This window comes from Euprymna scolopes, chromosome 22, assembly GCF_053919585.1.
Source record: "Euprymna scolopes isolate OS-2025 chromosome 22, ASM5391958v1, whole genome shotgun sequence".
Lineage (NCBI taxonomy): Eukaryota > Metazoa > Mollusca > Cephalopoda > Sepiida > Sepiolidae > Euprymna > Euprymna scolopes.
Window position 1 is genome coordinate 54,298,954 of NC_136503.1, and position 72,089 is coordinate 54,371,042.

Sequence of the window (72,089 nt, forward strand, 5' to 3'; positions counted from 1 at the left end):
AAAAACAGTAATTGAAAAAAACACAGTAATGGAAAAAACAGTAAGGGGGAAACAGTAACGGGAAAAACAGTAACGGGGAAAAACAATAACGGGGGAAAACAGTAATGGGGAAAAACAGTAATGGGGAAAACAGAGCAAGAGAAAAACAGTAACAGAGAGAAAGAGATATATAGAGAAAAGAGATATATAGAGAAAAGAGATATATAGAGAAAAGAGATATATAGAGAAAAGAGATATATAGAGAAAGAGATATATAGAGAAAAGAGATACATAGAGAAAAGAGATATATAGAGAAAAGAGATATAGAGAGAAAAGAGATATAGAGAGAAAAGAGAAACAGAAAGAAAAGAGATGTAGAAAGAAAAGAGATGTAGAAAATAAGCAAAAACAGAAGGAGAAAAAAAAAAGAAAAAACACAAGAAAAAGAAATCGGCAAAAAATACAAAAGAGAAAAACAGACGTCTTTATTTATAATTTTGTTTTTCTCTTCAAAATAAACACTTGCAGGTAAAAAGATTGTGAATAATTTAAATATTCAACATGAAAAAATGTAGATGTGGCAAACAATACGCACACACATATATACGAAGGTATTCAAATTACGGGGAAAAAAATTATTTGATTATTAAATGTTCAAAACAGTGAATGCAGTAAAAAAAATGTCATTATTCCATGGCGTTTCGAAAATTCATACTTTTCTCTTCAGAGGAAATAAAAAGCAAACTAAAAAGGGACCCACTAGTAAGTATAAAATTTGAATACTTTAAAATTCTGAATATCATAAAAGTTCGAAGTAATATGGGGGTCAGTGAAGTGCGTGGTGAATCAAAAATAATACGAAAATGAAATAGCCTATATATATATATATATATATATTTACAAGGGTGTCACTACTTATCAAGTCCTTAAGGCCACTCGAGGATAATGGTTAATGGATGTACGGAGGCCACCGGGAAAACAATGTCATAAACGTTTGTAGTAGAAATTAGGGCAGGATGTGATTATTTAAGGAAACTGCTCAACAAAAAATTGTTTACATAGGACTCGAAGACTAGCATATTGTAGTCAGTTGGAAAGGATACCAGCGGAACAAAGTTCCACAGTTCCACAGGTCCACAGGAGGACACTCCTAGTAAAGAATCATTCATGAAATTTTCGTTTTAATTTAGGCAGAGAGAGAGAGAGAGAAAAGAGAGAGAAAGAGAGAGATAGAAAGAGAGACAGAGAAATTATTGATAGTGGTTGTAGCTAGTCCACGGTTTTTTGTAAAGGTTTGGTAGTGTGCAATAATAGATTCAAGCTCAGACGAGCAGGTACCATGAAAACGGCGATAGAGTAGTGACAAGCTCGCAACGTCTCCTCTGTGAGAATATCTCTTCTTTACAATTATATAAAAGGAACTGTGTGCATGTGTCTGTAAGTTTGTTTCCCATGGATTCGAAAACGGCTGGGGCAATTTTTATGAAATTTCACTCAAAGGTACTTTATCTGCCTGATAGTATTCGTAGATAGGTTTTGCACCGAAACATCTTCGATAAGTAGCGATGATTAAAATAATCCGACGAAAGAAGGAACAGGCGATTTTGACAAAGGTAAATACCTATATAACCTAACGTCACGAGTGCATTTGAGAAGTTTTATTACCACGCAAGCCGAAAGGCTCAACATATAAAACCAACAGCAGGTTCTTTGATATGACAAGGGCGCGTTCAAAATAAATATTTCTGTTTAGAGTACAATTGAAACATAATGCTTTACTCTTGCATTTTAAACTTAAACCATTATATAGAATACTTTTATAAAAAAGTAGGTTCTCTACAGTGCAATGTAGCCGACAATCTACTGGGGACTAAGTCACTGCAAGAAGCATGTGAAGTTTGCTCCTGGTGCACCCGGATGGGTCCTATATTAGAGCAGACAATCGATTTGATTGAAAAATGAGCAATTTCACCGATATTGACGACTATAAAAATACGGGAGTGTGAAACATTTGTTGATCATCATTTAATTCCGGGCAACGTCAGGTATCCCTGCTAATATATATATATATATATATATATATATATATATATATATATATATATATATATATATATATAAGAGAAAGAGAGAGACAGAGATTAATGGTTGATTACAAAGAGCAAATTTACCATGAACCCAAAAGGAGCTTCGGGGAATTACATGGGAAATATGATAAGCTGGACGAACGAATCTTTTGCCGTGCCACTAATCATGAAGCAGATTTCGATGACAACCATTTAGCAATTTCTTCCCTCATGTCATGACCCATATACATCATTTCGAAGTTACAGCTTGTCGAACACACCACAGGATTCCTGTTAGAGTCCCTTAAGCATGACTAATCAGAATCGAAATAGTCCGAAGAGGCCCATAGATTCAATAGCAAAACAAATACATCTGTCATCCGTGGCACTCAAAGCCATAATGCACAAGAATAAGGAGCTAATCCCCGCGGCGAAACACTCGGATTCATGTCAGCGCTTCCTGCCAGTTCCACGTATATTTACTGAATGTTCTTTTTTTTTTTCAATCAGTTGCTTAGATAAAAAGCTAAAAAGACAAAAACAAAAAAAAAAAAAAAAAAACAATACGAAAATGTGTAGAGGACTGGCAGCGTGCCCTGACGGTGGTCGGGATTGAATGATGATCAACGTACCTTTCACACTCCCAGATGTTTATTGTGATCGAAATCGGTGAAATCGACGATTTTCTATCAAATCGATTTATTGCCTGCTCTAGTTGGGGACCCATTGCTAGGTATTGGGGGGAGCTCAAACGCCTCCTCCCAGTGACGTAGGTCACAATACATAGTAGTCTATAATGCACTGTGGAGAACGTAATGTTGATTTTATAAAGTACTTTTATATACAAATGGCTTGAATTAACGTTCAAGTATCATGCTTCAACTGTGCTCTAAACGAAAACATTCATTTTGAACGCGCGGCCATGTTAAGCTAGGTAGGATGTTTACTTTGGTCAAAATCACCTGTTCCTTCTTTCATCGGATTATATAGATTGTCGATTCATATCGAACACATTCCCATAAAAACCTTCTCTAGAACATTGCCAGGGGCATAAAATACCTTCATGTTCAATTTCATAAAAATCGGCCCAGTCGTTTAGAACTCCATAGAAAACGCACTGACACAAGGTTCTTTTTATCTAATACAGACAGAGATACGTAGTATACCAACATTTACTTATAAAAATCCCACTATATAGTTTTTCTCCACATAACCTGGACACTAAACCAGTCTAATATTTTTTAAATCAACAGCTAAAACAATACCACAATATATAGAGGATATATATCAAACCAGCGTGTATTTACGAGTATAAGACTATCTACATTTTCTCTCTATCTCCTGGACTCAATAATCAATGGACGTCTAATAATTTCAAATCCGTCGTTAAAATAAACGACTAAAATCAATACCACATAATATTAATACATATTATGCCAGCATGTATTTATAAAAATTACAATATATTTTTCTCCGTATATCCTGGATCACTGATGCGATCTAATAATTTATGGCAATTATACCGTTACTGAACCTTTTAGCTTGTAAAAAAGGGTCAAAGGTTATAGACCTTAGGCTTAGAATGAGAGCATCTTTTGATGTTTAATGTGTACTCAGTTTGACATTTAATACTAGTCCTTAATTATTTAATATTAGTTCCTTTATTATTTAATACTAGTACCTTTATTATTTAATACTAGTACCTTTATTATTTAATACTAGTACCTTTATTATTTGATACTAGTACCTTTATTATTTAATACTAGTACCTTTATTATTTAATACTAGTCCTTTATTATTAAATACTAGTCCTTTATTATTTAATATTAGTCCTTTATTATTTAATGCAGGTCCTTTATTATTTAATATTAGTCCTTTATTATTTAATATTAGTCCTTTATTATTTAATACTAGTCCTTTATTATTTAATATTAGTCCTTTATTATTTAATATTAGTCCTTTATTATTTAATACTAGTCCTTTATTATTTAATATTAGTCCTTTATTATTTAATATTAGTCCTTTATTATTTAATATCAGTCCTTTATTATTTAATATCAGTCCTTTATTATTTAATATTAGTCCTTTATTATTTAATACTAGTCCTTTATTATTTAATATTAGTCCTTTATTATTTAATATTAGTCCTTTATTATTTGATATTAGTCCTTTATTATTTAATATTAGTCCTTTATTATTTAACATCAGTCCTTTATTATTTAATACTAGTCCTTTATTATTTAATATTAGTTCTTTATTATTTTATACTAGTCCTTTATTATTTAATATTAGTCCTTTATTATTTAATATTAGTCCTTTATTATTTAATATTAGTCCTTTATTATTTAATATCAGTCCTTTATTAATCACTCGTCGTGCATTGAACATATCCCATAATTACTTCACTACATCTAATCATAAAAATAGTCCATACAAACGTTCAGCTAGATCGGAAAAAAAAAGAAAAAGTGGAACAGGCAAGCAGTCTAAAAGAAAAATAATATACCTAGTTACAGGTGAACGTAGTCAACTACGAAAGCATTGCAAATTATATTGTCATTAGTGCCAAACTTATGCATTAATGACCTGAAAGTTTCGTCTCTCTGGTGCAGATATTGAAGGTGTGAAAATCTTTGAATGTAGCTCCTGTCATGAACGTACGTCAGAAGCAGAGCCGCGTCAGTGACTTCCTCGATGCAGACAAAACTGAACCGATCAATATTCACTGGCGCCTATTAAACTTTACGCACTCCATGCAGTCTATGTCAGCACTGTGAGGAGATGGGTTCGTCGATTTAAGAGTGGCGACAGATGTGAGGGACTAAGTGTGCTATGAACAACTATTGATAAAAACATTTTTGGTCCTCCGACAAAAGGAGTGTGGACCTGTAAATTCACTCTTGTCCGTCCGTCCGTCCGCAGTTTTCTCAATAATTACGATTTGGAATTTAAAAAAAATTTGTACAAACATTAAACATGACATGAATAAAAAAAAATAGTAACAGAACGGATTTTCTGGGAAAACTACGGTTGCAATAGGGGTGCTTTTCGTGTTAAATGGCTAAAATTGACACTTTTGTGCTTATTTAAAAAAATGATGACTTGGATTTTTATAAAACTTTCTGAAAAGTTGTAACTAACTGATTTCTATATAATTTATTTGTCTATACGTCGCGATAACCCAGGGACTCTTGTAGGGTTAATAAAAACACTCCATTTTTTGGACTTTTTTACCATATTTGTCCAAAATTTTCTGTGTATGTCTATTTAGCAGTTTTGCATCGTGCTGAATGCAAATTTAAATATGTAAAGGCCTTGGGGACTTTTGGGTCTAATTGGGGGAGCAATTGATGGACTTAGTCATTTCTTTTTTTTTTACATAGTGCAGAACTAAAATTTATATATTTAAACTGCACCGTTTGTTAATTTTCACTAGGATTTGTCGTCCCCTGGGTACTTTGAGGGTTTAAATGAGGGTGGGGAGAAAATGCTGAACTACGTCATTTTTAATGCCTCGTTCATTGTGCACTCACAGAGGACCATGCATGCTTCATTTATTATTATTATTATTATTATTATTATTATTATCATTATTATTATTATTATTATTATGCAAATACACGGAACTCGACAAAGACCAAAAAATATAGAACATGAAAAAAATCACTATAATATCAATAATTATTGTGACACTAGAAAAGCACATGAAAAAAACTGGATAAAATGACTAGGAGAAATTGGAATCTATGGGAAGATTGAGACTCTACAACAAACTTCGATAATGAAAGACCACGGAATTCTACGAAAGGTCTTCGGATATGAGAAGCAAACCACGCAACCAACACACGCTTACCAATTACACTTAAGATTAATAAATAGAAATAAAACAAAAACCAATATGACGAACGTCACACGAAACGAAGGGAACTGAAATCGACAGAAATCATAAACTGACTTTCCCTATCTAAAGAAAAATAAACAGACACTTAGTGGAACCAGCAACGGCAAGGACCTGAAAAAAGTTATCATGGCAGCTCAAAAAGGAGCGAAATGCCGAGAAGAGAAAGTACTAACCAGACTCCCATTAGAAGAATGCATGGATTAATACGGCTTTGAAAAGTTTTTTTTTCTGCGAATAACTTTGCGTTATTGTTTCATTTCTTATCATAAGAAATGAAACAATAACGCAAAGTTATTCGCCATGAGTCTAGAAAAAAGCGGATAGTACTGTAAGCCTGGAAGAACTTGTCACTTATAATCCAGGAGATCGCCATTGGTTATTGGCAGTGAACAATCACTAATACTGTATGTGAAAATCCCAGAGAAGTGTCGAAATTGTGGTGGTGGTGGTAGTAGTAGTAGTAGTCATCTATATTATATTTCTTTTAATCTGTCTGATCCACGTTTTCTCGGAAACTACTGGGTTCATCTGGCTGAAATTTTGTATCGACCTTTGTTATCATAGAGTACAGCGAACTAGGTATTATTGTATCCGTTCGATGCACAGCTAGGGATTACTCACCACAATACCACATTTACTCTAGTAGTTTACTCAGAAATTACTGGGTCAGTCTGACTTGAATTTTGTATGAAGTTTTATAATGATAAGGTGCAGTGAAATAAGTATTATGGTATCCGTTCAATGCACACTTAGAGAATTGTAGGATTATCATTTACTGAAATGATGGGCACAAATGTAACCATATTCAACCATCAATTTGGCATAAAGCACACAGAGTAATTCAACGAGCTATAACATTTGCCCGTTTTTTACGATCTAAAAATTATAATAATAATAATGGTGATAATGAATGATCAAATTCACACATACATTTTTATATAGTTATTTATTCTTCAGTAACAATTTTTGTGTAGCCAGAAAAAAGTTCAACGCACATCTGACCGCAATTCATGACTGAGCCATATTGATTTCTTTGTGTAAAATACCTTTCTTCGCTTTTTACTGAATTGTAAATAAAGCAATGAAAGAAAGAACAATAATAGTACAAAAAATAATAATAATAAAATATCCAAACAAAAGAAAAATCATTATTCAATTGTATTTGTTTTGTTCGTCTTCTATATTTTCTGAGTCACCTTTGAAGAGCAGGTGAACAACAACTGTCATGGCTTCCTTGTACTGAGCACGGAAAGGGTTTCACCAATTCTAAAAAGTTTTCTTTTTTTCTTTTGTCTTTAGACGATGCCAATGACAATTCAAAGCTTCCCTTTTGAGACAATAGTGTTTCGTAAGTTCTAGAATTGTTCCATATCATGATTTATTCAAATTTTTTTTTTGTCTTTTCGTACGCTTTTCTTGTTGATTTTTCTTTCGATTCTTCATTTGAAATACAATAACTTGAACTTAGGATTCGAACAGACTTTTTATAGGAAGATTACTATAAATGGGCACTTTCATGGGAAAAAAAATTTGAATATTTATCTAACAATATTTCTGCTTTATTCTCATATTGAGTATATTTATTTTATTAGGAACTTTCCCATTATAGCATTGATAATTATTGTTATAAAATATCCATGCAATATTTCTCTTAGTCTGTTTGTCAGTTTATCCCTCCTACTTATTCCAGGAAACTACTGAGCCGATCTGGCTGAAATAAGTATGTTAGTATTATAGTATCTGTTCGGTGCATAATAAGGGATTAAAAAAGATTAGTATTTAATTCAAAAATGAATACAAATCTAACTAATCTTTAATCATAAATTTGGCATAAAGCACGCATTCTAAGCCAACGGGCTATAACTTTTGTCACTTAAACAAGCGAAAAAGTCAAGTTAATCTCTTAAATATGTATGTATACAGAAGAACCTCGGAATACGATATTAAAAATTAGTAACAAATACAATATCGCAGAATTAAGAATTTATTATAAATGTTATCAATTAAATTAAAACAATATTCTTAATGCTGCAATATTTAAATGTATTATTTTTTTTACTATAACATCTTGTCCTTTAGTTTCCAGTTTTAACAACTCGTCCTTTACTGTTCCATGTTTAAGCTTAACCATATTATTTTTCATGCTCGCATTTTTCCAGTTTTGTTGAATATCAGTCTTATTTTTTTGCCATAAATACATATGAAATTACAATGTACGGCACTCGTCTGCTTTTAATAAATCCATTCAATTATCTCCCTTTCATGATTTTTCTCTATTTCACTTGTTACTTCTCTTTCCGCGACAGCAGTGAATTAGTAGCAACAGTAGTCGCTGAAGCGACGTGATTGTTACGGAAACCAGCCATAAAATGTGTCGATCACCTCCTTACATATTCTTACGATTTTGAACACCAGTAAATTCATCAAACCTTTTGTTTTACTGAACGAAAATTGAAATTTTTTTTCACAATATGTGATCTATAAAATGTAACAATTGCTTGAAATTTGATCGAAAAAATGAGTGATATGTGAAGCTGTAAAGCAATTCTTAATGACTAAAACTGCCACTTAACCATATATTCAAACACTATAGTGTTTGATAGATTATATACATATATATGTCATTCAGGCGAATAAAAACAGTTCTTTAAATTACGTTTTTAATAACATGATGTTTGTTATCATGCTATTTAGTGTATTTTCAATTAGATATTCATGCGGAGGCTTTCAGAAGACAGAGGAAATCCAGCTAGTTTGGGGTTAAAAAATTACGTATGCTTGGCTTGTTTGTGAATTAATGGCGATAATCTGGATAATAAAGCTCTTTATAGAAATAATAAAATAAATGCTAAGCTATAGGAAAATGCATGTTAAAAAAGAGAGAGAATGGGAGAGATAAAAAAAAGCAAAAAGAATGAGAGGGATAAAGAGAGAGAGAGAGAGAGAGAGAGAGAGAGAGAGAGAGAGAATCGGGGATAAAGAAGGAAGAGAGAAAAAGAAAAAAGGCAGAGCGAAAGAGAAAGACAAAAAAGGAAGAATGAAAGACAAAAAGGAAAGAGAAGGAGAGTGCGAGAGAGAAGGAAAGAGAAGGAGAGCGAAAGCGAGAGACAAAGGTAGCGACCGGAGACAACGAAATGGAAGAGCGAGAAAGAAAGGGTAGAGATAGATTTATAAATACAGAGAGAGAGAGAGAGAGGGGGGAGAGAGGGGGAGAGGGAGAAAGAGAGATAGGGGGAGAGATAGAGGAGGGAGGGAGAGGGAGGGAGAGAGTGGGGGGGAGAAGGAGACAAGAAAGCACTGAATTAATCAAGTGGACCGAATGGTCTACAGTTGTTAAGAATGAACGAATTATGAATGAATATCAATCTTCAAAGCTAATCTGCAATTCATTTAATACTAATGCAATAAGGTTACGTATGGTCGTTACGTTAAAGGGTTAAAAGCCTCAGCGTGCAACAAGAAATGACAGCGAACACAAACTTAATTGGGTGCCAGAAAAAGGGAGAAGTGGCTGAATCTCCACGCTTTCTGACTGAATCAAGAGTGTTAAAGAGACAGCCTGGGGCCGAATATTCATCACAGCTAATGATTGTCATTCTACTTATTATTTACACTGAAATGCCCGCCAGAAATCCCGCCAGGTTCTTTGCTCTCTTCCGTCCTCGTCATGTTGGATGCAACATTTATTTCTTTTCCGTTTGCGGTTAGTTTATTTACTGAAAGAACTAAACTCAAAACCTAAATATTTCAACAAGAAAGAAAACAAACAAAAAGAACCAAGTACACATCACTCTGTATGTAAAGTTAGGTATTCATGTATTTCAATGTATCTGATAGTATCCTAAACTAATACATGAATTTTGAAATATATAATTCTTGGCAACGCTACTGAGTAAAATTAGCACATATATTTTTTTCTGCAAATTTTAACATTTAGGGGATGCATCTATATAAATTAACGTAATATATTTCGTTTTGTTTTCGATGCTGATTTTTGTTCGAATAGTAGTTACTATATAGTTTTCTATCTACTATTATATATAAAAAAAAACTGGAACTGTGTATGTGTGAGTTCCCTATGGACTCGCAAACGACTAGGTCGATTGTATTAAAATTTCACACAAATGTACTTTATGAACCTGGCAGTGTTATTAGATAAGTTTCCATCCAAAATGTCTTCGATAAGTATTAGTGATCGATAATTGAAAAAGATCGAATCGAAGAAGGAACAGGCGATTTTTATTACAGTTAACGCGTTATACAACCTTACATCACAAGTGCACATTTTAAAAAAAAAAGAAATCACCACTTATCAAGGCCCAGAGGCCAATCGAGGATGAGAGTTAAAGAGTGTACAGTGGTCAACAGGACAATATCATAGTAATCGTTAGAAATGTAATTTTGGTAAATTGGATTACTTAAGGGGAACGGATCATCAAGAACTTGTTTATATTGGACTTGAATACGGCCATATTGTAGTCAGCTGGAAACGCAGGTAAACGAAAGAGAGTTCCACAGGTGTGCAGTTCTTAAAAATAAGCTTTTTTTATGGGATCTACGTTTAGCTTTATTCACAGATAAAGAGTGGGGGAAATTATTGATAGTGTTTACAGCCAAACGAATGTTTCTCATAAATGTTTGGCTAGGGGGGGGCATAGATTGGAGCTCCAGAAGTTGTATTACCATACAGGTAGAAAGACCTGAAATATATAATCAACAGTCGGTTCCTTGGTATGACAGGGGCGCGTTCGAAATGAATGTTTCCGTTTAGAGCACAATTGAATTATGATACTTGACTTTTGCATATAAACGTTAATTCAAGACATTATGACCGCACAAATAAAAAGTGCTAGCATGTAAAACCAACAGTGGGTGCTTTGATATAACAGGGACGTGTTCGAAATAAATTTTTCTATTTAGAGCATGATTGAACCATTTTGAACAGGACGTTCTCTACAGTGCAATTTAGATTATAATGTATTGGGGACTAAGTCACTGCTGGGGGGTGGGGGGGTGAAAAATGGGCTATTTCATCGATTTCAATGAAAACATATGGGAGGGTGAAACATTCGTTAATCTTTATTAAATCCCAAGCAACGTCGGGTCGAATATATATACAAGCCGTTTTGGTAATGCTGATACAAATTCATTAATCTTATAAATAAGTCCCTTGAAATACGGCTTTGTTAGTGTGGGAGTGAGAAAGCCTGTCAGTCATCCAATCACTTTTATTTTTACGGCTCGCTTTTGGCTGTCGGTAAGAATTCACGAATGCAATGTTAGAGGATTTTTTTTTATGTCATTCATTTTTGTTAACCCTTTTTCATTAATTACTGTTAATATTGGGAGAATATATACATATGAAAAGCACTTTGTGTGTATGCATGCGAGTTAGTTCCCAACAGACTTTGAAACGACAGGGCCTATTGTTTTGAAATTTCACACAAACGTACTTTATGTAAAATTATATAGAGTATTATGTTGCGTTACTGATTTTAATAAATTTTATGGCAATATATAAGGGATTAATAGAAAAAAGTGTGTGTGTATGTATATATATATATATATATATATATACATACATATATATATACACATAATCATTCACCGACTGTTTCGCTGTGTGATAGCTCTTCAGTGTGGTCAGACTAGCACCCATAACGAACCAGATTTCAAACCTACGACACACGAGCTGACAGTCAGCAGTTGGGAAATATTTTTGTTTTACTCATAGTGTATACCAGTCGCTTATGTTTAAAGTTCTATGCTTTTTAAATGTAATAACATGCCATAATTTCAGTATATATTCCACGTTTACATATTTTATTTATGTTAATCAATTCTTTTCATCCATCAACATTTCGGTACGTTTATTAACTAAGATCGCAACCTAAAACACTGCCAGTTTTTCTATACCTTTCATTTTCAGCACCACATTGTCATGCTTGTCTCTAAGAAAATTTATTATTTTTCTGATGAGTATACGTAAGAAATAGTTCAGTATCAACATAAAACCTTGAGTGTTTCACGTCAAGGTTACAAGTCTGTAAAAAATGGACTGAAGTTTTGATATGGTGAATGAATTGGCTGTTAAGATAAACAAACGTTGGAACTTGGAACTGTATATACCCGGCGTTGCCCGGTAATCTTTACTTTGATTTTTGCTTCCCCAAGGTTTTAAGCCGTCCTCTAGCTATGACCTGATATATGCCGTCACCTGCACACACACACACACACACACACACACACACACACACACATATATATATATATGCTATTACGTCATATATAACATACTCTGAACAACAGACATGGATACAACTTTGTTATAATACTAGACTACCCGTGGCCCGTTGGGTTAGTATGTTATATTAGCTATGGAATTCATGTAATAGCGTGACACTGTGACGTAAAGAAAATAGCTTTTTGTGACATAACAGAAACATTTCTATGAAAGTATATTAAAATGAAAAAAGAATATAGATAGATTTCTGAGTCTTTCTGTTTATAATGGTTTATTTTTGAACATTGAATTATAAGTGGTTTGCCATACTTATAGGTAAATTTGCACTGAACAGAATACTTAAATACTTAAACCATAATACTTAAACTTAAATTCAAATTGTGATATGTTTTAATTTAAACGCGAAAAAAAAACAATTGGGACACTGAAAACATACACAGTAAAACAATACGCATTGATTATTTATTTGTAACGCAAATAAAAAAAACATTTTCGGGGTTATTTATTCATGTTGGTAATGTAGAAGAAAATGTATGAATGTTTTTTAAGAAAGGTGTTTTAAAAAATAAAGAATTAATTCAAAACATGAAGGCTGTAGGTAAATCGCCGTTGTAAAATGCTCTAATGGTTGTCAACGGATTAAAATATATTTATTTCTAAGAAAATTGCGTGAAAATAACTTAAACGTAATACGGAAATGAACGATGTAAAACAACTGCAGAAAGTATTAACAATTGTTCATTTGGATAATTTAAACGCGACCCCCCCCTCAAAAAAACAAAAACAATTAGGACATTGAAAACGAACACAGTAAAACAATACGTTTTATTGTCGCGTTAATTAATGTACGCGTGCGCAACTCGAAGTCGTAAACCGGACGTTGGGTTACAACACCCGTTACAAGGTCATTTGAGTTTTATAATGACATAGATATAAATAAATATATGTGTACGTGTGTGTCAGTTTTAGTCAGTTCACGCTTGTAAGTCTTCTTGCTTTTCTCCTTATACAATAAAATGATTTTGTTTTCTCTCAAAATCCACATTTTTAAGTGTCTCGGAATTCGATTTTCGTAAAAACTGGTCTGCAGTTCCCTACAACGTTTCTTAATAAAATAAAAGTTTTTACTAGCGAGGGTAGAGGCAAAGAGGAAGGCCTGTCATGTCTGATAGGCAGGAGATTTGACAACTTAATCTAAGACCATTAACAGATAAATGGAGCCATCTCATCGGAGGTCACTATGTCGGATATTCAGCCAATATCGTGAAGACAGGAAATAGGTAAATATGTCTTTATTTTTAATGAACAAATGAAAAATTGGATGAGGCCAGGCCAATTCTAAACGGGGTCATCTCGCCTTCGAGAATTTTAGTTGGTTATCGGTTGCACTCAGCACTTTTAAAATCTTTAGTGTAGAGGTGTAGTAAGAGTGACTATTGAGGTGTTGGAAATGAATACAAATCTATATATCTATAAAAATGAAATTGTGTGTATGCGTATCTGTGTGTGTACATTTCCTTACCAAACGACTCTTAATTTTCAGTCTACAAATTCGTCTAATTGGGTCTAAACACTTGAAATTTTAGATGTAGGTTCCCTGGACATAGATAAAACTTTATAATTGGATTTGAGCCCCCAAAAATAAAAATTGGAGTCAAAGTTAAAAAAATGACCTTTGCGGTCTCTACCAAATTTTTATGGCAATTTTTCGTCTAAACATTTGAAATTTTACATAAAGTGTATTAAGACATAGGGCAAGCTTTTTAATCGGTTTGTAACCGAACATTTGGCTGCTAAGGGATCAAAGCTCAAAATCTTTGACCGTTGCAGTCTCTAGCAAACTATTCAGCCAATTTTCGGTCTAAACATTTGAAATTTTACATAAAGGGTGTTCAGACATGCAGCGAGCTTTTTAATAAGTTTTTCGCCGAAACTTTGGCTATCAGGAGGTCAACGTTGAAAGAGTTGACCTTTGCAGACTCTTCCGAATTCCTCCGCCAAATTTGGGTGTAAACGCGTGAAATTTTAGACGTATGTTACCTGGACATGAGTCAAACTTTTTAATATATATATATATATATATATATATATATATATATATATATATATATATATATATATAGTTATATTCCGTTTACTTAGGATGTGTACTTTATGGCAAAATAAAGGTTGAATATGGGATAATTTGTGGTCTTTTTGTGCATTAAATATTAATCCCTATTTATACGTAACTCTAAATTAACGGATACCATAAATCGTAGTTCGCTGCACATAAGGTCCATACAAAATATCAGCGAGATCGGCCGAGTAGTTTCCGAGAAAAAGTGGAACTGACAGACAAACAAACTTAGGAAAATATAATATAGACACTTATCGTTTTAAAGAAGCATACATACATATTATTTCACTCATTTTGGACGCAACAACAAAATGCCTTAGACAACTTTAGGCAAGGTGTCACGTCGACATTAACTCCATATTTCGAAATGCATATTTCTCACCTCGTTCTCCTTTTTTCTCTTCTATCTACCCTTTTTCTTAACCATTTCATCTGCTGAAAAATATACACACACACACACACGCACACACACACCACTTTATCACAGCCTACTTCTAGACATGGCCATCAACAATTTGGAAACTTTGGAGAACAGATTTTTTAATCTTTTTTGATATTGTCAATAGATCCATTCTGACCTGAATAGATGAAACCAGTAAGCATCACATCTATTGCTTTTAAATTATTTATTGGCAAAATATATACCCACAAAACAAATATTTTAAGATGTAAAGATCTTGAAGCATCAATCATTTCACCAAAATTTGAAACATCAAATAATATAAAAACGGGTTTATATACAGAAAACAAAACAATATGTTACGAAATTGATAAGATGAGGAATGATGATTCATATTTGGATTATTCGGGCTACTGTTCACATAAATATAGTGATTATTCCACATTAAAGAAATAAGCCTGTAAAAAAAACAAACAAACAAACAAAAAAAAACACATAAGAAAAACAAACATGTACCGAAGTTTGGATATGTTATTCAGGCTACTGTTCTACTCTTTATTGTTATTCTCATAACGGTTCGGCCGATACAACCTTCGACCTTATTCGGGTATATCTTGTTAAACTTGGAAATCTGCGCAAAATTCCGAACGGAACCCGTCATTTAATCCATGGGGGTAGCATGTTCTCGCCCCGACAGTCACGGCACATTGTATTTTGAGGGCATTCATGAGTGAACCTTCAACCTCCAATAAAATTTAGTTGAAAGTTATACTCTGTTGGCGATTGAAGGTTCAATAATCAGTGCGAGCGGCAGTCAAAATAAAGATGCAATTTATTTAGGATTTCTATCTGGTCATGGCTAACAAAATGAGAGCAAACAACCTCCGTGGATTCAATGAAGTGTTCTGTTCGAAATTTGAACATAGATTCTCGAGTTTGGCAAGATACACATATTAACATCCACAGGCACTTGTTTCGGGTTTGAAGACTCATCAGTGTGGGTTTATATATTGGCAGGAAATAGCGAGACATATTTCTATGTCATTTCAACATAGTTGCGTGTTTATCCTTCACGGGTTACAGGCTACTAAACATGTGATTTCGTATGAATGCACTTCATATACTATGCAATAACTAGCATGAATCTTGACGTTACCCGGGAAGTAATGCGAATCCTGTCTGTTTCTGTACTCAACTCGAAACATTTTTCTTAAAATTAAGAAATCAGCTTTACTGTTTAAATGCTGACAACACAATATTATAAATGAATGAAAAAAACTAAAATATGACCAGTAGCGTATTCTGAGTGAAATTTTAATAGAGAAAAATGTGTTTTATTTTAGTACTATCACGCCGGCCGGCCGACCGGCGTTGTCCGGTCGTAAAATACGTATAAATATTATATTTCAATTAATGCAAAAATGTCCATGCGACTATTATGTTTTTTTTTCTAAACCGTTAACTTTTTATAAGTAAAGAAATTCCGGTTTAGATCGAAAGCAACACCCAAAGACACTGACTCAAGTACGATAGCCAGTAGACTGGTTTGACATAATCTTCGAAAAGTGTTTACAAATTGTACTTATTTTTAATCTGTCATGGTTTCTGTATTTGTACAACAACCCTTTTTTAATATTACCGTCATATAATTTCTTCAGCATAATGATAAATCCCGCACTGTACAAAAAAAAAAAAAAAAAAAAATACTACTAAATATCTCGAAAATTATTCCTGGAAAATTATATATGATCCGTCATATTCTCCAGACTTTGTAAAAAAAAAAAAAATACATTAACACATGCGCATTCGTGCGTATTCGTGGAACAGTCAGGAAATAGAAAAAAAAAACAATTTTAACTCCTTAGCAGCCCATTATTCCGGATGAAAACAAGTTTTCCACATGTCTGATTTCTCTATGTACAAAATTACAAGTTTGTAGATAAAAAAAATCCATTGAGTATATAGGTTGAGAAGTGTCCCCACACTTCCACACAGTCTTTATAAAAATTAAAAATAAACTAATGGAAATGGCTCCTGACAAAGCATGAAGTCACTTAAGGAACTAATATACTACATAAATAATAAAGACTAACCAATCTCGAACACGTGACTAACCAACGATAAGTATCAAATGGATGATTTCCGGCTAGAAAGAAGTCACTATTTCTATTTGTAAGAAACATCGTTCATGGAGTTTAACTAAAGGAAAATAAAACGAGAGTTACGAAGCTTCCGAAAGAAAACAAAGCTCCAAATTCTGTTCTTCTTAAATTCCATCTCCGATAAATTGTAATTAAACACTACGTTACTCGAGATGAAATCAGATGGAAATTTTAACACTTCTGTGCAATTCTTCAGAAAAAAATGTCCGCATTAGAACCGATTTGAATAATCTGTAAACTTATTGATTTTTATAACAAACATATCAACTTTCTGTTTATTTATAAAATATAATAAAAACAAGATAATTTCTCTACACTGGAATACTGCAACAGTTACAATCACATAATATAACAAAAAAAGTTTTTACAAAAGTAATAAACTGTTTAAGGGTTTTAAGGAATCGCCAGAGGCGATGAGTAGGATTTATACCTTAAAGCTGTTAGCTAGATAAAGCCTGGTTTTGGTTTTGACAGGAAAGAATTACCCAAATTTTGTAAGGACATCGAACGTCTGTTTTTTTTTGTATTCACGCCGAATTTGAAACCTTGAGCTTAAGTTGATTTAGATTGTGACGAAATCAAACACTGACAAGCATAGCAAGATTCTGTTAACATTTTTATACAATTGTAAATTGAAAAGCGAGGCAAAAAGGTTCGAGACAACGAACGTAGCCTAAACTCCTAACGCATTTTGTAGTCTTCGTCGTTAAAACATCTTTAATGTAAATGTTATTTTTATTTTAACATAACTATTTCATACTTGGGGAAGACATAATCTACGATGTATACTAGATTAGTGATGATTTATTGCGCCCTGCCCAATATTCAGTATTGGTTTTAGTGAGGTATCCTATTCTAACACGGTATTCTTTATTCTGAATAGAGGCACCCAATCAATAGAATTTAAAAAAACAAAACAAAAAACACAAAAAAAAAAACAATCAAGGTGAGGAAGCAGCCTCTGTCAATCTATTACTTCTGCACTTTCTGCTAATAAAATCACTTGTTAATATTATTTTGCCCGCTTCTTAAGCTCACACTAATATTCATATTCATTTTCTTTACTAATGTGTCCCCGTTCCTCAAAGTCCTAACACCATTCGAGAACAAGAATTAATTAAATTGTTAGTTTGCGATGAGGAATGATTTTAGAAGATTTGTAAACGATGAGTGACATGGTCAGAATTTGTTTATTCAGATAGACAGCCCGACAGGCATTTGTTAATATTGAACTTGAAAACGACCATATTATACTTACTAAAGAAACTCGTGATATTGTAGTCAATATTTCTCAAAGCCTTAAACGAGTTTCCAAAGGTTTTTGCTATTGTGACTGGTCTCATAAAACCCCTTTCTTTGAACTCAAGCAACTTCATGTTATTGTATTCTAAAGATGGGATGTTTCTGGAAACAAACTTGTTCATTGCAGTTCCAGTTACTTTAAACTACACAAAGAGAAAAATAAAGTTCAGTGGTTGTAGCGGGAATATAGATTTTGCTGGCAATGTTGTATAAATGGGGAAACAAGAGATGAGAGCTCAGTCGAACATATTTCATGAAAACAACGATAGAGTAAAGAAAGAGGTTTTTTCATCAATGATCTACTTCTGGAAAAAAAAATAATTTTATAAGCTCTTTACATGGACTTCTTTTTGAACACCTTATGAACCTTACTTCTTGTAATATCCACTGTATCATTGTACAATTTTAATAGCGGTTTGCATATATACGGATTTGGAGGATAAGATAGTGTCTTTCCGTGTTTTATTCGAAACATGTTATCCTGAGCTGTAAAGAAACATTTCACACACTTTGAAGCCACTTTTTGAACTACTGCTTCGATCGATTTGTCAGCCGTAATACACTCCACGTTCATGAACTTCGCCATATGTAAATCTTAAAAAAAAAGGAAACATAACCGATTTCGTTTTTAAGTAATGCGTAAAATGTATTTGAAAAGTTATAGAAAATAGTATTTTTTGTACAAAGTCGGGAGAACATGGCTGATTTCCATGTATATTTTTCGGGATATTTAGTTTTTTTTTCACAGTGTGAGATCTAGCATAATCCTTAAGAAATTATATGACTGTAGTGTTTAAAAAAGAAGTTGGATAAACATTGAAAATATGAGGATTACTGACTAAATACATGTGTTTTTATTATTATTTTACAAATATAGGAAATCATATTCCATCAACAAAAATGTTTAGGTTTAGGTAGCGATAAGTCTTATATACCTTCCAATTCGTCATTTACGACGATGTAATAGATGACCTCATATATGATATACATTATAATATAGCTGTATTCCTGTTTCTTCCTTATTTACAATATTAATAATATACGCCATATATGGCGTCATAACAGGATATACATACATTTTGTGTAGTGACATCATAGCAGATATACTTGTAGAACAATTATCTACATACACATTTCGCCGTACCCCGGTTCATCACATATATTATAATAAAGCCATATTCCTAATTGTTTGTATAGTAGAACACACCCACACACATATATATATATATATATATATATAATCTCTTTGCGCATTTTACGTTATTTACGACGATGTAATAGATGACGTCATATATAATATACATTATAATATAGCTGTATTCCTGTCTGTTTCTTATTAACAATATACGTCATATATGACATTATAACATGATATACATACATTCTGTGTAGCGACATCATAGCAAATGACGTCATACATATATAAATATATATATATATATATATATATATTTACACACACACACATGCACACAACCTGCATAAAGACGGCGTTGCCCGTAACTATTTTTAATTTTTGTATCTTATCTTTTTTGGCATCATATTTGACTTTACACGATAACGTTATACCTGACGTCATCTTATGATGTATACTGCATATATATATATATAAGCTTGGTGCAAAATAATGAACTATATATATACATATAAACGACATAATTTTTACACAAACCTATGGCGTATATTATAAACAAACGTCATATATGACGTATACTGCACACGTAATACACATATATACTATCTGCTATGATGTCATATATAACGCCTGCTTGCATTATATATATATATATATATATATATATATATATATATATAGAGAGAGAGAGAGAGAGAGAGAGAGAAAGGAGGAATGCGTGTGATCTAAAAAGGTAGGGATGTGACCATTATATATATCTATCTATCTATATATATATATATATATATATATATATATATATATATATAAGGTCTTATTTCTTTCTGTTCTGTATATACCATATATGGCAACATTGCAGTTGATATATATATATATATATATATATATATATATATATATATATATATATATCAACTACAATGTCGCCATATATGGAATATACAGAACAGAAAGAAATAAGACCTTATATATATATATATATATATATATATATATAGATATATATATAATAATCACATCCCTACCTTTTTAGATCACACGCATTCCTCCTCCTCCTCTCTCTCTCTCTCTCATATATATATATATATATATATATATATATATATATATATATATATCTGTGTGTGTAGGATACTCTACATATCAGGTTTTATCTATTATTAAGTCACATTTCTGTATTTGTTCAAAGTACACGTCATATATGACATAGCAAACAGTTTCAAATGGAGAGAGAACAAAAATTAAAGAAAAGGTTCCCTGACAATACCGATTAAATTATCTAGTGTATATATATATATATTTTCCGACGGTAAACAGTTACATATGGTCGCTACAAACAGTCATCTGTTTCAGTCAATGAGACTTCGTCAGCGACCTTGAATCATTCGACGCTATTGGAAAAAAAAGGAAAAGACTTCGCTCCTTTAAAAAAATGACATAAAAGTTGCGAGATGGCTGTTTGTAGCGAGCAAATGTAACTGTTTACCCTCGAATAAATAAAAAAATATTTTGCTCTTGTTATCGAGCACTATCTAACAACCTCGTTGCATTCATTAGTTCCTCCTTTTGAACATTTCAAACCTGAATTAATTAATATATATATATATATATATATAATTTAAAGGAGATTAGAACAATAGTCTAAAGAGCTGAGTGTATTTTAATGTAACAGTGAAATTACTAGTTTAATTAAAATACAGGAAATAGAAAGTGCTCGTTGTAATTTAGATATATAATAAGCTCGATAGTTAAATGTCCTAGAGCTAATTCAATATTAAAATTAAAAGATTCATCTGCCTTACTTTTAATGCTAGGTTTATTTATGGTGTCTTTTAAATTCAATAAAAACCCTCCTAAATTTGCTGATGAGGAGACCTTGCTTACCAAAAAACTATATATAATTGTTCTACATAACTTCATGTATACCACAATAAAAAGCACGGATTTCCGAAACGATCGTACAGATAATTGATTTTGTTGTTGTTCCTTCTTATGAAACTGATTTTTAATTTAATTAAAATTTGATTTTTAATTTAAAAATTTTTTAAAATTTTTTAATTTTAAATTATAAATCACATTACTTAATATATATATATATATATATATATATATATATATATACGAGCAAACAGTTAAAACATGTTAAAAACACTTTGAAAAAGAGTTAAAAACATATTTAATCTGAAAAGGAAACACTTGATAAGTGGATAGTTTTAATTCGCGGAGTCTCGAAGAAATACTTTCCTTCTCATCAGAGGGTAGGAATACAGAGTGGGACGTCAGTCCTGTTACAAAATTTCGGAACTATTTTTTATGACAATATTAAAATAAATTTACTATACTTTCGTTGTTATATGATAATGTAATAAGTGATTTATTATTTTTCAGATATTAATTTTTAACAAATGTTTGTTGAATTGAAGAGAATATTCATCACAAAGCAACATGAGAAGAGCCTGTTTCTACTAGAAATATTTAACTTATGGACAAACCTCAATATCAACAGAATAATGATACAAAGGACGATTTATCGTTACCTAGAAACTTCGTAGATCAACGATAGACAACGATCAGGTCGTTCCCGCACATCCAGAACACCTAAACTCATAAATATTTTTTAGAGAAAATATAAGGCGAAATCCAAGAAGATTTATGAGACAAATAGCAAAGGAAACATAACCATCCCCAAGGACTATGAGGAGAATATGTCGAAGTGACCTACAAATGTCACCCTATAAGCTCCAAAAGCGACAGCTTCTCTCTGCACCCACACTTGCAAAGAGACTCAGAAGAAGTCGACTCTTGTTAGATCGTACCAGAGAAGGCACGCTCAATAACATCATCTTCACGGATGAAAAGTTATTCTCACAATCATTAAAATGAGGGAGTCCTTCCAAGAAATCGTGAGGCAATCCTTGATAATACAGGAATGCTTTTAGAACGCAGAAACCGAAACTAATTATGGTCTGGGGAGCCATTTCCTAGACAGGGAACTCTCTACTTGTTTTTTTTCCTCAATGGGGCAAGATTACCAATGAGCGTTACAAGGAGGGCAGTCCTGCAGATGTACTAACCTCATAGTGTAATTCCCTGTACGGTGATAAAGTTTGGATTCTCCAATCAGATGGTGCGACAAGACACACTGCTTATGTCACACAAAAGTGGTGTGGAGACAACTGTCCGTCCTGGATTGGCAAAGAAGAATGATCTCCCACATCACCTGATCTTAACGCTCTTGATTATTCTTTGTTGTCACCCCTGGAAAATGAAGCCTGTCAAATATGGAAGCTTTTAAAGATAAAATTGAACAAATGCTGCGAGAAAATACCCTTTGATATTGTGCATACTTCTATACATTATTTATTGAGATTGTCGGACTGACTTCCTCATCTTGGTTGTTATAGTCACAACGTTTCAGCCGTTTTGCTCTCCAGCCTTCATCAGGTGTTTTGTATCGAACTGAAAAACCGTTTGTTAGGAGTCTCGAACCCAACCCTTTATTATTATTACGGGGGTACCGTGTTCGGACTCCAGCTAGGCTCTGGGACATAGTTGCTGATTCTCTGCCTTCGTTCTTTTCACTGCCTTCGTTCAGGATTGAACTCAGTACCTTTGATACAACGTCTAGGACCACTCGGCCATATGTCACTAGTGACATATGGCCGAGTGATATATTGTTCCTTCTATATTCGCTAATCATTTTCTGTAATTTGATTTTGGAATAAAATAATTTGTTGGGATTTTATTTTCTAACAGCATTTATCCCCCACCTAATATATATAATTCCTTTCCACCCCAAACAAAGCGTACTGCCATTTAGACGTAAGGGTTACAATATAGAATCATGTTTACAGGGAACTATTTAAGGAGTTGAGCAGCGAGATGCCTGTTCACATTATATTTAAACTTCTGCCTGTAAGTACAGTCAGAAAAGCAGGAAACAGGACTGAATTCCAGCATATAGCGGCGTGAGGGAATAATCTATTAGAATATAAGTCTTTCTGGCATCTAGGCACCTCAACGATGAAAAGGTGGGAGTTTGCTGTTTATCAGGTTTGTTGCGGGTATGTAACCTCTGAGGACACAAGGGCAATGAATTCGTCAGAATACATTCCATTTAATATCCTCCCAATCATTACCATCTCATGTTGGTTCCAGGACAATTAAGTGTTTTTTCCTTATATATAAAACCAAAAATTTAAGAACAATGGTAGCATATTTTTGCTAGTTCTGCTGTCCATAGCTTATACCCTGGCAATGCTGTGTAAAGCGACTAGTAATGCATGAAACAGAAAACTAGCGTCCATTTGAAAGCAGAGAAATGTGTTCATTACCCGAAACAGAAGCAATAATATCTTTGGGATCCTTTCTTCACCATCTGAGAACCAATAAATATACAAAGGGCAGAAAGACATGGAAACAAATGGGAGTTACCTATAATATAAATCTCACCTGTTTGTTTAAATGTGTGTATTATGTATATATGTGTGTATGTATCTTAAAAATTTTCGACAGAGGCAACGGATTTTCACCAGATTTATATCATTTTGAAGCGCGGCCCATCGGACGACAAATATCGAAAAATTGGCTAAAAACATTAATTCCCTCATCCCAACTGGGTACTTTTCTACAGCGAGGGGTCGCTTTTTTGCGCCGATAATTTCGAAAGTCATCGCCTCTTTTCGATTGTCTAACCTTAATTTAAACATACGTTACTTCCGGTTTTTCGATGGGCGCAACAGCTAGCGCGTCACGTTTTTTTTTTACTTTCTTTTCCTCCGTTGCGGGACGGGTTCAAGCCTGCCTGCCTACTACCACTTCTTTTTTCCTTCTTTTTTTTTTTGCTCAACCAACACCCTTACACACACCTCCACTTTCTTTTCCGCCTTCGCGTCACGGGTTCGAGCTTGCTTGTCTACGACAATTGTTTCTTTTTGCTCATCGCACACTTCCAAACACCCGGGCAACGCTGGGTACCCAGGCTAGTTTTGTATATATTTGAGGTGACTTTTTGTGTATGCATTTATAGTTCATTTAAAAGTTTTACGTCATGTGGCTCTATTCGTTCCAAAGAGAGCCATCCGCCTGTGGAATTGACGACCAGCAAATTAAACCCGCCTTTTGCCCCTCTTAATTTTCTGAGTTTTTGCTGCTCATATAGTAATGCAATAATTTGAATCAATCTTTTAAAATCTAAAATGGCTATTTATGTTTCTAAATTTTTGAAATAAGGATTGATAATTCTTCTTCTTCTTCTTCTTATTATTATTATTATTATTAAAACTACTGTTACCACCGTGAGTGTTATTTCCACAATTTTTCTGTCGATGAGACCTCAGAGCTTCTGAATGTGTATCCTGTCGAACTCGAAAATCTATCTGTCGAACTTGGGAATCGGCACAGAATTTCAAACTGAACATGGGGGTAGCATGCTCTCGTTCCATCAGCCACGACAAAGTAGACCTCCTAAGTAATTCGCAATTGTATTTTGAGTGTCGAATTCACTGAGGATTGAACCTTCAACTTCCAGCAAAATCCAGTTGTAAGTTACATACTACTGCGCAAATATTGGTAACAATTTGGACTATATTAAAAGGAACAGATAAATACCATTTTATATAAACTTTCTCCCTCTCTCTCTCTCTAATATATATATATATATATATATATATATATATATTCTTTCCTTATCGATTGTACCTTTTAGTATTAGTATGTAGTTAAGGTGATCTATTAGGCAATGGGCTTCGGATCGATAAAAGAATCGCTACTATTTGAAACTATCACATCCGCAAACAGAACCGATTAGGCAGCGCAACTGAACAGCAACGATGGTTCATTTTGGATTTGGAAATTAACGAGAGAGTGGGCAATGCATCGAATATCAACACACACCAGTTAAAACGGGAAGACAGGAAAACATTTCAATTGATTGCACCAGAGTTATTGCGCAGAAAACCTAGTTTCGAGTTGGCCATGATAGAAGTGAACGTCCCAATTGCATGGAAACATGGCCGAACGTTGACTGATGGCATGCTTGAGGAGAGGCTAATTATCACTTAGAACCAGAATGGAGTGTCGTGGCAGGCAAGGCATTTCCGAGAGATGTTACTTGAATAACAAGTGGTCAAATGATAGTTAATAGCTCTCTCTCCCTCTCCTCTACCCTCTCTCTCTCTATATATATATATAAATATATATATATATATATGTATAATAAGTTATGAAAATATGAAGCAATCAAGTTACACAGGATTTTCAGCGTTTCGTAAGTATGAATACTCGTCAAGCACGTCATATATGACGTAGCAAAAACTAATAGAGATACAAATGTATTTAGCTTTTAAATGTGACCGTAAAGAAAGGAGAATAATGAAAAAATAATTTTGGATTTTCACTTGCAATTTAGAAATGACGAAAAAAACATTTGAACACAAATGCTACATATTTGTTCAGAAAAATACTGTTGCGAAAGAAACTCATTTGTAACATTAAAATAAAAGTAAAAAATTACTGAATGTAAAAAAATGTAATAATTAACATGTCCTTTTTCAAAACCAATATGCAAATAAGTCATGCGTCTGATATCGTATGTACATGAGCAGTAAAAAAAAGAAAGAAAAATATGGTACGTCTATCGGGTAAAGTTAAGTTTTTAACAGTTATTAAGAGTCATCTCGTACGGGAAAAACACATGTGCGATAGTCAGGTCACAAGGTAACCAAGAAGTATGTAGGTGCATTAATTTCATCAGTCCTTTTTAAGACTACTTCAGCCCCTTTCGGATTTGGAATATTGTAAGCAGAGACTTGCCTGGCAGTAACACAATTGTTGCATACTTCAGATCCACGGGGAGTGACAACAAACAAAAAAGTCGGTCACCAATCAATGCAAGGCCTGGCAGATGACGTCAAAACGAAATCAAATTCTAAGCCGCAAAATCTCTGGTTAGCGAGTGATCACATTTTTTTAATACAATACCTATTGGAATGTCGTCGTCATCTGGGGCAAATAAAAAGAGAGACAGAGGAGAGGAGAGACAGAGTTAAGACAGCGACACGAGAGGGTACTAGCAACACATTCTTCTCTACCACAACCATCACCATCACCAACCCCGTCACGCACGCGATTAGATTTGTTACTCTATTATTAAAAACAGAAAGCTTATATTTACAAAAATAAACGAAAGATTTTTATAACCAGCTGCTTGTGTTTCTATTATCGCCAACGTTTGTATACGTTAAGAAATGACAAATATTGCTTTTGTTTTGAACTTAAATAGACTTAAGCACATTTCACGAATTGGCCATCAGAGAAATATAATAGTAATGAAATTCTCTTTACCTCTTGCTTATAGATAGAAACAACTAAGAGATGGGTTATCGGATGCCCTTTTTCATACCCAGAACATATTCTATTTGACCAATTGATCAGATGCTGAGAGCTACTACCATTCAGGATTAAACTAGACCAGGAAGTAATATGCGACAAAAGAGCGAATACTTCCTCTAGAAACCTCCCAAATATGATCCCCGCCACCGAATGTCATTTCACTTCATACCTTGGACATATTCTATTCGACCGGTAGATAAAAATTATCTATGAAATAGACATGCACTATCATTCTTGTCCGAGTAAACCTGGAAGAAATGACAATAACAGATCCCGAATAATCAACATAGTATTTATATTCTTTCTCTCCCTCAACGCATCTCATCAATCGTTGATCGATTTATTGATTACTTGCCGTTTCTTCTTGCTAATCAATTTGTTTCGCTAAAAATCGATAACGTTCATTGATTTATATTGATCCAACAAAGCTCGCCGTGTATATCTACTCTCATGACCAATTGTATCTGGCGAAAAGGACATTAAAACTAACCAGCTGTGTTAATAGCCGCGATTTTTCTTAATGCGTACGTGTTTATCTGTTAGAGATTCCGTCGGTCAGTTTTATTTTTCGCCAAACGTACAAATATCGACGAAATGATGATGTTTATTATTTTTCTGTACATCTCTGCCTATCTAGATGTCTGTTATACTTAGACATAAAAAATCGTTTTTTATTATACTAAATTGTCTATAAGTCACCTGATCACTATTGATTAAGTTTAAAATAACATTATAGCAAGTAAGCAGTCACCAAGTCATCCGATCGCTCACAATTATTTTAAAATAACATTGCATTCACTAAGCGGTTCACAAGTCACCCGGTCATTCATGACTCTGTAGAAAATAGCATTAAGTTCACAAGACGGTCCATAAATTACTGCGTCACCCACAATTAAGCTTGAAATAAAATCATATTCATTAAGCCGTCAATAAGTAACCTGGTCATTCGCAATGTAGTTTGAAATAAAATTATGTTCAATACGCGACCCATAATCACCCGCTTACAGTCGACTAAATTTGACATAGCATAACATTCATAAAGTGATCCATACGTCACCTGGTCGTTCGAGATTCAGTATAGAAGAGCATGTTATTTGCGAAACTGTCCACATCTCTTTTAATAGACCAGGTTCACCTATAACATAAACTTTCAACTTAAAATTGTCCGAAAGAATGAGCTAAGAACTGGGTAAAGAATGAACTTTTATTCCAAATTTACTGATGACCGACCGAGAGACTAGAAATCGTTTAGCACATAAAATTAAATTTGAAACGTAATCTGCCAAATCACTTAAAGACAGTTTACAATTAAGTTATTTCAAATTTCAACCTGGTCTATTAAAAGAGATGTGGACAGTTTCGCAAATAACATGCTATTCTATACTGAATCTCGAACGACCTGGTAGGAGAGAACTTGAATGCCTACTGGAGAGAACTTGAATGCCTACTAGACACTGTCCTCCAGTGCCTAAGGTCTCTCTGTACAGGGGTTTGTCAGAACAACCTGTCATGAGGATACTTTTTCCATAAAAGTAAACCCTGACCAAATATTCAAAATCACATAGTATTCGCTGCCCAAATAAGATCTTCTCACTATGGCTAACCCACATTAGCTTTTACGAGGAATGGTGCACCTTCTCCAAGAGATGTTACCTCAAGTAATAGCACGAAGCTGGATACTCCACCAGACTAGATAAATTCTTGTCCTGGAATCCAGTAAGACCAAGAGACCAAAACGAAAGATATAATACAGCATATGAAAATGGTTAATTGGGGAGATGAAAATTATTTTCTCAACTTCTTTACTAACTCAGTTTCTGAGGGATAAAGAACTTAAATGCAACATTCGAATATCTATGTATCTCATATAGAGTTCAAGTGTTAGCCCCTGGTTGTGGGCCCCTTGATTTCTGAGAACTTCGACTGAAGTAAAATAAAACAAAAAAGAATCTCGAACGACCTGGTAACTTATGGATGACTTATGTTTTGTACACCACTTGACCGATTAGATTTACGTTCGAAACATCCAGGCAATCAAATGTACGTTTAAAACAAAATGTTATTTCCTAAGAAATCCGTGCATCATTCTGACGGTCTTTTTTAAATTTAAAATAAAATTGTACTTGCAAAGTAGTTTATTTGGGCGGCCCCGTTAAGCATTTTAACAAGTAAACACGCACCGAATGCTATTAACGAGAAAATGGAAGTAAATAAAAAATAATGAGTTACCTTCATAATAAAGCAATCAATCAATAGCATTTAATTAGTCTGTAACGCTTAAGTTTAGAATAGCATTTTCATTAGTCTGTAACGCTTACATTAAAAAACAGCATTTTTATTAGTCTGTAACGCTTAAGTTTAGAAGAGCATTTTAATTAGTCTGTAATACTTCAGTTTGGAAGAGCATTTTCATTGGCCTGTAACGCTTAAGTTTGAAATAACATTTTCTTTGGTCTGTTAGCTTTTGTTAAAAATAGAATCTTTACTAATCTGTCATGTTTATTTGAAATAGTACTTTTTACTGGTCTACAACGTTTATGTATGGAATAGTGTCTACAGTGGTTTGTCACAGTTAAGTTTGAAATAACATTTACTTCGTCTGTCGCTTTTTTATTTCATATCCGTCGGTCTTTCACGCTATTGTATATATGATATCCATTGGTCTGTGAAGCTCAAGTCTTAAAAACATATCTGTTTGTAAATCCAGATAGGATGCATCTAAAAAAACAATCAGTTTTACTTTTTTTTTATTTCTTTTCTTTTTGTAAAATTAGAAATCTAAAAAGGAATTTCTGTCCGCACGTGAAACACTGTTCTGCTGCATTGCTTCCCAGTTGAATGCAACATGGTAGTCTTCAAATACAATATAAACAAGTTCTTGATAAGCGGTCCTCATAAATAATCAAATTTTTACTCAATTGACACAATTAATGATTATTACACAATGATCTTACATTCATTAACCATTATACTCGAGTGGCCTTCGGGTCTTGATAAGTGGTGACTCCGAAGATAATAAAAACAAACACTAAAACAAGTATAATCCACATGTCCAGTTTCCTTGTCGTCAGCAATCGTGAAAGGAATGCATGATTATTTGGTATAATCGTTTCTTAAGCGACAAGTGGCGGAAAAGGACGTTTCTAACGAATCACTGCAATCATGGCATCCATTAATTCCGCGTAAACCGTAAATAATCTCGCTAACGACGTTGTTATGGTCATTAGGTTAAAAATGCAGTCTAATAAAAATAAAATACCCTGACCGAATAATATGTTTATATATTTACTTATAAATGTCCACACACACGAAATATACAAATACATGCATGTGTGTGTAAAGGGAAGGGGGAATAAGATAATCGCAGTAGACAAAATGAGAGAAAAAAAAAAAACGAAAACACCCAAATAAGTATATAAGATTAACTTAGCCAGATATTTAGGATGCATTGTATGTACATGTTAAAACCCAACACATCGAACACAGCAGGTATACATGCAGATACGAGCGAGGAAACATTGCTGTGATTTCAGAGGTGTCTTATTGTTACATAATTTATGACCCGATGTCGGATAGCGATGGCATCAATTAGTGTTTATGTTGGCAATCTTCGAACAAAGTATAGATCGAAGTGACACAAAGTTTAGGAAATAAAACACTTCCGACGAGAAAAAAACAAAAACAAAACTGATCTGTTAGTTAGGTATGTAGTAAAAAAAAAAAAATTAAAAAAAAAAAAAAAACTAAAGAGACGTGAGTCTACATGACATCATAGATATCGAAGGGTATCAAAACTGAGGTTCCAGTTCAATCTGTTTTATGGAGCGTGCTCATGAACACGTCGCCAATAATGCTGTAACAACTGAAAAGGAAACTTGAATAAGCGCCAACATATAAAGGTGGATGTTACCCAAAAGTCTCAGTAAAACTATGATTAAGGAATGGTTATTTATTTATAATTATAAAAAACATAGATAGCCTTACTTGGTTTTCGAAGATTTTCAAATATATATATATATATATATATATATATATATATATATATTTCATTGAATAAGAGAGACCTACCGACGGTTATTGCACCAGGCAAGAACTAGCTGAAAGGGTTAGTAATTATATAGGCATGAAGGCAACTCGAGGATAAGGGTCAATGAGTGTATGCTTGTCACCAAGGCAACGGCAAAATAATCGTTAGTGGTGGAACTTTAGCATAATTTAATGATTTATATATATAATATTTTGTAGTCAGCTAGGAAGCAGACCAATGGAACAAAGTTCCACAGACAGGCAGTTCTAGTTAAGGAACTTTGTTCATGGAATTATCAATTAGATTTAGGCACTAACAGTGAGTGGGAGAAACTGTTGACAGTGGTTGTAACTAGATGGGTGTTTTTTTATAATGAAAGTTTGAAAAAGATGGGGCCATGGACCATTCAAAGATAAACTAACAAATCAGCATTCCTATTCCAGCCTCCAACTTAGAAAACATTTCATAGACTATATATATATATATATATATATATATATATATATATATATATTATAAAATCAGTTCGGTGTAAACTATCGCTGACGATGAATCCAGACAGATTCGAAAGTACTTAGGTCTACAGTGACTATGATAGCTACATCAGCCACTTCTTGCTTAAAGTAAGAAAATGAATTAGAAAGTTGGAAAGGATTCCAATCAAAATAACTGGACATGAATTGTCTGTTATTCGATAAAATATGCTTAAAGGAAAAGTACCGGCTAAGTATACACGCACGCACACACACATAAATAAGTAAATAAATTCATTACTATATATATATATATATATATATATATATATATATATATATATATACGGAATGAGGTGGCTGAGTGACGTGAACTGAAAACCTATTCATTCTTCATAAATACTTCCATCAAACGAGCACTTGACTGTTTAACCCAATTTATATATATATATATATATATATATATATATATATATATATATATATATATATATATATATATATATATATATACATATATATATAAAATATATATGGCGATTAAGCTACACTGAATATTCCGCGTTTCATCCACTCTAGGACTCTTCAGGCTTATGCGCCTGAAGAGTCCTAGAGTGGATGAAACGCGGAATATTCAGTGTAGCTTAATCGTCATATATATTTTATAAATTACTAACTAGCTCTACTTACGTATTGAGCACATTTGAAGTAAATACTTAAAGTTTACGCATAAATCTATACTTTCATATATTAATTTATGTGAGTAAATTAAGTAGTTATATATATATATATATATATATATATATATATATATATATATTCAATTTTGACGTATGACGTCTGCCACAACAACCAAGTTGTCCAGAAATTCACACAGATGATTTGTTTGTAGTGGTGAAGGCTTTGTGCAGAAACAACTTCAATTTTTGTTACAACTGCTAATCTCGGGCGGTGCAATGGCTGACATTAGACAGAGCACACTGTAGACCACAATTTCTTTTTACATCAGATTGTTACTTCTCCTAGATGTATGTCTTTACAATGACCAGGGGTGCATCTTTACCAGTGTATTAAACGCGCCTCCAGATATCAACAAGCAATCCATGTGGTATTAGCCAGGCTCATCGTTGCTTAACTTTGGTAATCTGGAGAGAACCGATATTTCAATGTGATTATACAGTGTGGGTGTGTGTATATATTATAAATGCATCAAGACATACATTATCAATTCCTGTACACATGTAATTACAGACATATCTAATCTCTTCGAATAAATCAGCAGAAATTAAGAAGCTGCTTACTCATCTTCGGCCTACTTTGATTCTTGTAAAATCACCATTATTACGAATTATCGATGAACTACAATCAATAATACGCACATGTCTCTCTTTATTCATCAATTACCATCTTTTTTTATCAAACCCTCTCTCTATACGGATGTTCCCTCAAGTTAAATGCATACAAAACATGGAAACTATTTACGAAGAAAGAAACATTTTTCGAAAAGTACATGAAAAATCGTTTTGTTTTAATGGATTTTAAATTTTACATCGGAAAAATGGCGGTGATTGTTGGCAGTTATGTGATCATTCCCGGAATATTTTTTTAAAGTCCTTTTTTTTTTGTCATCTCCAGAGATAATACAACTGAATAAATAAAATGAATGAAGACGCCTACTCAATCATGACAAAGGGGCAGAAAAATGTAACCGCGTTGATGAAATGAAGTGTTTTGTACTAAAGTTTGTATGGATTCAAAAAGTCGGAAAAGATTTTCGTGTTCGACGAAATGGCTATTAAGTAGGTCGGAAATTATATCGAGAGGGGGGGAGAGGAACGTTCTGAGAATATTGAGAATTATTGTCGAAATAATCCAAAGAATTCAATAGTACCAATTCGAGGATATTTCAATGTACCGCAATGTTGTTTGTTGAGACTAATACACGAGACCCCACTGACTGACGCCAATTCTAACCACACTGATTAGTCGTAGAGATGACGAAACATGTATTTGTGAATAATATATATATATATATATATATATATATATATATAAGAGAAAGAAAGAGAAACCCCTATAGAGGGAATACTTTGATTAATAAATAATAATTCCCACGTAGCACTGAAGTAATGCTCCTTCATAAAACGACACAATCACGTTGATACACCGGTTCTCGCCAGATCACCTAAGTTAAGCAACGTTGAACCTAGCCAGCACCAGATGGGTGACCATTTGGGAAGGCGAGACGCTGTATGTACTGCGAGGTAAAATATCAGGTTGGGAGACTGGGGCGGTCTATCTCTCTCTCTAAGGTAGGTGGACCTCTCTTAAGCCGTGGTAGGCAACCCATCCAGTGATGGCGTCACGATAAAAAAAAAAACCCTTGATAGCCCTGGCAAAGCATCAAGTATTTAGCTACAGACAAGATTTGAATTACATTACAAACTCGTGTAGTCCGTTTAATCGCGGCTGCGGCTGCGTGTTATGCTACGTTTACTTTTATAAAAATAATTGAGTACTTTCAATCCTGATGATCGTAAATAAAATCAGATATAGATAGAGGTTATTGAGCAGTCTGTTTTCCATTCAGGCAAATGTTCATAAAACACACGGAGTTTTTTTTGTTTGGTCTAATGTTTTAGAAATCTTTTAATGTTTCGAATAGTCAATTTAGTATTTCACTCAAATTTATGTGTAACGTTTTTGGTGGTTGCTTGTTCCATTTACTGTCATATTTGCAAGCAGTTTCGATTAGATTTATCTAGTCATTCCCAGGCGGGGCTAGTTTGGGTGGGGGCAGACCTATATCTTTTACTGTTTTGTTTTTAGTGGCTAGTAATGTAACGTAGTACACGTTTTCATATAAGGGGCACACACGTTGTATGTAGTCTTCGTCGCAATGGACATAGGACAAGTAATAATTCAACTCCCTTTTTTTGTAACAATGACATTTATTTCCGAGCACGAATAAAACGTGATCCTGCTCCTCTCTGACCTCTGTTTTCCCGAAAGTCGTTTTGAACGTGTTATCGAACGTCATCCACATCTCTCACGTGATCGACCTCTCTAACGTGCTTTCTCTCTCCGTTTTATAGTTTTTTCCTTACGGTGACATCGTTTCGCATGCATTTGCATACGCGCGTCTGTGGTTTGTTCAGTAACTTACCACCATAAAATACACGTCTGCAGCGATACGATGTTGTATGCGAACATGCTTTCATGCACTGCACATACAAAATTAGAAAAGCAGGTTTCCTTACGGCTAAGAAGTTTTAAATTTCGATTATCACGCTAGACACTTTGAAAATTTCTGACTCGTTTTGTAAATCGATCGATACCCGCGTTTAGTATCGAGACACGATGAATAACCCCTGTAAAGGTAGCGTAATTGTGAGGCAGATATTGCACAATCTCTAACTACACCTCACCTTGATCGGTACTGATCGAGTCCATTTGCAAGGAGAAGTCCAGAACAACTGAAAACATTGACGAGATATGCGGGAGCACATACAGCACCTGGAATTGACAAATAGTCACCCATTTTAGTATTGACCAGGCTCAACGTTGCTTAACTTCAGTGATCTAACAGCAAAGTGTATGAACGTGATTATGCCATACATAATTCATTATTATTATCATCATCATCATCATCATCAGTTCGTAAATTATTATTATGATTAATTGTGGGGCGTCTAGTTTTCAACGTTTTTCATGTCGGTATCCTTGGTCTGGTTTTTGTGCTAGAAATAAGATGCATCTTGGGAGGAGAACAACTACCTTGTGTAAGTCATTGGAAAATTTTATTAATGTTATAAAGATGCACGTTACTCATACAAGAAAGTAGTTTGTATTAATACCGATGTAACACTTAGTTTCATTTCATTATTGTCAGATATATATTCTTCCAAAGCGCATTGAAATTGATATTTAATATTAATTTACTATATGTGTACCTTACAGAGTTTTTATTCAACACAATGTTAATTTTAAATGTTTTATTATGAATAATTACCCGTATTTTATTAGTGTTAATAAAGAATATATACATATATATATATATATATATATATATATATATATATATATATATACACACTTATAGTGAGAGAGAGAGAGAGAGAGAGAGAGAGAGAGAGAGAGAGAGAGAGAGAGAGAGAGTGGATAATGAACGGGATTAACCATCCACATATATTTCAAAATTCAGGCACAAAATAAATTTATGTACTCTCGTTTCAGAGATGTAATGCCCTTTTTTGAAACAATCATTAGTACAAGGAGGGTTAACCAAGTTAACATTTCAATAAAAGCGTCATAACCAATTCAGTTATACATAGAATCGATAGATAACTTGTAGATATCTATATAATTATGTTTATCGGCTCTTTACTTGTGAGCTATTTTATTTCTGCCTCCAGATTATGTATATATATATATATATATATATATATATATATATATATATATATATACACACTAGCAGGCAGACACGACATTGTCTGGGATTAAATGATGATCAACAAATGTTTCACATTCCAATATTTTTTTTGTCATCGAAATCGGTGAAATCACACATTTTTTAAAAATCGATTGATTGCCAACTTTAGTTGGGGACCCGTCTGGATGTCCGAAGAAGAAGCATCATCCCCACCCCCGCATATATATATATATATATATATATATATATATATATATATATATATATATATATATATATACTTCGGAGTAGTTTTTATTTAACAATCAGTGGTTATGTAAACGTGAGATTGTAGGTTTACAAAATATTACTGGCAGTAATATTCTATAAGTTATCCCATCTAAACGAGAATTGCTCAATATTCAAGATAGAGCAAATAAATTAAATTGTAATTCAATGAATTTCAAAAAACTCTCATTGAAATGAAATGAAGTGGTTGAGTTTCATATCAAAGAATTTTTATTATTCTAAGCAAGACAAAGAATGCTTTAGAAAGTTTATCTCCTTAACCCATAGGGTTTCGATGTCTACCATCTCATCAGAGGAGTGAAAATATTAGCAAATAGTTATAAAGGTATGCACCCTATTTGCTAAAGTCAGTGAGACATGGAAAGTCAAAGTGAAAACATTATATTTATCAGAAGTTCTGTGGCAGGAGTATTTGTAGAAGAAGGATATGACTGTTTTTGTTGATCCAACTTGTTTGGTAAAATCCATATTATATGTTCTATTATATATATCAGCCTTGCGCCAGCCTTATAAGTTAGCGAAATATGTTTAATTGACCAAGGTCTTTCGCATACATCAAATGTCATCATTTGATAGATCAGGAGTATCGTTCAATTTTGATCTGTTAAAAATGTAAATAATTCCCTTATCGATCTGCTTTGCTAAATGATTGATGCATGTATTCGATCATGTCAAATAATTCATGTGTCATATCGGCTGGTTCACGGATCTTGGGATGCATATCAACAGACAAACGATTTGTCAAGCAAAAATGAATAGAAATAAAATAAACAATTCTAAACGTCAATGTTGGTGTATGTTATGGAATAGAAAACGTGAGAAGTCTACAGTAAACACTAGAAAGTTTGGCTATAAACACTATCAATAATCTCTCCCACTCTTTATCTGTGCCTAAACCTAAACGTAGTTTCCATGAACAAAGCTTCTAAGAACTGCACACCTGTAGAACTCTCTTCCGTTTACTGGATTTCCTGCTGAATACAATATGGCCGTCTTCAAGTCCAATGTGAACAAGTTCTTGATGAGCCGTTCCCCTTAAGTAATCCAATTTACCAAATTTACACTTCTAACGATTGCTATGATATTGTCCTTTTGACCACTGTACACTCTTTAACCGTTATCCTCGACTGGCATCTGGTCCTTGATAAGTGGTAATTCCTTTGTAAAAAAAGGATACTTGCATTTCGATAAGGAACTACGTGCTAAAACAAAATATATTGACTGGCAAAATCCCTACAGCCAGATAGAAAAATGGAACTGTCTAACATTATATAGTCATAGGAGACAAGAAAAAAGGCAAGCTGAGTAGAAGTTAGGCTGGATGAAACGAGTTACGATAATGTAATACCAAGGTCAGATGCACAACACGAAAGGAAACTGGAAGCTAAGAAAAAATCTGTTATTGTAGCAATTATAGAAACAAGCAAACCCACGAAAAAGATAATCAAAAAGTACATAGCACATATACCCGGTAAACGAAGTTCAAAACGGATACAAACACATGCACTTAAAGAGACAATAAGAATTTTAAAAAGATCTGGCCGAAAGTTTTGAGGTAGCGTGTGAATGTCTGACATTCTGTATGTAGCCTTATTCCCAGTAAAAAACGACACCTCACCAAACACAAAAACAATGCATACAGACATGTATATACACACAGCTTAGAAAGTAAAAAACAAAAAAACAAAAAAAAAACAATAATGGTTGATGTAGGCCTACTTTTTAAATATATAAAAAATGCCAGTTTCTAAAAAAGCTCTAATTAGGTACATTTTTATATTTATATGTAAACGAATTAACCGATCATTATAAATTTTTGTACTAATATTAATAGTTTTGTCCTATCTTATTGAAATAATATTATAAAACCCATTACAAAACCTTACATAAAGCAGTAAATGACAATGTAGACAAGATCCGCTGTCTGAAATATATTCCGAAAGAAATCCTTACTCTAAATAAGGAGAAAACGATAAGTGATTTTTTCAGATATTTGCGGAAAAAAATGTAATTCGATAAGATAATGTGAATTTTCTTTATCAAGAAAGGAGTATTGGGGATCATGCCTACATGGGAACTACTTAGGGAGTTGAAGAGCGAGATGTCTGTTCTAATTCTATTTAAACTTCTGCATATTAACACAGCCCAGGAAGCAGGAAACAAAGAGAATTACAAATATGAGCTATGTTGAATTTAGTTTACCTTTATGCAAAATGGGAAAGGCGTTAATAAAAATTTAGATATCTTCTATTTTCACACATTTCAACAATGGGTATCGATCAGGAATTAATAAATATTGGTATTTATTTGCTTCCATACGAAAGCAAAATGTAACACAAAGTCGCTTTTAATGTGGGAGAAAAACAGTTCCTCAAAAAAAAAACAAAAAAAAAAAGGGAAGTAGAAACAAAATGCCTCTGTAAAGGAAGTTTTCCCCTTCATTAACTAATGGCAAACTAACGTAAGTATAGCATTAGAACAGATACTACACCGTGATCTTAGTCCGAAGACCAGCTCCTACTTTTTCTATATATAATAAATTCCAATTTCATTAGAGTATTTAAATGTTTTCTTACGAGCATAATACGTCTACAGACTCGAAATTTGATATACAGGGTACTGAGATTTGGAAAAAACGATGTGATCGATTTTCGGCCAGAAATTTGGCGATTAAGGGGTCAAAGTTCAACAATTTAACCTTTGAGAACGCTACCAAACTCCTCCGACAATTTTCGGTCTAAACACTTGAAATTTTAGATATAGGTTCATTGGACATGGATCTAACTTAATAACTTAATTTGAGCCCAAAAACAATAAAATTTAAGGGGTCATAATAGGGGTCAAAGTCAAAAAATTGACCACTTTTTTTTTTTTTGCTCAACATACATCTCCAAATACCCGGGCAACGCCGGACACCCATGCTAGTATATATATTAAAACCCCCATTCTCACATACTTTCTAACACTATTTCAGAAACCTCGCATGTCTCTTCCTTCCTATCTGTTTAATTTGCTCTCTTTGTACCTCTCCCTCTTTTCCTCATTTGATCATAGAATTATTTTAAATTTATTATATACACTTCTTCCCCTCTTCTCCCTCCCTATGTCTCTCTCCAGCTTTCTCCATTTCTTCCTTCCCGCATATTTTCATATCGATTTGACTAAGATAACAAAGAATTCTACCGTGAAGTAGGCAAGCCAAAATGGTTGGAAAATAATCACTTTACGAATGAATGTTGTGAACGTACGCAGATACCGACATTACCTCTACATCCATACCTGTGGGGGATATAGCATCATTGCAGTTAAATATTATGATTACGACGACATGCTTAAGTTTTCATCAATTTCCTTTAACTAATACATGGGCATTTCTCTGAATACTGGCTCTAGAAATTTCCGACTTAAACATTGGCATTAAAAGGCATTAAGCGATGTGATTTGTTCTGTAAGATCACAGTGTAGTATCTGTTCTGATGCTACACTTCACCTTTTCTCTCCTCGGTCGATGGAGGAGAAATCCGTCATGACTGACAAAATTTTTATTTTTGTTCCTATCCAGAGTGCCTCTTTTTGAGAAGCTGGATTGGATTTTCCCCCACATTAAATACCCAACCTAGTGTCTAACTCTGCCCTCGTGAAGAGGCAAGTAAATAGGATTATCACGTATTAGAAGAGTGATAGGAATTTAAAATAATCAACATCATACATAGATTTTGTAAACTGGAGACGAACTAAAGGCTTGAACCGAGATAGTAATGGTCTAATCCTTTATGGAAACGATTTTTCCTTATGTTTTCTTTTTAAAATTAATAAAGGAAAAAAAAAACAAATGTGGAAGATGAAGATGGAATTAACAAAAATAATGCAAAAAAAAAAAAAGAACTAGTCAGCAACATTCTAACAACATTACTCTATAACTATACCCTTATTTTATCGATGAAATGAAAGTGTCCGTGCTGCTTCGGCTGCTTGGAAACTGAGTACGTCAAGAATCCGTTCTTGACAATCAACCTGAGGGGTGCGGCGCCCAAGAACTGGCTCAGTACCTGTTGACTGACGTACACAGTCTGGGTATTACTTAGTAGGTTCACCCTTCCAGGTCTTGCCACCCGGCTTTCGGGTGAGGCAAGTTTATTGCTTGTAGTCTGAGGTGCTCCTACCGCGGGATGTCTATGGGAATACCAGGGCAATTTTTGTAAGGCCAGACTGCCCCCTTTTTAGAGGAGTTGGCTGGATATCCACACTTTCTAACATTGTGGAGGTGTTCAACATGTAAATATCTACTCTAAAGCTACTGATCCTGGCAACGTCGTGTTTACACCTAACATACTTCTTTATATGCAAGAAACTCCGTGTCATACCGCAGCAATGATAGTCCAAACATAGTATCATAGTGGTATATGTTACAAAATTCACTAAAAACAGCATAGGCGATATTTAGCCCATTTCCAATGACATATACAACTTACCACATAATACTGTATTTGAACAATCGTTGCTTCCGGGTAATACTGAGTTTCTTGCATACAAAGTATTAACAATATTCATGTTATATATACCATACACACCCTTACATTGTCCGACTCGTATTTTTCGAATTAAATCCAAATTTCACGTTTGTTTGTTAAATTGTTAGGTGAAAGTACAGATTAGTTGTTAAAATACGTATCCTTCACATATTAAGAATTAGTTTCTAAGTAATAATGTTATTATTTCAACACTAATCGTATTCTTCATAGGTATATACAGGATGGAACAATAAAATTGTCACCCTAGAAAAGACGATATGATGACATTTCCGTTTGATGAAAATCGGTTTTCTTTATTTGTTGCAGACCTTAATTGACCAATTTTGCACACATCCCAAGAGCGATAGGAACCTCCTATTATGCTTAAAGCGACACAATGTTCAACGAGTGAGATTAGAGATGCGCCGCTGTTATGCTCTCTACCGATCCAAGTTATGGCAACAAGACTATTGCCAACACTCTCAAAATGCAAATCCAGACGGTTCAACGCATCAGACCACCAACGGTTATGATCTTTGGTGTAGTTTCAAGTGAGGGCCACACCATGCCACCTCACATCTTCGAAGTCGGCTTGAAAGTCAAAATCAAAATGAACTTGGACGTGTTGAAGAGTGGTGATCCCTTATTGAAATCAGGTTACCACTGACAGACCCTGGGCATGGTAACAGGACTCAGCGCCGGTTCAAAAGTCTAAAGAGACACAGGCTTGGTTTTAGAAGGAGTGCTACGACTTTGAACCCTTCTCTCACTGGCACCCCTCACCCCCCTACCTGAATTGCTGGACTACTTTGTTTGGTCATAGGTCGATAACATCACCAACATGACCTCTCACAAAACTAAAACCAGTCTAACCGCCACTATCCGTCGAGCTCCCATTGGCACTTGTGGGAAAGGCATGCTCCCAATTCAGGACCCGTATCAAGGCGTTGGATGAGGCTGCATGCGGCTACATTGAATAGATGTAAACTCTACGATATAATCAAGTTACCGGAATTGATTTTTTCAACAAAAGTTTTAAAGTACAGGTGTAATGTTGTTTTCATCAAACCAACAATTTTATCGTTTCATTTGGTAATTGTCTCGTTACACAAAAGTGAACGAGTACAAAGAAGAGGACGCCAATCTATATCCATAAAATTTCTTTTCTTGTTTTTCGTTGCCTCTACTTTTTTATACTGATTGATACATTTGATTTTTTCTTTGTTTTCTTTCCAGTTTAGAAGATCTTTTTTTTTTATTTCTTTGAATGAACGGCTATTGTTCTCTTTCATATGGTTGATATCTAACCCTCTTACATTCAAGATTTTTCCCTCTTCAGGGTTTTTATGTGTCAAGGCCTCCTAACTTAAATCTAATCATCAAAAGAAGAACATTTTAAAAAGAAAATCAAGATTTTTATTTTTTATTTTCGGTCATGAGAAACGACTGGTGTTTTTTTTTTCAACTCGCGATAGTTCAGTCCTATCACACTGTAATAAAATTATAAAACGCATTACAAACCCTTACATAGAAAAGGTAATAGCAGTTTTGGAAAGTTCCTCTGTTTGGAATGAATTCGAAAAAAAATTCTTACTTTAAATAAAAAGTTAGCGATGAGTGATTTTTTTTTTTTTAATCTGCGAAAGATTTAATGACTGATGTAATTCGATATTATGTAAATATTTTTATACGTTTTATCCCCAAAAGGCGTATTATCACCTAAATGTCTGTTTTTTTTTGTCATATCACGTCTACATGGAAAATATTTATGTAGTTAAACAGGAAGATATATGTTCCATTTACATTTAAACTGCTGTATATTAATACAGTCAGGGAAGCATAAAATAAGGAGGGAATTATAAAGTCTAGCAATGAAGAAAAGAACTGAAGTAAAAGGATTTCCGGTGTCTGGGGTCTCAAGAGGTAAGACGTAGAGTTTGCTTGTAGCGTTAGTCAGGATTATACATGTTCAGGGGAGGGGTCACGTGCTACAACTTCATCAGAGTACATTGCATGAAAGTACTTTTTAAACAGACACAAAGACACAATATTTCAGCGATTGGACAGGGGTTAAAGTTTGATTTATAGTGCGGGACCTATTAGATTGGAGACTTTTTTTTACTCTGTCCAAGAGTGAGACACTAATGATAGAAACACCAGTCCAGATGTTGCAACGATACTCCATGCATGAGCAAATATTAATGCGAACACTTCGAAGCGTACTTCTTTCTTGGGCCAGTATTTAAAGAATGGACATTAGTGGTATATATTACGGATCAATCGGAGCGGTAAAACTACCAACAAAGGAATGAGAGACTGCACTAACCAACAGGTGGCATCGTCAATAATCTGCAAACAGCGTTTAGGCTGGTTCGGGTATACCCCGCGATTGGCTTTAGAGAAGATTTCGAAGCAAGTGTTTTAATGGATCTCTGATGGCAAAATAAAAAGGAGGAACAAAAATGAACTAGAACCGAACAATCGCGAGAGATTTGTTCACAACCGGAGGAAAGCTGTCGAGGTAGTTTCAGATCGAAAACAATGGTTTACTTTGAAAGCCTCGTGCGTCGCAGAAGTTCTTAAGTCCAATAATCTCTGTATAAATGTTTATCGACTAAAACACATAACAAGTAAGGTAATCTTTAACGTCTTTAAGGGCTTTAATATCTTTAACATCTGCATTTGGCAAGAAGTGATTCTTACAAATGCCAGCGACACTGCGATGGAAAGGTACAAATTGGCATGAAGTTATTAGCTAACCAAAAGTATAATTTTATTTATAACCAATTCAGATTTATCTGTAGTTGAAAATTGGCATTTTCCATTCATTCGCCATCGGCCATCTACGTTAACGACAATCAATTGTCGCTTCCTTTTCAATTACGAAAAAAAAAAAAAAGAAAAAAAAAAGGATTTTTGCGTATTACAAAACTAAAAGCGGCCATAATTCAGGGTAAGCGTTTTAGTTATTTATTGGTGCATCTTTCTAGTTCTTGTAAAGGTTCTGTCTGTCTGTTGGTGGTGGCTCGGTCTCTCACGACTCAGTTTGAAATAGGATGTTCATTGCTCAACGTGCAAATTGAATTTAGACATTTTATCATTATTTTTTACCAAATGTGAGCTTACCCGTACACTGAAATTGATGAGTTCTTAGCTACTATCCACCATTTTAGTAAAGGAAATTTTAACCGCCTCATCGCCACCTCTCACCTCTTTTTCTTCAATTATAGAACAAAAAAGATTGTCATCTACCACGAGACGAAAAACTATCGTTACTTAGTATTCCTCCTCTCTTTCTTTTCCCTTTTCACTGTCTCCTATTCTCTCTTTCTCATTTTCCCCCTGCAGCTCTTCTTCATTATTCTTCTCTACATACCTCTTCGCTTCCTTCCCTCCCCCTTCTTTTTGCTCGCCCATCCTCCCTTCTCCGTCCCTCCTCCTTTTCTTTATCCTGCCTCCCTGTTCCCTCTTTCTACTTTGTAATCTTCCCTTCTCCTATTCATCCCTTTCTACACCAATTACTGAAAACGCCTTTTCCTTTTTTCATCTTTCCTTTCCTCATCCCTTCATTTCCTCATCTTCCAATCTCACTTTCTCTCCACCGCTTCTCTCCTCCGTGGCCCCTCTTTCTTCTTTCTCGTCTCTCCTCTTCCCCTCCCCTTCAATTGTTGAGAAAATATTCTCGTGTATAACAAAACAAAAAAAAAAAGAATCATTTCCTTCTCTTCTCTCCTTACTCCCCATTTCTTCCTTCTCTTTTTCATCCCTTTTCCTTCCGATAGTTTTACTCTCTCGTATTCATTCTTCCTTTTTCTCTACTTCTTTGTTATCTTTCTCTTCTTCTTTGCCCCCCCCCTCATTCATGCGTCTTATTTCGCGCCTCCATCTACTTCTCTCCAATTACGTAAAAAAATGATCCTCATGTATCACAAAACGAAAAGCGATCATTACTTAAGGTTAGCGTTTCAATCGTTAAGAAAGCGAATTGGACATCTCGTTTAGACAGAATCTGAATCACGTTGGACGATACCATATGCCAATACAGCAATAAATATAAACGCATGGATGTCTTTTTTTTCCTGTTTGGTTTATTTTTTCTTTAACTTGGATTTCCAATTGTTTCTTTCGATTTTTATTGCTGCTACAAGGAAGTATAATGTTTCCCCATTCCAATCATGCAGGAAGGCATATTTATTATCAAAGCTAAAATTCCAACAATAATTTCGGAACAACAAAAGAAGCAGACTTTTTTCCGACTTTTTAAGCGCTTCCGATATTACACAATAACGGATATTCTTAAATGGCGAGCATCGATGTAAACGTTGTTTTAAACTACTGTGTAATGGAGCGACTAAACTGCGTCTATAAACAAGTATTACAGAACGCAACGATAGATAAACATTTTGTAAAGACGCTTCGATGTCTTAATTCACTCTATACCATTTCTGTCATACTCGATTTATGACTCTTTCTTTTCCCGTCTCTCGGTCTTTCTCTCTTAACAGAAGAACGTAAAGAATTAAACAGATTGGAATAGTTTATTATAAATAAAAGCAAATAAGAGTATAAGTAGAAATAGTATTTAATCCATAATCGAGAGAGAAAGAGGAAAATGAAATTGAGGACAGAGATATAGCGAACAGAAAACAACTAATTCGCTATTCTATGGCATTGCAAACACACCCTTTTCCCGATTCAAGCAATTAAACCCGAGCTAACGACATTACAGGGCAGATATATATATATATATATATATATATATATATATATATATATATATATATATATATATGTGTGTGTGTGTATGCGTGTGCGTATCCTTATGTTTTTGCTGGAGAGAGGGACCCCACCCCCCAAAACGGGCCCCAACTAGAATTAGGACCAGTATCTAAGTGTTTTGTCCGAATGAAATGAAACTGAAACAAAAATGTAGTAGGCAAAAAAACAAACAAACAAAAAACAAACTAAATACAGACGGAACAAAAACTCGCTTCTCGCAGACACGTGGGTCGTAACAAGCACAATCTACTCACCAGAATCACCTACACACAATCTGAAGAACGCTCCCTCTCTTTTCCAGTGTCCTGCCTTTATAGCAGCCGGGAACGACATATTTGCATAATCGCGCGAGAGCAGACGTGATTCAACGATAATTACATTGGGTAAACGCTAATAAAAGCCCATGGACGCCATCTTTGAACTCTCTCTTTCGCTCAGCCCAAAATAGACGTATCCGAGGTAAGCTCTATTTCTCATTTTGGTTACTGCTAATTCTGCTACACTCCCCCCGATCTCATGATCACAAACGGGGCATGGGGGGAGGCCTCTTTGTCGGGTACTTCTTCGAAGAACCGGAGGCAGCACTTTCTCCTTGTTATCTTCTTCATTACCACCGTTATTGCCGCCAGCCTGTTCTATAGGCGGTGTTTCACAATCAGGGAAGGGACAGGGGGGTAGTATCCGTCTTCCTCTTCCTCCGATGTAACGACATAATGGCGAGGGCGCAGATCTTTCACGTGGCGAGGTACACCGTCCACCAAAATCGATTGAGGGCTGATTACCTTGGTCACCTCACCCTTGCCGAACCTCGTGGTATATCGATTTTGCGGTCTTTTGACCCACACGCGATCTCCAATCTGGTAAGAGCTGTCCTTGGGATCTGCAGACGCAGTTGCGAGATTAGTCTCCTTTACTCGAACTTCGTATCGATAAATCCTGTTGGCAGGCGCAGTGAAGGGAGATGTGTCGTCTCTTGGTGTGATGTTATACCAGTAGACAGCTTCCTGTATGGGACAGCGCATTCTAGCCGCTATTCGTTGCACTATACGGTGACATCGCTCCGCTATGCCATTCCCGGCTGGAGAGTACGCAGAACGGAATCGCAAGCGAACTCCCTATTTATGTGCAAATGCTTGGAATGCGTTGCTGCAGAAAGCCGTGTCATTGTCTAAAAGGATTTCATGCGGCGAGCCACGCTCGAGGAACACTGTGTCCAACTGATGGATCACGCTTGCCGAGTCCTGACTTGCCAATTTCCTCCAAATGGAGAAACGTGATGGGCCACAGTCTGTTAGAGTTAAAAAATGGAAGGTGCCATAATGCGTGATATCCATTCCAATTCTTTGCCAATTCTCGTTAACTTCCAGCTTTCCCTTTTCTCACCTGACTGGCGCTGGGTCAGTGGACTGACATTCGTCACATTTCCGTATGACCGTTTTAACGGTTGCTTTTGTCGTGGTTGGGCAACTTCTCCTGACAAAGTAGGTAGTGCTACCTTTGTGAATAGCCATGATTTGACTCTCAACCAGCTCGTCTGTGTGAACCGCGCCTATCACCGGGTCAAACCCGTTTTTCTTTTTCTTTGCCTCAAACCATGTCTGTGGTACTCGTGTCAATCGGTCAGCAAAGTTTCGTGCTGATGGAACCAGCGTCACGTCCACTGTCAGCCCGTACTCTTTCACGAGCTCCTTTAGAGTGCTTAGTCGCCTCCTAATAAGCATCTCGCTTGCTGCTTTAGTGCGCACTCGCGCCTTTCCAGTTAGCGTGTCCGAGACCCAATGGTATACTCTCCTGAGGTCGAGTAGAGACACGTTACCACCTTTTTGTCTCCATTCGCGCAGCTTAGCCGCAAAACATCTGCGTTGGCCGTAAACGCGTCTATGTAATGATTTAGCTCCCGGTAGTCCATTACCGTGCGCACTTTGGCTTTATTCTGCTGCATCACAGCCATCAGAGGAATTAGGCCTTTGGGAGGTCCCAATTAATCCTCTGGGTACGGCACGAGCCAACCATTATCTATCCAGGTGCGGAGCTCCTGCGTGTATTCTTCACGGATTTCTGCCGGCACTGGGTATTCTGACACTCGATTGTGTAGTCTTTCAGGGGGGTGGTCCTCAGACCACTTCCACGATGCGGTCCACGTTCGGTTTTGATGATCAAAGGTGGCGGTGAAATCTGGTTCATTAATAGAAATGGCTGCGCATTTAATATTTTTCCTGTCGCCCAGCCGCACTGATCCTGTAGGGTTGACAACGACACCGCCCAGAGCTTTTATAGCGTCGATCCCTAGAAGTAAGTCAAACCCCAGCGGTTTGCCACGCACCACCAACACATCGATTCTGGCAGACACACCTTCGTCAGTGGACACAGAGACCGCTCCAACACCGCAGCACGCATGGGACATTCCACCAATCGTTTTGATATCTACGTTCGTTTTTGTCCAAGACCGACACCGGTCTGCATGTAAAATAGTCCTAGAGCATCCTGTATCAATAAGCGCCAAACATCGCGTCCCGTCAACGTGGATGCTTATACCCGGGAGCGTTGTGATCGCATCTTGGTGGGGAAGGAGACTGGCGCTTATGCGTCCTCCCCGTGCTCGTTTCCCGAGCAATTCCGAGCCCAGTGTCCACTCTCACCGCAACGGTAACACCGTGTTTCACGTTTTCGACAGTTCTTTGCAAAGTGGCTTTTCGTATTGCGCTTGAAACAGGTCACACTAACAGGAATATTCTGGGCCCTGTGGTTGTTGGGTGAGCGTGTGGCCACAACCACGTCCTGATTGTGTTCCCCAATCGTCGTCAAAATTCTTGCTCTCGACATTAGTTCCCCCATGGTCAGGACTTTGATGTTCGGCACATGTTGAAGAGCAATTGAGATAGCGTCAGGGAACCCAGTGACGAAAGTCAATTTTGTGAGTCTCTCTAAGCCATCTCCTGTGAATCCGGCCAATCAAACCAACTGCCTGATTTTGTTGGCGTAAACATCCACACGTTCGCCAGCCCATCTAACCATAGTTATATTTATGTATGCTGCAAACGCGTCGTCGGTAAATGCCTCCTTTAATCGGGCCTCAATCCGGTCTATTTCTCTTTGATCATCCTCCTCTATTTCCATGTAGAGGGCCAGTGCATCACCTTCCAGATATAAAGGTAGCAGACTCGCTACATCATCCACCTGCTGAAGTTGTGCGACAAGTCTCACTTTTTTCAGCCACGCTACAACGTCTCCCTCGCCAGAGAACGGCTTGCTAATCTGCAATTTCGCCATAGTCGGGCCGAAATAGCTTGAAACAAAAATGTAGTAGGCAAAACAAAAAAAAAATACAACTAAAAACAGACGGAACAAAAACTCGCTTCTCGCAGACACGTGGGTTGTAACAAGCACAATCTACTCGCCAGAATCACCTACACACAATCTGCAGAACGCCCCCTCTCCTTTCCAGTGTCCTGCCTTTATAGCGACCGGGAACGACATATTTGCATAATCGCGCGAGAGCAGACGTGATTCAACAATAATTACATTGGGTAAACGCTAATAAAAGCCCATGGACGCCATCTTGGAACTCTCTCTTTCGGTCAACCCAAACCAGACGTATCCGAGGTAAGCTCTATTTCTCATTTTGGTTACTGCTAATTCTGCTACAGAAACTTTGGTCATAACTCGTTTATTATATTCAAAACATCACATCAAAACACAAGGGTCTTTGGCCTTTTTTCTCCGTTCTACAGCATATGTTCTAGATGGCCTCCATTTAGCTTTTGTTTTTTGTTTGGGGGGGGTCACCTTGTATTACTAATTTAAATAAACGCCTTTCGTACTTAGATAGTTCTCTTTCTTACATATGCATTATCGTCCCATTTTTAGGGACACACTCACACATAAATATATATATAAGAAATAAAAAAATCAAATTAAATGCGATGTTTACCTGATACAAGCAAGAGTAAACTTCAATCTAATATAAATAACAGTATTTAAATATTAATAGATTAATCCCAACCAAATAACAAAAGCTCAATACACACAATAGAGAGTAGAACTTGTTATAAAAGAAAAACATTAAAACTTTATTTTAATTGTAAATTAAAATTAACAATTACATTTATTACCCGACGGAATACTCCTGCAAACAATGTTGAAAGTCCTTATTCCGCATAGTTTCAAAGAATGCTGTTCTTGCTATTCTTCTCATCAGAGGACAGAAAGAAATAGCAAATTATAATCGTAGCTAAGCTAGAATTTTCTGGTTGAGGCATTAAATGAAACTATAATTTATGACAGTCATAAATTGCAAAATGTTTAAAGATGGAAGCTGACCTGCTAGTTTTTCTCTCTGTATTTCTCTCTCTTCTATTCAACTGAAGGTCAACCTTGCTATCTTTGGATTATACTGATTAAATGAACCATTTTTATCAATTAGAGTTTATTTTATCAATTTGTCAAGGTCCAAACACTAATCAATGTAGCCACTGTGACAGTTATGTGACATAAGAGAGAAGTAAATATTATGAACCATTTCAAACAACATTAACCTTAAGAGTGTTCTATTTTCATTGTAAATAACTTCACATTATAACGTAGATGGAGTCCTTTACTATATTCCATCCTAATGTTCTCGCCCCGCAGGGAATTTTAATATACATCCTGATTGTTGTATGTGACCGACAAAGATTATTTATAATTTTGCTTCCAACAGCGTTTCATGCGTTTTCATGGGTGTATCCAATTAGAATCCAATTGGCGCTTACTGGCACGAGAATTTCAAATAATTGATCGGTAAATTGTTGCTTGAATGAAGCAATATTTACCATGCACTCATGGACTAGAGACCAATCAAAATTCATAGAATTGACTTGGACATCTAAGCCCAATGGAATGTATAAGTCTATTCATAAACCAACTTTCTAGGTTATTATCCAAGTTTATTAAGTTTGATCACAACTGGCTAGACAGTTGAGCATTTAGTATTAAATCTTTTTTTGCTTGGGAGTCACTATTTATCAAGGCACGAAGGCCACTCGAGGATAAGTGTTAATGAATGTAAGGTGGCTGTGTAGTATTCGTTAATTGTGCAAAATGGGTAGATTTCAACAAAAATACAGCCGACGAGCGCAACTATCAGCAAAGTCCAACCTCTTCAGTATAAAGGTCTCTAGATGCCGGAAGATTTTCTAGCTTAATAGCTATTTTTTTTCCTCGAACTACTTTCATTTAGTATTCTACCCTTCCTCTGTTTTGCCGCTCATACGAAATGCAGAATGTTAAACGTAATGTGAACAGTAATCTTACAGACTAACACGCCGCTTAGATTGTCTCTCTATGAATCTGGCCTCTACCATAGTAGACCCTGATTTTTTCTAGTGGAAATAGCAATTGCGTTAATAAAAGTTAAAACAATTAAAAAGAAATATTTATTTAATGAAAGTCACTTCGGGCCAGAAATGAAAACACTTGATGTAAATAGCTAAAAATGTAACAGTATGGCAGCTGTATGCAAATAACCGAGCCGTGAACGAAGGGACGTAACGGCAAGGAAAACGATTATAAAAAGAAGAACGTGTGCACGATCACGGTCACGTTAAAGAGCTTGAAATAAAGGTATGTTGTTTAAAACCTGAAATAGCGAGTTGAATTTCTTTCCTCTTCCTTTCTTATGTTCCTTGCGACGCAGTCTACAACGTATTGGGTCTCTACATGCGTAGACGTTTGTAACGTTGCAAATAGAACCAAAAGTCATCAACTAAAGAACATGGCGTGCTTATTGACGGTTTTCCTGAAAAGACAGAGGCACCAGTAGGTGAAAAATATCAAGAAAAGTTTTCAGAAGCCAGTATTTTTAGAAAAAAAAAAGTTACTGGAATAAGATGCACACTTGAACAGAGAATTAAAGAAAACCATTTGAGTAACGAGTAAAATTAGCTGAACCATAAGTTGATTTGGTTATTCGGGTTATTTTGGTAAAAAAATGTTTAATGGTTCAAGATTGTTTGATGTTCAAATATTTGTTCGTGATGTTTGAATTGCTTGTTTTGTAGAAGAAAAGGGTTGATTTTGTTTTTGAATTTTCAGAACATGATTGAGTTTTACAAAAGAGAAGGAAAATAGAAAATAGCATTAATGTATGGTGCATTTTAGGTCAGGAAGCCAGTATCTTCAGACAGCCTGATCTGGTAGCACTACGAGACCAAAGGGAGCAGAGCATGAATCACACAATACCGAAGAACGTATGTTAAAATACTATAGAGTATATAAACATCACATCTGTCTTCGTGTGTGTGTGTGTGAGAGAGAGAGAGAGAGAGAGAGAGAGAGAGAGAGAGAGAGTGAGAGAGTAAGAGAGTGAGAGTGTGTGAGAGGGGGGCACAGAAGAAGAAATGATGGGATCCAGCAAATTATAGCTACGTCTCTGAACGTTATTAAGAACCTTAAACAGTCCAAATATGAAAACTGTACTCAAGACCTTTATTTTTACATGTTGATTGATTTTAAAAAAAAAAAAACGTTAAATCAATTTAGATTTAAAGTTGGCTGGGTGTTAAGTAGTGTGTGTTGAGCAAACTAAATAAATAAATAAGTGGTAGTAACCAGGCAGGCTCGAACCGGTACCGCGAAGGAGAAAAAGAACGTGAAAATAATTGACGTCTTTGCTGTTGCATCTATCGCCAGCCCAAAGTGGCGAAGGTTTAAATTAAGGCTAGTCAATCCAAAAGAAGCGATGACTTTCGATTATACCAGTGATAAAAGCGACCCCTCCCTGTACACCAGTGCTCAGTCGAGGGTGAGGGAATTAATAACGTTCGTCAATTTTTCGATATTTGTCGTCCAAAGGGTCGAGCTTGAAAACGATCGCGATCTCATAAAAATCCGTCCCCTCTGTCGAAAGTTTTAGGCATACATACATACATACATACATACATACATACATACATACAGATAAGTGATATTTATATTATAGATGCCGGTTGAATTTTTTTTTTTTGTTTTTAAGTTCAATTAATTTATATTTAAATGCCAATGTTTAGAGAAACGTAAAAGAATGTTCCAACCACTCCAAAGTTTATTAACAGTAAGTGAAAGGTTAACAGCAATAATAAATAGGTAAGATTTTGAACACAAATATCGCATACTATTTTGTCCAGTTATTTGTCTTCGTTCACTCTTGCTCGTTAATGGTTCAAGCGAATTACAATACCCTTTTTTCTACTAAGGTGTTTTGTTCATCTACAGTAGATGTTTGTTAATCCTACCGCCTTTTAAAGACAGTTTTGTAATGTATATTTTGAAGTTTATTAATTCCATGAGTTATCAGCCAATCTTTGGGTGATTGGTTGTGGGATTTGTTTGATGACTGTGCTGATGGGTATAAAGCAAAGTCAGTTATCATCTTGTTTCCTAAATGGTATATTAGGTGAAGTTTTTTTTTCTAGGTTGAATATTACATTAAATAGATCTACTTCGTTTAGTTTATATTTTTTTATGTCAATATTGAATCCTGTTTGTTTGAAGATCTTTCTTTTCAAGTTTTATCTATTGCTGGTCCATTAATGTTTCTTAGGGTCATTAGACCATCTCGTCATTATTTGTAATTTATCCTACTGGTGTAAATATGAGTATGCCCATTAATTCCGACGTTTTCCGCCATCAAAACTCCTTAGAGATACATTATATCTATATAAAAATAAAGAAAAGAAATGAGGAATATGAGTAATCGAGAGGGAAAATTGAGCGGGGAGGGATGAGGGAGAAGGCGGGACGATTGAGAGAAAGGTAGATGGGAGAGAGAAGTGAGAGAAAGTGAGGGGAAGAGAGGAAGGGGGAATAAAGAGAGAGAAAGGAGAGGAGAGAAAAGAAGGTGGGAGAGTGAAAGAGAGTGAAAGAAAGAAAGAGTAGAGAGAAAGAGAGAGAGAGAGAGAGAGAGAGCTAGAGTATAGAGAAACAGAGAGCTAGAGTAAAGAGAGAGAAACGACGGAGAGGAAAGCGAGAAAGGATAGGAAAGAGAGAAAAAGAAAGGATAGGAAAGAGAGAAAAAGAAAGGATAGGAAAGAGAGAGAAAGAAAGGAGAGGAAAGAGAGAGAAAGAAAGGAGAGGAAAGAGAGAAGTAAGGAAAAGAAAGAGAGAAAGGAAGGAGAGGAAAGAGAAAGGAAGGAAGGAGAGGAAAGAGAGAAAAAGGAAGGAGAGGAAAGAGAGAAAAAGGAAGGAGAGGAAAGGAAAGAGAGAAATAGAAACGAGAGGAAAGAGAGAAAAAGGAGAGGAGAGAAAAGAAGGTGTGAGAGAACAAAAAGGCGTGAGAGTGAAAGAGAGTGAAAGCTAGAGTAAAGAGAAAGGAGGAGAAAGATGGAGTAGAAAGAGAGAGTGAGAGAGATAAAGTAGAGAGGGAGAGGAAGTAGAGAGAGAGGGAGAGGAAGTAGAGAGAGAGGGAGAGGAAGTAGAGAGAGAGGGAGAGGAAGTAGAGAGAGAGGGAGAGGAAGTAGAGAGAGAGGGAGACGAAGTAGAGAGAGAGGGAGATGAAGTAGAGAGAGAGGGAGATGAAGTAGAGAGAGAGAGAGAGCGGGAGATGAAGTAGAGAGAGAGAGAGAGGGAGATGAAGTAGAGAGAGATAGGGAGATGAAGTAGAGAGAGAGATGAAGTAGAGAGAGAGTGAGAGATTGATGAAGTAGAGAGAGAGTGGGAGAGATGAAGTAGAGAGAGAGATGAAGTAGAGAGAGAGAGTGAGAGAGATGGAGTAGAGAGAGAGAGAGTGAGAGAGATGGAGTAGAGAGAGAGTGAGAGAGATGGAGTAGAGAGAGAGTGAGAGTGAAAGAGAGAGAGAGTAAAGAAGTAAGAGGGAATAACGAGAGAGAGAGAACAAGTAAAAAGGAGGGGGAGAGGTGATATAATCATTGTTTTTAGAGTAGAAATAGATAAAGAAAGGTTGGTTCTTATATAGATCAGATTTTGGAAGGGTGTAGAATGAAAATGAACAATGTCTAAAATAGGTTTAGGTTCAAGATGAAGATAAATAGAGCGCAAACAAATAGCGAGGCAGGAATGATAATGGGTTTAGAAATAAAAGAAATAAGACATGAGAACGATGATAGGTTCAGAAGTAAAGAGAAGGGTGAATTAGAATGATTCCCTAGATGAAGTTATATATAGCCGAATGAGGATGGCTTACAAAATAAACAGGGCGAGATATGATGATGATTCCTTCTAAAATATTCTGTGTACACCTTCTCTAAGTCAATGCCTTTAGTTTCGACTGGAGTCCCTGCGGGTCTCTTTTAGTGTAGCTAAAAAGTCGAATCCCACTTCTGGAGCAGCTATTTTTGTTCATTAAAATGATTACAACACTAGAGAACTACCCCTTTTATTTCCGCCAAAAATAGTTTTCTGAGATTAAAATAAAGATATAAGGTGAAGTAAACCAGATATAATTTCGTATCCCTACAAAAGGTAAACGGAATAATCACCTTGACACATCGGTTCTCTTTAAATCGCCGACGTTAAGCAACGTTCAGCCTGGTCAGTACAAGATTAGTTGCGATTTGGGAACACTAGGTGCTGTAGGTAGGAACACGTTGATATCTCCCTGAAGAAACTTTAGAAACCTAACACCATCTCTCCCAATGAGCATCTACAACCGCTTGCGTATTCGATATTTCTATGAAAATCCCTCCTTCGGAAGAAGCTGTTAACGAGTTGGAGGGAGCGCCGCTTCGTTTCAGTACCACTATTGTAAAAGCGCGAAGACGCGCGTATGGAAATACAATACGAAATTCAAAATGATGTCGCTGTAAAGAAAAAAAGACTAATATATATATATATATATATATATATATATATATATATATATAGAGAGAGAGAGAGAGAGAGATCACGTTAGAGACGACGATCACGTGAGAGACGTCACATCTGTAGCGAGGTCACACGTGGCAGCAGAATGAGATAAAAAAATGTCGTTGTTGCATGAAAAAGTGAGTTCGAGTTATTTTTTTGTCTTAGTCTGATTTGTGATGTAGGAGGCTGCGGCTAAAATATATTGGGTAATGTTACACTATGACTGGCTGATAAATTGGTACGTTAAGATAAATATTTTGATTTGATCAGTGGCCGTGCGTTTATTGCGTTTCTCTTCATTGCCATCATGTTATGCCATCTTTCATGGTTCGAATCCACGCTAGCTGGTATCGATTATCATCATAAGCCTGAATAATGCACATGGTTTATTTAAAATCGTTTAGATTATAAAGATTAAACGGCCTTTTGTAAATTATTTATACCAATTATGAGTTACATTTTTTTTCAGTTTGAATTATCATGCAGAAGAGAAAGGTTCGGGAAACCAAACGCTGACTAATATTCCCGCTACTTGCATATAAACATCATCATATTTGGTTCACCGTTTTTGGTTCATGCTGGCATGAGTTGGACAGTTTTACAAATCGTCATCGAAACAATTTACCTGTGACTAGGTCTTTATTCGACCCTTCTTCTGTTATGCTGTCGTTATATTACGCAACAGAGGAAATGAAGAACCCTGACCCATTTTTTTTTAACAAAAGCCTTTATATCTGGCATTTCCAATAGCACAATTATTGCAAATATTTAAACAGTTAATTTCTCATTATCTGGCCGTATGTGGCATTTCGTCCCCACTTGTGATGTCACCTACGTGTCTCCAACACGCGTTTCTCCCGTTAAATCTCGAACACCTGTTTTGCCGAAGACTCGTATCTCAAACACGCCGTTTTACACTATCTACCTGTTGTTTCTTGTTCTCTCGCATCTCAAACATGCCCATTCCCGCTCCCTCGGGTCGCGAACATGCCCGTTCCCGCTCCCTCGTGTCGCGAACATGCCCGTTCCCGCTCCCTCGTGTCGCGAACATGCCCATTCCCGCTCCCTCGTGTCGCGAACATGCCCGTTCCCGCTCCCTCGTGTCGCGAACATGCCCGTTCCCGCTCCCTCGTGTCGCGAACATGCCCGTTCCCGCTCCCTCGTGTCGCGAACATGCCCGTTCCAGCTCCCTCGTGTCGCGAACATGCCCGTTCCAGCTCCCTCGTGTCGCGAACATGCCCGTTCCCGCTCCCTCGTGACGCGAACATGCCCGTTCCCGCTCCCTCGTGTGGCGAACATGCCCGTTTCCGCTCCCTCGTGTGGCGAACATGCCCGTTCCCGCTCCCTCGTGTGGCGAACATGCCCGTTCCCGCTCCCTCGTGCGGCGAACATGCCCGTTCCTGCTCTCTCGTGTCGCGAACATGTTTCGAATCATCTGTGTCTCTAACACGTGTGTCCTTTTTGTCTCTGCTGTGACGTCACATCACAGAGCCGGTTTAGTTATTTGCATGTGGCTGTTGCTGCTAATCTAGCGTTAGCATTTTTGTTATATTTCTCTCGTATCCATTCTTATAACATTCTTCCATCTTTTCCTTCCACTTCCCCTGTGAACCGAGCCTGCTATATAAACTGTTTTTCATCTATGAATTAAAGCACTCTTTCCATTCTTTCACCATAATCGGTTTAACATAGTTTTACATGCTGGCATATGTTGGACTGCTTTTACAAATGAACTTCCAAACTGACCTATCTTGTGCCAGTTCTTTATTGATGTCTCTTTGTCTCAATCTTTTGTAAATTGCCTTAATGGTTAATATGAAAACTTTTATAAATGCTGAATATGTTGTTATATTTGAGTAATCCTAATCTTTCTTGAATAAAAATAATTAACACATTAATTTGCTTAGAAAGACTGGTCTCAAAGTGGGCGACGTCCGCATCATAGATTGGTGCTGGCATTAGGTTCCATCAAAATACAGAAAGCAGGCACCAGGGATTGTCTCTTACCTCAATCCCCACACGCTCCTGTACAGGAGAAGAGTCAAGTTGCTCGATAGGAGCCGCGGAACAATTGAAACTATGATGTATCAAATATTTCTTCTTATTAGCGAGTGATTATCAACTACCAACAAAATGTCCGCCAGACGACAATCGAAATTACCCTTCCTGATCTGACGCCAGTAAAAGAATTTAATTTAATTGACCGTTTCTTTGCGTGGTCATAACAATCTAAATTTGGTATTCTCTTTGGTAAAAACGCAAGGAAGGAATGAACAGGGAGACAAGAAAGTGATAAAATATCAATTCGTGTAACTTTCAATTGGACATCTGGGACAGTATCTACCGATCAAGTTGATGGACGGAGGAGAAGTAAAAGTTAACGTGTAAATATGCGATTGTCGAACTTACATTCTGCCAACTGATCACCAATCAAAATTGTCATAAGAAATATTTATATAATAATTATGATTGCCCCTGCCTTGTTTTATAAGCATGACCGCAATGCTGACATTTGCCTCAGCCAAGGGAAGTAATTCAAAATCCACTTAGTAGTAGTAGCAGCAATACAGTTTATTTGCATATGCAGGCAACAAGGAGATAACTTATTTTTTTCCGAATTGATCAAAGGGAAGTAATTCACTCAAAAATGACTCAGTCTTAGTATCAATCGATTTTCTTTTTAATATGTAACCAACAAGCAGATTATAAATTGATTGGGGGGGGGCGGTTAATTAAAATGTATTAGTAAAAAAGGCGTAAGGATGTAATATTGCAGCGATGGGCTAGAGGTTGCCGCTTAGTTGATAGTGTGGGACCTATTGTATTGGAGACACTTTTTTATAGATCGTGTCTGAGAGAGGGAAAGAGGGAGAGAAAAAGAAAGAGAGAGAACGGGAGAGAGAGAGGGGAAACGACAGAGAGAGAGAGGGGGGAACGACAGAGAGAGAGAGAGGGGAAACGACAGAGAGAGAGAGGGGGGAACGACAGAGAGAGAGGGGGAACGACAGAGAGAGAGAGAAAGGGGAACGAGAGAGAGAGAGAGAAAGGGGAACGAGAGAGAGAGAGAGAGAGAGAAAGGGGAACGAGAGAGAGAGAGAAAGGGGAACGAGAGACAGAGAGGGAAAAGGGAACGAAAGACAGAGAGGGAAAAGGGAACGAAAGACAGAGAGGGAAAAGGGAACGAGAGACAGAGAGGGAAAAGGGAACGAGAGACAGAGAGGGAAAAGGGAACGAGAGACAGAGAAGGGAAAGGGGAACGAGAGAGAGAGAGAGGGAAAGGGGAACGAGAGAGAGAGGGGGGAAGGGGAACGAGAGAGATAGAGAGAGGGAAAGGGGAACGAGAGAGAGAGGGAAAGGGGAACGAGAGAGAGAGGGAAAGGGGAACGAGAGAGAGAGAGAGGAAAAGGGAAACGAGAGAGAGAGAGAGAGGGAAAGGGAAACGAGAGAGAGCGAAAGGGAAACGAGAGAGAGAGAGAGGGAAAGGGGAACGAGAGAGAGAGAGGGAAAGGGGAAACGAGAGAGAGAGAGGGAAAGGGGAACGAGAGAGAGAGAGAGAGAAAGAGAAAGGGAAAGGGGAACTAGAGGCAGGGACAGGGGAACGAGAGCGAGAGAGAAAGGGGAATGAGAGAGAGAGGGAAAGGGGAATGAGAGAGAGGGAAAGGGGAACGAGAGATTTGGAAAGGGGAACGAGAGAGAGAGAGAAAGGGGAACGAGAGAGAGAGAGAGGGGAACGAAAGAGAGAGAAAGGGGAACGAGAGAGAGAGAAAGGGGAAGGAGAGAGAGAGAAAGGGGAACGAGAGAGAGAGAGAGAGAAAGGGGAACTAGAGACAGGGAAAGGGGAACGAGAGAGAGGGAAAGGGGAACGAGAGAGACAGGGAAAGGGGAACTAGAGTCAGGGAAAGGGGAACTAGAGAGAGAGAGTGAGAAAGGGGAACGAGAGAGAGAAAGGGGAGCAAGAGAGAGAGAAAGGGGAACGAGAGAGAGAGATGGAAAGAGGAACGAGAGAGAGAGATGGAAAGAGGAACGAGAGAGAGAGATGGAAAGAGGAACGAGAGAGAGGGAAAGGGGAACGAGAGAGAGGGAAAAGGGAACGAGAGAGAGGGAAAGGGAAACGAGAGAGAGGGAAAGGGGAACGAGAGAGAGGGAGAAAGTGGAACGAGAGAGAGGGAAAGCGGAACGAGAGAGAGGGAAAGCGGAACGAGAGAGAGGGAAAGCGGAACGAGAGAGAGGGAAAGGGGGACGAGAGAGAGGGAAAGGGGGACGAGAGAGACAGGGAAAGGGGAACGAGAGAGACAGGGAAAGGGGAACGAGAGAGACAGGGAAAGGGGAACGAGAGAGACAGGGAAAGGGGAACGAGAGAGACAGGGAAAGGGGAACGAGAGAGACAGGGAAAGGGGAACGAGAATGAGGGAAAGGGGAACGAGAGAGAGAAAGGGGAAACGAGAGAGAGAAAGGGGAAACGAGAGAGAGAAAGGGGAAACGAGAGAGAGAAAGGGGAAACGAATGAGGGAGAGAAAGGGGAAACGAATGAGGGAGAGAAAGGGGAAACGAATGAGGGAGAGAAAGGGGAAACGAATTAGGGAGAGAAAGGGGAAACGAATTAGGGAGAGAGAGGGGGGGAGCGAGAGAAAGGGAGGGAACGAGATGGTGCGAAGGAGAGGAAGGGAGCGAAGTGAGAGAGACTATTTGTAGATGCGTCAACCGAGATGTAGATGAGCAACTGTTATTATGTGGCGGAGGTATGCTCTCTCCCATTGCTTTAGTCTCAAATAATTTAACAGAAAAAAGGAGCGACAAGGGAACAATTGGGCATAAAAGATCGATAATTGATTTATCTTTCAAACAAAAGATGTAAGTTGAGAAGGAATAGGAAATGGAATCTCTAGAATTAATGAATAAATCAAACCCGAATCAGGGATGAAGTTTCCGCATAAGTTTCCACATAAACCGGCCATGATGTAAAATGAAAGATTTATAATGGCAGAGGTCTGCCAGTTTGGGTTCGTTAATATTCAAGAAGAGGACGACAAAAACAAATCATCTTGGTTAAGAATAGATGCAGTTTACATCCGTGGTTATATCACTTTGAAACGCAAGTTATTGTCGAATCACTAATGTTAAACGGTATAACTATGGTGGGTCACCATTTGGGAATATCAAGTTTCATAAGTTTGCAAGTGGTTCTAATGTCACTTTCTTTAATAGCTTTTTGAAATGTATGAACTGCCTTTCATTTTCTTTTTCTACGGGCAGATAGTAGTGCAAAGTAATCTGCAAGCCTTGCTAGTGTTGCGACTGTATGAAAACACAAAGAAAAATGCTTATTCGAACATTGCTACTTGTTGTACTTCATATGAATGTTGATTGTACAACAAAAGATAAGTTCTAATACGGAGAAATATTATGAGAAAAGAAGATAGTTTTGGCACAAGTTTAATATTATTAACAACCAAGAAATCGAAAATGAACAAAACATACAATAAATAACTTTTACTAAACGTTAAAAACATAATTTATGCCGACCTGTACAGTTTCGATCTTACGAAGTTTTGCTATAGTTTCGTGATTTTACATTTCATCAATCCGAAATGGCGGTAAAAGTTTTAGGTGGTCGCTAATTTCAGGCTGAAAAAATCTATAATATAAATCTCACCTGGTATAATGCATGTATCTTTGTTTGTATGTCTGCCTAAAACTTTTGGCACATGCGACGGATTTTCACGAGATCGGCATTGTTTTGGAGCTCGACGCTTCGGGCTACAAATATCGAAAAATTGACCCCCCCATTAATTCCTTCACCCTCAACTGGACACTTTTCTACAAGGAGATTCTTTTTTAGCCGATGTTTTCGAAAGTCATCCTCTGCTTTCGTTTGGTTAACGTTAATTTAAACCTTCGCAACTTCCGGTTTAGCGATGGACGCAACGGCAAAGATGTCACTTTTTTCACGTTCTTTTCCCCCTTCGCGGTTCGAGCCTACCTGCCTCTTTTTTTTTTTTTTTTTTTGTTCAACGCACACCCGGATAACGCCGGGCACCCAAGCTAGTTAAACCCCCCCCCCAAACAAAAAACAAACTTACTTTAATCCGACTGGAAATCATACACGAGTGTATGTTTAGTGGCACCATAAGCCTAAACCTATTTTTAAGCTAGAAATTTAGCGATTAACTAAAAAAAGCAAAAGATCGATCGTCATTTTTGATCAATCAAATAGGCTAAATGAGAATAACGAAATAATTTTTTTAATGAAACTTGGTTTTAAAAAGTTCAAAACTATGCTGATCTATGGAGAATTAATTCATTACGTATAAGTTAATTGGTGCATAGTTTATTATCGATTTCTCGGCTGTTAACTATATTGTATTTTTGTCATGATTTGAATATAACTGGATACCCAACTCCCCGATTTGGATACACTAAGCCGCGGTTCCTGGATTCTGTAAAAAGATAATAAATTAGAATTTAATATCATCGTTACGAATGCTTGTAGTGCTTTCGATTTTTCAATAAAAGAATAAAGACTAAGACGCAGAAAGACTAATAATACCGTTCTTTAATAACTAGAATTTACTTATTAATTATGTCATGAACTAATTTATAGCTATTTAAAGCTATGTCTGGATTTTATCAGCTCTGTATTTTGCTAGGACCTTTGGTGATTACAATCCGTGTGTCGTGAGGTATGCGTCTTTAGGTAAGAATTCATTGATTTAGTTGTTTTGTTTTACGGCAGATCATCCGATTTCGAGGTATTTAATGTCGAATCCAGTAATGTTGAAAAAAAGAAAAAAAAAGAAAAAAGTGTTTATGCTCCGCTTTATTTATATATTCAAATATTTTTTCATAGTGTTTGGTTTACTTGTTTTGTTTTATGGTACATTAACCCTTTTTGGGTTCAGTTATTTTAATAAAAGTCTTCATGCTTTAAAATTTATTTCTTTAAATATTTATTGATGATACTTGGTTTGCTTATCTTATAGATGAAAATTGTTTTGTTTTTGTTTTTGGTTCAGATTTTCAAAACCCGACTAAGTTAAGCAAAGAAAAAGGAAAATATAGCAATGGCGTCAACGTTTGGTGAATTTTAAGTCAGAAAGCCAGTGTCTTTAGGCAGCCTGATTTGGTAACACCACACATCAAAATCGAAGAGGACGAGAAATAAATCTGAAAAAAAAAAAAAAATGCTCAGCATACCTGGAAAAATTCCGCTGACCATGTGGTATAATCCCGAACAACAATGAAAAAGAACACTTACCTACAATAAAAGAAAAAAGAAATTGGAATTAGGAAAATTCTGACACATAGTTTACACGAACGCACATGCTCATACCAATACCCCCACACACATATATGCATACATACAATTACAATAATACAAACACATGCAATCAGAACAACACAAGCACATGAAATCATACGCACACAGTGATACATACGGATATGTACACCCGCTTCACAAACATATCTACATACATGCACGCGAACTTATACACACATGCGCCCAAATTAGGCGAATACACATGTATACATCAACGTATCGAAGTATATTTACACCATATACACAGTGACATACACAGGAACATACGTATGCGTACACACGCACGCACCCAAGTGTACATCCACACACATATGTATGCGTATACAAATGCACTCATGACCAGACACGTACACATGTATACATGCATCAGCACCCAAACGCCCTCAATAGTACGCACACGTATAATACAATAGTACGCAAGCACGGTAAACTCCATAACCACGCAAATACATACGCAGTGGTAAACCAACATCTATATACGGACAAATACATGCAAGTGCACGTATAACCTTATGAACACACGCTAATTAGACGAATATACGCACGTACGCACTCAAGTATATACGAGCGAACTCACAATGACATACACACGCACACTGTCAGAGACACATGAATATACGCAAGTACACGCACATATTGAAACATTAATGAGCAGTTTTTGCAATACTTTTAAGAATATAGATACAAATATTACATTTGATTCTTAATAGGTATAAGAGGGCCGATTCTATGAAGCTTGGACCTGCGTTAAAATCAAGATTGATTCTTCCTGCTATAAGTCAGTCCCACCGAACAATCGGTAAAGGCTTGAGGTACCAAATTTAGTCAAAAATCGTATATTAAATATTCCCTTCACACACCTTCAACTACAATAAGTTCTCCCTTTCTTTTTATATGTCCTTTTGTATCATCATTGAATGCTGAGCGATTTTTTTTAAGTTGCACTGATTGTGTAGTAGACATGCACGACACTGCTGCATCTTATGATCTTCTCCACGTCAATCACCACCACTCTACAATATATATTAGACGGGATGAAAACCTGTGTGATTCAAGTTCGAATCCAGTTATTTCTACAAAAACACTTCTATCGAACCCATGCCTGATTTTGTGTCTAATTTTCTGAAGAAGAGATAAATAGTTTATTTTTCTGATCATAAACGGTTGGGTCAATTTGGTCGCATAATCTGTCAATAACAACTTTCGATCGCCCCGTAGCAATTCTCAGGCAGTGTCTTCCATTGAACCCACTGTACTTCAGAGCCAGAAATAAACATTGATAGGTAATATGAATGTTTTCCGCTTCATCAGCTGGTTAAAATTAAAATAACAGGAACATTTTTAGAAAAATACTTACGTGTAATGTAAACATATCAGCGTACAGAAAAAGTTAAAATAATTTAATAACTTATTATTCATGAAATTCAAGTTATTATCTAATGCGACAACAGCGACCATTGCTATGCAATACAAGGGCGATAATTCAAATCTGTGGGGTAAAAGTGTGGGAGTTGAAACCTCCCAGTCTAATCCGATTGTCGCCCTTTAACTCAGAAGAGCGACCTAGCTACGTCACTTCCTGTTCCCCATATTTCTTCCTCTTTCGTGCTGGACCGTCAAGCAGTCAGGATGTAACAAACACCGCTCCGGTGGGGCCATGAACCACCACCTCTTTCCTGACTAGCCAGTCAATCGCAAGTAACGTTACTCATCTTTCAATGAACTCTCATTCTTTCTATCACTTCTTCATGTATATTTATATAAATAAATTGCATTTCTTTCGCTGATATATAACGGTATGTTTTCGTCTTCATTATGCGACCTTTTGTCTTTGCAATTCCTCCACCATTAAATACATCCACCATTACACACATGGGGACAGGGTCGTCTATCGCACAGCAGACCATCCTGTCCCCAACAAAAGATGGTGGATAATTTAGGATTAGGTTAGGATATGTTCCGTTAGGATTAAAATGGTTAAGTTAGGATCAGTTTAGTGTTAGGATTAAAACAAAAAAATGAGATTTCTAGAGAAAATTAAATTTGGCCATTTTTAGAAAGACAAACAAAATGCATTTCCATACCTACATTTCCTAATCGAAGTTATCGTACTACAATAAGTTGAAACTTCCAGGTAAATCAGTCATCAGTATTTTTAAGTATCAATTCATCTGTCTATCACAGGGACAGTTCTTTGAGACAGATTGTAAGTAGGCAACCAATTCAGGAACATCTTTACTTAAGAAAAGTCATAAAGAACGAGCAAAAGCTATTCCTGGAGACATATTAAGCATTGAACTTGATTATCTCCCCTGGCAGAACTCATATGAAATAAAAATACAAATGTCGCGGTTCCAATTGAATTTTCACATATCGAAATGTTATTTTTCCGTGGTTAAAAGTAAAGAACCTTACCTCATGCATCGTGCGGCTTGTGTTAGGAAAGAAGAAAAAAAAGAGAAAATAAAAATGGCCGCCCCCTGGTATTTATGGACTGAAAATCACGTGATGTGACGAGAGGGAGGGGGTATGCAAATGAGATGTGGTTGGGTCTCTCTATAAAAGAGCCGTCTTCTTTATTTTGAGCGTCAGTGTGGAAAGTGCAGAGAGAAGAGAACAGTTGGATTTGAGTTTGAGGCTTTTGATCTGGGGTGGAGTTCAAATTTAACGTCATTTTCTTTTAATTCTAAGACTACAGCCTTGTTTCCGTACTTTTTGGTGAACGATATTTTTTTTTCCACCACAAGTAAATACATTTTAAAGATTTACAGTTTTCTTTCTTTTTTTTTTCCTCTGGCACTTTTAACTCGGGGACCGACCAAAATAATAAACGAAAGTATCTATGCCTCTCTCTACCATTGTCTTCATAATTATTTTCCATCTCAAAAACTGTGATAGATAACCTAAATTATTTAGCACTTTGATTGCCTGATATTATTCTACCATCGTTGTTTATATCTACTAAATTCAAGCAGCTAATTCAGAATTTAATGAAGTGAATGCAAATAATGAATATAAGTTCGAGAGGTATCTCTAAAATATTTTTTTTCTAATTCTCTGAATGACCTCGAAATAGATTTCGTTTTTTAAAAGCCGATCCAATTTGTGGAAAAAAAAACGCAATATTCTTTTTAATCTTTTTTATTTTTGCTATTTGATGTTCGATTTTTTGTTAGAAGCTGAATTACAAATAAGTCATAAAACTTTAGCTGGAAATATCAAATCTCTTTGAACTCCGAGTTGAAATCCCGGAAAATCATGATAACCGTCGTTGTTGAGATACAAGCGTGCTCTCACACGACTAACCTACCGCTTAAACCTTTTATCCGGCATCTTTCAATCCAATCGTTCGTGGCAATGGTACAAACAACAGAACCGGCACACATCGGTTAATAAGAAAAAAAGAAAAACAATACAAAAAAAGGAAATAAATAAAAATGAAAAAAATAAAGAAAATAAAAAAAATAAAAATAAAATAAGAAAAATAAAATAAAAGAAAAATAAATAAAATAAAAATAAATAAAATAAAAAAAATAAAAAATAATAAAAAAAATAAAATAAAAGGCTCTGTTTGCCATTCACGAGAACAATTTCACGCGGATTTATATGAACGTTAACACACCGAAGTATTATCTAAGACAATATGAAATGAACGCTGTGCAAAATTGTAAATATCTAACTTCTTTTACTAGAGGCGTTTAACCGCTTATCAAGGTGCAAAACCATTAAAGGATAAGGGTTACTGATTGCCAGGGGGCTGGTGAGGCAACACAATGATGTTTGGTAATGGTAGAAACTGGGTATGGTTTGATTAGGTGAGAGGACAGCTTAACCAAAAACCTATTTACGTTAGACTTCGAAACGACCATGCTATATGGCATAATCACGTTGAAACATCGGTTCCTGTTAGATCATCGAAGTTAAGCCACATGGAGGGTCAGTACGAAAAACGCGTGACCATTTGGGAATTCTATATTTTGTATGTGCTTGGTATTGCTTAGATCGGCATTGTTTCGAGTCAGACCTGGACCTTCCCTGGCAACTGACTCAAGCAGTGCCGATTCAGGAGAGGAGTGGTTGTGATTGCGCAACCTCTGCCTCATAATTACACACGCAGCTACCCGTACAGGGGGGATCAATTCGTTTGAGACTGAACAGGGGCTTCCGTAGTGAACTGGGAAGTAGCCCTGCGGTATTGTGTTCCAACGAGGGATAGTGTTTAGAAACTCTGCTCATTGAAATTACATTTAGTTTCAGGTAGAGCTAAAGAATAAGGAAAACATGACAGTTCCATAAACGTTCTTTAACTTTTCCAAACCGAATTTCAAACAAATTTTAAACTTTTAGTTGAAAATATAAAATCCAATTTAAACTCGAAGTCGATATTTTGCAATATTAATATCTACATGCTAGAATATAATACTTCCCGAAGAGGTAGATTGATCACACATTTTCCTCGAACAACCTTAACAGATTTGATGCCAGTCTTAGGAGTGATTTTTGGAATAACATGGAAACATTATAGCGATCTAGTTTGGCGATGAATTCAACAAGCTTCACCTAACTTCTTCTATTTTTCTTATCTGTAGTATTGCTTTCAGAAAACGAAGAAAACAAAATTGAATCCAGGAATGTCGCTTTTATTTTTCAATTATTGAAGCACACGCAATGAAAACCAACAGAAGAAAAAAGCAATTAAACTGAGTTGCTATCGAAACAACCGTCTTCAATTCTGATCCATGAATAATTGGGCCACTGGAAACACAAAGAATCAATAATTAAAATCGAAATTGACTTTCTGATGGCTCTACCACATAATCCGTTCCGCAATCATGAAATTTACATATGCAAATAACGTCTTAAACGCTCCATCTCTGTATAGATGGATTATAGATTGGGCGTAATCAGTCAGTAAATTTTCTGTTTCGAATTACCTGTCGCCTTGTCATGATCAACGAGATTGTCGTTCGGAATTTGTTGTGCGTTAGAACCTTTATGTTCCGTCGTAAAGTTGATCGATTTTGCTCGTTCTGATATCCAACAGCAATTTAATGTATGAACTCAAAAAACTCGGACCAGGTGATGGAAATTCTCCAGCAGTTTTGTTTAATAATGAGCCACGACTTATCCAAGTCAAAAACGCTCAAGAATATGACCTAATGTAATTGGCATACCGACAGTTGCGTGATAAATAATATGAAAGGAGTGACATTTTTTGAATTGAAAGCCATGTTTATTCCAAGAGAATTTTTGATGGGTAGTAATTTTACACACGTGCTGAAGATGAAAAACATGTTTTGGTTGGTAGCTGTTCAGTATACGTCTCGGACAGGCAAATAGCAACAGATCTGTCTCGTGTGGTCAGGAAAAAAAGTTATGTACGGGAATGCTAAAATATTCAATATTTTTATTAGGCAATACCGGTGTCTGATTGGTGGCTAGCAGAAAGTGGCTCTATTTGATTGGTCAGTTCCTATCGCCAGTGTCTTTTAGTAGAACCTTTAATTTTTAATCATATGTTTTTTGAAACAGATAAATGGAAAGGACGCAGCCGATTACTTCAGTGAATGGGATGACAAATATATTGACATTTGATTTGAACAGTGAAAAGAAAATCATCTGCAGTTTAGTAAACGACGACTTCACTCTGTGAATGTTTTATAAGCAGGAACCAAATATTGAAGCTCACTAGCAAGTATACTTATAATTATATGGCAATTCAAAAATAGCGACATCTATTCTGAGAAGAAATGATTTGTAAAGATATCGTCGCCATTAGCTTGCGAAGCTCTTACTAAATAATAGAAAAAACAAACATAAGATAGGAAATGATAAATAAAAGTTTAGAACCCCCCCCCAAAAAAAAAAAAAAAAACAGACCATTTTCCTCTTGTACTTCTACCATTTGGTTGATGGCGTTTTATTTTTGTTGATTTTAACGGCATATCAACACTTTTCGGGTTATTTAATGCTGATTCCAGTACTTTTGGTAAAAGTGTTTTGCTTCAAATTCTTCATAATTCTTGTTTTACGCCATCATTACGGCGACTATCAATTTTATTCGTGTGTGGTTTCTAAAAAAAAATAAAGTTTTCATATCTAAACTACAAACAATTGCCCAAAAAAGTACTTTAGAAAAGGAATTTATGAACGAGTTTTTGAGAAACACTTAGAAATGTGCAAATGCGATGCAATCATCTGTAAGCCATTTGCAGAAACGTGATATATATATATATATATATATATATATATATATATATATATATATATATATATATGCTATGATTTATTGCATTCACCGTATATTTTCCTCGCAGAAACGTGTGAGGATGGAAGAGGCATTCGCTTGAATGGCATTCATTTTTAATATATATTAATCATTGTGTATAAATTTTATTATTAAAATCTTTAAATGAATAAATTTGTTAAGACTATATATATGTGTGTGTGTGTGTGTGTGTGTGTGTGTGTGTGCGTGCGTGAGTGCTAGATAGAAATATTTTTATGCTAGAAATTCAATTATTCTATCTATTCTTACACATTTTAAAACAACTCGCTGGCAAGTTGATGAAATATTAAGTAAACTAATCAAGTGTTTGGGGCAAAAACAAAATGAAGGAACATATATATTATCCTATTGCCAGTTTTCTAGCGAGACATAACGTACAACACTGCAAATATTGCAACTGAATCAAGTTCATAAAAAGGGCCCCACACTATAAATCACCTGCATAGATATGAAAAGTAATAATTATAAATTCGTAACAATAGAGGTTAAAGATGTACATTAATCTTGGGAATGTAACAGCATTAGAAATCTGCGTGAAATCTCGGAGATCGTTCTGAGCTTGGAGTCCATATTGTTTTTTCCGTTTAGTCATCGATTGAAAGTAGGTGTAGTTAAACTTAAAGTGATGTGGTCTCTTAGTAAGAGTAAACTTTTATATAATAGTTAAGTATATATTTTGTCACATGCAAACATATGTGCACGTTGAATGCCGGCGGGAGAGAGTTTGAATGGTTACTAGTCACCATCCGCGAGTGTCGCTCTGTACAGCAGTATATCAGAACAACCGGGTATATAAATAATGCCCCCCGCAAATAGGCCTTGACCAAATATGCAGCATAGAATTCGATGCCGAAATAAGAAACCTTTGAATTTAAATACACTGATTCATATGAGGAATGGCCAAACTAGTGATCTTATTTCTATTAAGAGCACTTATGTATGTATGTATATATATATATATATATATATATATATATATATATATATGCTTATGTCATGAGTTAGATCCTTGCTTTAAACCACGCTGATGACTGCTTGAAGCTAGAAACATGTATGCCCATGAGTATACCTTTTATACACGTAATAATATTTGATTTTATATATATATATATATATATATATATATATATATATATATATATGATGATTGCAACGTCTTGTCAGACGAGTGCCACTCCCTCAGACACTTAATGTCCATGAGCCCAGAAATGACTTTTTTTTTCTTAGTCCTACTGGTGAATTCAAACTCTCACGCAGGTATGATACTGAAGACGGTCATTGAGATCAATTATTACTACATGTTTCCAGCATTTCAAGCCTCCATGCATCATAACTTTTCCATCGCCACAGGACCATTTTTATAGACAAATGCCTGAGGGAGTATCTATACACAGGTGATGTTACAGAGTCTTAGCTTTGTACGACAGCTAAGTCTCTCTCTCGGTTCAAAATGTTGAGATTCAGCAACAAGCAAGAGCAAGATAGCCAGCAACAAGTTAAACTGCAGACCAGCTAAATGCGGGTACTGGTCTCCCGCTTTATGGTTTTTTAAATCAGAGATTTGCTTCTCCTAGAAAGGTTGCCTTCACCACGGCTTATGGGAGCCCTCTCATATAGCGTAATGGTGAAAAACCTTGACTAATTTGAGCGGTCGGATTTCGACCCTGGCTTGAGGCAGTTGCCTATCTAGCCGCACTGATGAGCTGTGAAACAGTGAAACACTACTGTATGTGGATAACTATATATATATATATATATATATATATATATGTGTGTGTGTGTGTGTAGGTGTGTGTATTATATAAGTAACACACACACACACACACATATATATATGATTAAAACTTTCATACCAAAACAAAATATTGTATAAAAGAAATTGATTTTATATATATGAACTGGAATAGATACATTGAGAGTATTACCAAAGCTGCTGCAAGGAAGGTTGGCTCCCTCTACCGTGCTAGAAAACTACTTACGCCTGACAGTATCCTATACCTCTATATATATGTATGGAGTACTGTTGTCACATCTAGGCTGGTGCATCTGCTGCTTGTCTCTCGCTCCTGGACAGGGTTCAAAAGAGAGTCGCCAACCTGATAGGTCCTGAACTGTCATCTAGGCTTCAACCTCTGTCCCATCGACGAGATGTTGCATCCCTCTGCCTATTCTACAAATACTTTAATGGTGAATGCCCTGACGAACTGCAAACACTTGTACCTCCCCGATGTAACTACCCCCGACAAACCCGACAAGCTACTAAGTCTCATCCCTTTACAGTAGAGATCCCTAGGTGCAAGAAAGCTTTTTACTCCAATAGTTTCTTCCCCAGAACTGCGGGTCTTTGGAACACCCTTCCGGGATTCTGCTTTCCCAACTGCAATGATATGCAGAAGTTCAAGTGTAATGTTAACAAACATCTTTCTACTCATCTCCTTTCATAATGACCCCGCTAATTATGTCCCTAATAGTAGCCCCCTGCTTCAAAGTGGCACTGTGCCTTGTTTGGGGTGAAAATTGAATAAAAAAAATACATACATATTTTGTATATTATTGTAATTGAAGTTTATTGAGATGAGTATTATTTATTAATTTATTTTATTGCGGACTATTATTCTCATCTATTTAGTTGTCGTTGTTTCACAACGTTTCGGCCAACTAATCCTCTGGCTTTCGTCAGGTGGTAACCGCGACGGAATAGAAACTCCGAATCTCCTAACTGCATTATCAGCAATTACTGGATAGTGAAACGACAACTAAAAAAAAAAAAAATGAAATAAATTAATTTTAAGTAAAAAAATAAAGGCCGTTTCTTGGTCACTCTACATTTATTACAAAACTTGAACGGTAAATATTCAGAAAGGCAACAAAAAAAAATATTTCGTTTTGTATATTTTCAAACCATTATTAGCCTTAAATACACGTACTAAATATTTTATTAGGGCATTCATGGAAATATTTTATAGATATGCTTATAAAACAAATTTGTGTGTGTGTGTGTGTGTGTGTGTGTGTGTGTGTGTGCATGCTAGCGGTACAAAGAAAATCAGCAAAATCATAACCTCAACCTAACCACAAACGTTTACTTCTATAAGGATTTTTTTAAAAATCCGTTTTTTTTTGTAAAATGTTATTTGTTGAAGATTGTCCTCACTAACCTGTTTACTTGATCGCAATGCGTGTACAAGTTTTTTTTTTTTAATTACACTTTAATGTATCATATTTTAAAATAAGCTAGTTCCACGGAAGCAAAATGATCGAAAAAGTTCAGAAATTACGCCCCCCCCCCGAAGAGAAAACAACTTTTATACATAATATAAAAAAACATTTGTAAATTGTAAATGAAACTATTTAATATTAAAATCAAATTAAAATTGAAACAATATAAACAAATAGAGATATTTCTTTTTTGGGGGGGGAGATATTTTTCTGTAATGCTATATGCAGATT